This window comes from Salvelinus alpinus, chromosome 2, assembly GCF_045679555.1.
Source record: "Salvelinus alpinus chromosome 2, SLU_Salpinus.1, whole genome shotgun sequence".
Lineage (NCBI taxonomy): Eukaryota > Metazoa > Chordata > Actinopteri > Salmoniformes > Salmonidae > Salvelinus > Salvelinus alpinus.
Window position 1 is genome coordinate 64910881 of NC_092087.1, and position 59609 is coordinate 64970489.

At 42.7% G+C, this 59609-nt stretch overlaps 1 protein-coding gene across 5 annotated transcripts; it reads left to right on the plus strand.

Annotated features, from left to right (window-relative positions):
• The first annotated feature begins 4973 nt into the window (after positions 1 to 4973).
• Positions 4974 to 56029, plus strand: ttbk1a (tau tubulin kinase 1a). Of its 5 annotated transcripts, none has more exons than XM_071388220.1 (16): positions 4974 to 5152; positions 10281 to 10439; positions 11666 to 11813; positions 14364 to 14436; positions 16322 to 16475; positions 17050 to 17154; positions 24544 to 24609; positions 24896 to 24988; positions 25492 to 25617; positions 26029 to 26183; positions 30165 to 30375; positions 30786 to 30967; positions 31313 to 31647; positions 32018 to 32181; positions 52468 to 53945; positions 54272 to 56029. In XM_071388220.1, the coding sequence occupies exons 2-16, from the start codon at positions 10332 to 10334 to the stop codon at positions 54702 to 54704; spliced, it is 3831 nt and encodes a 1276-aa protein (XP_071244321.1). In that variant the 5' UTR covers positions 4974 to 5152; positions 10281 to 10331; the 3' UTR covers positions 54705 to 56029. The 5 variants fall into 5 exon arrangements, with proteins under 5 accessions (XP_071244321.1, XP_071244328.1, XP_071244307.1 ...); XM_071388227.1 differs by lacking the exon at positions 4974 to 5152 and adding an exon at positions 5815 to 6414; XM_071388206.1 differs by lacking the exon at positions 4974 to 5152 and adding an exon at positions 7453 to 7537 and having other exon boundaries at positions 14364 to 14437; positions 16332 to 16475.
• The last annotated feature ends 3580 nt before the right edge of the window (positions 56030 to 59609 follow it).

Below are 59609 nucleotides of genomic sequence, written 5' to 3' on the forward strand. Positions count from 1 at the left end.
TATGATGAAAAGCTTGTTCATTAAAAAAATGTAAACAGGAAGACATACAAGAATTCAGCCATTTGATGTTAGTGAGAAGAGCGAAAATCTCAGTGTTTCCTTTTTCGAATCTAAAATACAGACATATTCATTTTATTTTCATAACCATTATAGAATAAATGTCTCACCTTTTCTGGCCATGATGGGTTCATACAACAAATTACTACACTGAACAAAAATATAAACGCAATATGTTCTATGTTTCATGAGCTGAAATAGAATATGCCAGAAATGTCCCATATGCACAAAATGCTTATTTCTCTCAAATGTTGTGCACAAATTTCTTTACATCCCTGTTAGTAAGCATTTCTCCTTTGCCAAGATAATCCATCCACCTGACAGGTGTGGCATATCAAGAAGCTGATTAAACAGCATGATCATTACACAGGTGCACCTTGTGATGGGGACAATAAAGGCCACTCTAAAATGTGCAGTTTTGTCGCACAACACAATGCCACAGATGTCTCAAGTTTTGAGGGAGCATGAAATTGGCATGCTGACTGCCGGGAATGTCCATCAGGGTTGTTGCTATAGAATTGAATGTTAATTTCTCTTCCATAAGCCGCCTCCAATGTCGTTTTAGATCATTTGGCAGTACATCCAACCAGCTTCACAACCGAAGACCACGTATATGGCGTTGTGTTGGCGAGCGGTTTTCTGATATCAACATTGTCAACAGAGTGCCCCATGGTGGTGGTAGGTTTATGGTATGGGCAGGCATAAGCTACGGACAGGCATAAGCTACGGACAATGAACACAATTGCATTTTATCGATGGCAATTTGAATACACAGAGATACCGTGACGAGATCCTGAGGCCCATTGTCATGCCATTCATCCGCCACCATCACCTCATGTTTCAGCATGATAATGCTGAAGGACTTGTACACAGTTCCTGGAAGCTGAAAGTTCCCCAGTTCTTCCATGGCCTGCATACTCACCAGACATTTCACCCATTGAGTATGTTTGGGATGCTCTGGATCGACGTGTACGGCAGAGTGTTCCCGCCAATATCCAGCAACTTCACACAGCCATTGAAGAGAAGTGGGACAACATTCCACAGGCCACAATCAACAGCCTGATCAACTCAAAAGGAGATGTGTCACGCTGCATGAGGCAAATGGTGGCCACATCAGATACTGACTGTTTTTCTGATCCACGCCACCTTTTTTTAAGGTATCTGTGACCAACAGATGCATAGCTGTATTCCCAGTCATGTGAAATCCATAGATTAGGGCCTAATAAATGTATTTAAATTGATTGATTTCCTTATAAGAACTGTAACTCAGTAAAATCTTTGAAATTGTTCCATGTTGCATTTATATTTTTGTTCAGTGTATGTGCATATCTCAATTAATTGGACCTAGTAGCCCAGTAAATAGTGTATTTCAAGTTGCAATTGCATAGGCAGTGCAGTTTATAATATACAGTTGAATTTAACAGGTGAACAGTTGATCTTTTACATTGAAGTAGGCCTATATATATATAGGTATATATGCTACTGTAAGTACTGTCATTTCTATTTTTTTTGTAGCCTGCCCAAGACAATGTTTCAGAATTCGTGGGCAGTCCATTATATTTATGTTGGGAGAAAAGTTTAATGCAAAACACTGTTGAATTCAAACGTTCTGCTGACAGGTCTACAAGAATTTGCCATTGTTTACTCTTCAGAAACTGACACAGTCCTTTCCCGGATACAGCATAAATTACTGCAAAATATTAAAACATTCTGCTAACACAGTAAATAGACCGGTAGCTTGTGTCAAATATTTGATCATATGGGCATGGTGCAGTATTGCTGTGCTATAGGAGCGCGACATGTTTGCCTATTTAATCTCAGAGCCTATAACAAGTCAGGATATAGAAACCCACTAATCTATTGCTAAACTAAATATTGAAAAACTATTTGTATTTTGCATAGAAGTGTGGGCCACCACCCGATGTCACAGGAAGGCCATAAAGATCATCAAGGACAACAACCACCCAAGCCACTACCTGTTCACCCCGCTATCATCCAGAAGGCGAGGTCAGTACAGGTGCATCCAAGCAGGGACCGAGAGACTGAAAAACAGCTTCTATCTCAAGGCCATCAGACTGTTAAACAGCCACCACTAACATTTAGCGGCCGCTGCCAACAAACTGACTCAGCTCCAGCCACCTTAAAAATGGGAATTGATGGAAATTATGTAAAAATGTACCACCAGCCACTTTAAACAATGCCACCTAATATAATGTTTACATACCCTACATTACACATCTCTTATGTATATGTATATACTGTACTCTATATCATCTACTGCATCTTGCCATCTTATGTAATACATGGACCACTAGCCACTTTAAACTATGCCACTTTATGTTTACATACCCTACAGTACTCATCTCATAGGTATATACCGTACTCTATACCATCTACTGCACCTTGCCTATGCCGTCTGTACCATCACTCATTCATATATCTTTATGTACATATTCTTTATCCCTTTACACTTGCGTGTATAAGGTAGTAGTTGCGGAATTGTTAGGTTAGATTACTTGTTGTTATTACTGCATTGTCGGAACTAGAAGCACAAGCATTTCGCTACACTCGCATTAACATCTGCTAACCATGTGTATGTGACTAATAAATTTGATTTGATTTGATTTGATTTGTAGCATTTAACCTACTTTTAAATTGTTTTCGAATGCGCGGGCAGGCACATGCTACAGTATAGGCAGCATGCATGTTTAGTCACTGCAAAATATCAAAACATTCTGCCCACACCATTCTGCCCATAATTGCCATTGCTCTTTCTTTCAGAAACTGTCCTGACCTAATTCCAAATAGTTCCAAATTATACAGTAAATAAAGGTAATTATTGTCACCATAAAAGGTGAATGGAGGGCGTTACCAGGCAGAGCTTTAATGTTCGTTCACGCGCGCAGTTTTACGAAAGGTCTGATTTATAACTGGAAACATGCGTATGTATTGCATGTGCTAAGTTTATACATCTCTATATTTTTGCATGTGCGCAGACTTTTCAGAAATGGCACAAGCAGAAATTCAGTGTGAAATGTACGCAACAGTTTTAAATGAGGCCCCTGGTCAAGGACAACGCAGCTAACTTGATTGTTGATGACCCCAAATCCGGCCTCCCACAAAGCCCTGAGTAACATCAATAATGCCCAGAGATTACTGGCAAAGAGTGAGGAAGGTGGTTTATTTTTTCCATCGCAACTCAACAGCAACTAAAATCCATATGGAGAAGCAGAAGCTATTTGCCTTGCCATCCCATCCCATTGTCATCTCCCGTCTGGATTACTGCAACTCGCTGTTGGCTGGGCTCCCTGCCTGTGCCATTAAACCCCTACAACTCATCCAGAACGCCGCAGCCCGTCTGGTGTTCAACTTTCCCAAGTTCTCTCACGTCACCCCGCTCCTCCGCTCTCTCCACTGGCTTCCAGTTGAAGCTCGCATCCGCTACAAGACCATGGTGCTTGCCTACGGAGCTGTGAGGGGAACGGCACCTCCGTACCTTCAGGCTCTGATCAGGCCCTACACCCAAACAAGGGCACTGCGTTCATCCACCTCTGGCCTGCTCGCCTCCCTACCTCTGAGGAAGTACAGTTCCCGCTCAGCCCAGTCAAAACTGTTCGCTGCTCTGGCACCCCAATGGTGGAACAAACTCCCTCACGACGCCAGGTCAGCGGAGTCAATCACCACCTTCCGGAGACACCTGAAACCCCACCTCTTTAAGGAATACCTAGGATAGGATAAAGTAATCCTTCTAACCCCCCCCCCCCCCCTTAAAAGAGTTAGATGCACTATTGTAAAGTGGTTGTTCCACTGGATATCATAAGGTGAATGCACCAATTTGTAAGTCGCTCTGGATAAGAGCGTCTGCTAAATGACTTAAATGTAAATGTAAATGTAATCCCACAAGATGATCTAAGATGTGACCACCTGCTGGAACAGCTCCTAGGATATGCTTGAACGTTTCCTGAAGCAACAACCTGTTGTTTTTGCCACACTCGTGTCAAGAGAGCTCAGAAAGGGGGATGACGTGAACACTCTTACTGAGTAGGACTTAAGCAATACAGAAGACATCATGAAGGTGAGGGCACCTCTCAAAGTTGCAACTATCATCACGTGTGAAAAGGAGATCCCAACCATCTCAATGATAGCCCCTCTTCAAGCTAAGCTGAAAGAAAACACTTCACAGCATTTCATGATGACACCCCGTTAAATCACTGAGATGAAGAGGGCCTTTCTTGAAGACTGGTATTTATTTTATTATTATTATTATTATTATTGGATCATCTTGATATTTTCCTGTATGTTTGCTTTGACAATGTAAGTGCTTGATCTGTCCATACTAATAAAGCCTATTGAATTGTCAAGTACACACACACCTCCATTCTTGCACTTTGCACATTAACATTACAGTCTCCAAATAGTGAGAACCTGAAGCCCTGAACAGCTTTCCTTTTCCATTTGCTTGACATAAACTGCACTCACAAGCACTGAAAGCAAGAGTGTGCAGCCTACAAAAGGCTCTGCAGCAGCACAGCCTATGTGCAGGTTGGTTGAGAGGTACCTTGGACAGCCCTGTCACTTGTTAATAATACTGTAATACTATTTTAGGCTGCTGTATACTCAGTCAAGCCTATAATGAAATATCTGTGGGAGAAAGGTCCTCCTCAAAATTACTTTGAGAACTCCCCAAATTATATAGATTGGGCTATTTATAAAAAAATATACAAATTAAAATAATCCACCTAAAACGTTTTGCTCAAAATCATTTTCATCCGTCATCCTCCCTAACTTTTAAGTCACCATGTTTATTTTTTCAAAACATAATTATAGTCTCAAATGTTCTTCTCCGCTCCAGTAGGTGGCGGTATGTGCTGTGTAGCCTATAGACAACGCTCCGAGGAAAGCACAGAGGACGAGGGTTGTGGTTGCTGATGATGCTGATGCTGGGGACGCGAATGTAGCCAGGGATGAGGATGCTGCCGTAGAAATGGTGGTACGTGGGGCGAACATCCTGAAATGGTTTTGACGGTTGAGGCGAAACAATGCGCCTCTTCAAAGTCTTCGAGGTTTTCATGTCATCACGGCTGAAGAGAATTAGGTAAGAAGAAAAGCTTTACTATCCTATTGCTATTTCCATTCCCCAGTTTTGAAGGGTTACGTAAATATCGCTGTATGTTCGTACACGGAAGGCCCGGGTGGCTGATTTAAGGAATTATAGTTGTCTTAATGAATATAAATGTGGAATTTGGATTTGAATTGGAGTAGAATGTACTAATGGCCGTGGAATGTATTTAAAATATAGCAATACATTTTGATCCTCCCAATCCATTAATGCCAATCGGCTATTATAGACCTATATCTATTATTGTGCGTATTTTAGTATGATAAGGTTCAGGGCTGGCCTTTTCCAGTGATTGGTTCACGTTGGGAATTGTAGTCCCGTGTTTTTGCTCTCATTTATGCTAAATTGCATTCGGTATTATTTTTCCTAATGGTAGGTCTACCTTTATCAAACAATTCCATTAAAATATGCAATATTATTGTAAGATTAGAAAGGCTGCCGTCCAACTGCCAACTCTCTGTCCATTACACGGGAGGATAATAAACTGACTGTTATTGGGGTAGAATATTTGTAAGGTGGGACAAGCTTTGTGAGTTCTTGCATAATCTTTATGGGGTGTCGTGCGCCCCCTGTCGACATAAAGGCGGTAGTAATAGGTGGGTCTCTTGTCAAGCATGAGTCGACGCTGCAGTGCGGACAAAAACTGTGGAGTGGGATGGACCGAGAGCCGTGGCGTTTGAGAGCATATAACCGTATTTTAAACCGAGACATCAATTATTAAGACAAAGCATTGTATCGGACTAGTTTTTCGGAATTGGACCCACTGCTTACCTGGATTTTAGTCGTCGACAATGTATTTTAATTGTGCATTCATGCAAAGCCTACACCGATACACTGCAGTTCGGAATCATAGGAATCCGCTTGCGTGACACATTTTTGTCGAAGAAATAGGATATTATTCTAGTTTAGATTTTTAATTTTGAGTGTTAGGCCAATACACAATTGAATAAAATCAAATGTTTGATTGAATTTATTGGAGGTTTCGCTTGGGATAATTGCCTGCTAAATGCATAGGAGTACGGTTCATTTTAGTGTCGGATATCGGAATAGATGTTTATATGGACCTTTCAAAAGTTCTCGCAATGGATTTGGTCATACATGGGGACATTATGCTATTATTGAGTGTATAGCTGTAGCAGTAAGGCTACTGTTTGTCAGAGGAAGTCTTCTCCCACCTTAAAATCCCAAATGAAGATTCCAAAAAGACGGAAAAGACTAACGTGCCGTCTCTGCGCCAGGTAATATTCTTCATGACATCTCAGTTTGGCTAATAACTTTCACCTAAAGTAGATATCAGTAGGCCTACCGGGCATGAATGGAACTTGCAGGGTGCTTTATTAAAGAGGCTATATATGACTTTTGCCTCTGGGGCTGTGCTTGAGCCACAAGGGGTGCCCTAAATTGACAGAAATGTTGTCCAGAAATTGAACAAAAAGTTACGTTTAATTGTTGTGTGATAGGGCTATAGCTATTTATTTAACCATATAACCATATTTAACCATATTATTTAACCATTAACCATAAAAAAATACTGCTTGTACACTACTTAACCTGGCCCTTTGTTGGTATTGGTTATTGACTAACTCAAACTTTCTCTTTGCCTGTTATTTGTGAATGTTGAACAGTCAGTTGCCTTAGTAGCAGATAGGTCTACAGAGTTATAGCACACACCCAGTGTAGCGTTAATTTGCTTATAGCCCATCAAGAAGTATCAATTAAACTCAATAGAAACATAATACAAATTACAGTTTGTGTTTAAGAGTAAGACTAAATATTTGTATAATTGTTAGGCTATTATAAATGACTTTAGGATGAGATGTCAGATTTGTGTAATTGTTCCAACTTTTTACTTTCCAGTGTTACATGTAATATTACAGGTTCAACCGTGGCTTGGATCAGGACCTATTTACAACATTTATACTGCCAAATATAGATCTGGGACCTGTGAAGTAATCAATAGATTGTAATATATTTTTTAATGTTTTTCTTTTAATTTTCAACTGTCCATTGCTATATACAGTATGTCTCGTCGTTCTAATCATCATCTTATATGGATGTTATGCTAAGTTATTGCATTGTATTGTTTGTGTGTATTGTTGTCTATCATAGTATTATTTGTCATCATTGTCTACTCATTCAAATTACAACTGGCATTCTCATAAATATTATTTTTACATTTAAATATATAAATATCTCTAAACATCATTGCTTTGGTTGTGGAGGCAGTCGTAACAAACCTCTTTGTATTTGTATTTTGTTTTGGCTTGTAGGCTAACAAAGGAGGGTTTTGGCATCGACTAAATTGGCCAAGTTCAGGATTTTTTTCTCAGACGTAAGGTTTTTGAAGAGGTTGTAAATATGGTGAGAGGTTAATGTGTTCTTCAAAGTTCCCTTGGAAATGTGGCTGCACTTTTACCCACCAGTTTGAACACAAAATGGCTGTCGCGGCTTCCTTCGCGGATTTCAAGGAAATTTCATGATTTCGCTTCATAGTTCTGGGAAACTTGAATGCAAACCCTTGGCTTTTCGCAAAGTAGATCCCCTCACACTATTGATAGTGTAGGACAGCAAATACACAATTAGTTGTGTGTTAGAATTGATAGGAGTCTATCAAGTCTCTCACTATTCTCACTGATGCACTGCCCTTATGTTTTGCTATCACAGCCCAGTGAAAATGAGACTATGATGATGCTAATATGATTTTCCTTTTCCAAGATTATTATTGGACTACACCCAAAGGGGGGGGGGGGGGGGGACAGGCTTGCAGTGTTTCCCTACATAAGCAGAATCTGTCATAACACCTGGAAAGATGGCCATAATATTATAATAGTTAGACAGAGCATTACATATTATCTTAAACCACACAACCTGAAGCCTACTTTATATGATCTTATAGGGTGGCATCATGATGAGCAGTCACTATAACTGCTGATCAGCAAATTATCTTGATTAATTAATTATTAGTCAGTCATAGTTATGAAAGTATAAAATAAGCTTAAAGGGATAGTTCACTCAAATTACAAAATGACATTCATTTCCTTACCCTTTAAGCAGTCTCGGGACAAGGACACCAATATGATTTGTAAATTGGGTGAACTATCCCTTTAATGATTTAAGGTTAAAGTAAAATATTTATTCCAATTCCATGGCTGTAGTGTGTGGAAGTTAATTTGGAGGTTGTGTAGAGGACGCTAAGTGAGGAAATGCTCCCTGAACACCTTTCCGCCCCGTTCTAGAACTCTTAATGCTTGCTGGTTCAATTCAGTACCTCTGCCTGGTCCTACCTTCACTTGAACTACTTACAATATTGCCTGCTCTTGTGGGTTTTAGAGCAAGTCTGATGAGAGCGCTAGGGCTGCTTTTAGCATGGTGCAATGTTTATGGGACATTCAGATATACAATGTTACGTAGAACGAACATGCACCTCTGACATGTAGAATAAGGAGGGAGTCGCGTAAGCGCTATTCATGACATTTCTATCTGCAAGGTTCCACAACATTTGCCTACTGAACATGACCCAAGTCTTGCTACATTTGCATTGTTACTGGCCTGTAATCTTGATGTGCTATGCGAGTGCTTGAAATATCCACCAGTTATTGGCACGTTGACGTTCAATGACACAGCATCCATTCACACACTTCCCGCCGTAGCAATGCAAGTGTTGGGAACCGACCCAGGTGTATTGACAAACCTTGCTTTAAAGCCATAAGCACTGGCAAATACCCCCCTCGTAGGCTCACATGCTCTGTCTAAACCTATTGTATGTGTTCCAGTGCATTTTGTCACTCTTTTTCACAGCTGACTAATCTGCTAGATAAGGCACACAGTCTCTCTACTGGCCTCAGCCTAGGCATGACTAAGTGCACCCCCCCCCCCAAATGGAGCTGAGCTGTGCATGCATAACTAAATGGTCCACGGCCCTGCATGCAGAATAGCATGGTTTTGGTACTAACCTACTTACATGCATCACTCTTATCCAGATGTTGTTTACCCAGAATAATCATAAGCATCTAGAAAATACAATTTGATAGATATCGGTTCGAACCCAATACGTATACTGTCTGTAATAGTTTAGAGGGCTAACAGCGACTGACCAGATATTACAATGTAAAAACAGATTTTGTTTTATAAAGTTACATTTACGAAGTGTCTATCTCATCAGGAAAAATTGGTTGCAATGACGTCATGGTCAGGTTGTATAATGAAGTTTTGCGGAAGTCTTTTTAGCAACCAAATCTGGTTGTTATCTGGTGACGCCTTGATCTCGTCATGAAGAGGACGTCTTTACCTGATTGTAACAGAGACCAGTTGGTCGTAAACTAGGTATATGACGTCTTCTAAACCCCCCCAAAATTAGTTTACAACCAGAAAATTTGAGGCCAAATAATATTTCCATTACTATTCATTTCATAGATATATTGTCAATTTGTTGTTGTACAGCAGTGTTCAAGACTGAGAATGGTTATGATCCCACTTTATAGTAGGTCACTAAAACCATGTATCTCATACAAATTACATATATTGTAGGTACACTATTGGCATATATTGTTACATAATCAAGCTTTTGTTCAAAACTCTTAACTCAGCGCTCAAGCAGAGTGTGATGTACTGTGCTTCAAGTGCCAAAAGTCATTTGAAATTTGATTTGGCCACACCCTAAGGAAAGTGCATCTCCTTATTGGGCCTGATGTTATTCAGATATGAAGGACATTTCGTATCCATGGGACAGATATAGTCGCTGTAGTTGATGTACCTCCAACATACAATATACCTAAGGCCTTATTTACCATTGTTCACTTGAGGCAAGAAATGCAGAGTATGTACTGTCTGTCCCCCTTGTTCTTTCAAGACAATCTAGATGTCCAACTACAACCGTCAATACCAGCAAGCTTTCTGTATGACCAGGGTATTTGCACGGACAACTGCAAATACCATTTTGTTTTCTCCTCCACTTTGGCCCGAGCTAACAAAACGAATGGCTTTGTAAGACAACCCTGACTTATGCCTTTTGCTTTGAGTGCGCTGTGTGATGCCTGCTCTTGGGTATTGTGTTAAAAGAAAGGGAATAAGACTGACTTATGTCCTATTGAATATCCTTTTCCAGATAAATGGCTCATTTAAGTTGGGAGCTGCTCGCGTTCTGTCGGGCTGGCAGATGCAGTGCCTAGTGCCAGCCCTCCAGGACCACGCCAACATGAATGGGACTGGGGAGACGGCGGACATACTGCCGCCTAACTGCATGGTCAAGGACCGATGGAAAGTGGTAAGTACGCTACATAGTAGATCTAGTCGTGGTTTTGTCTTCGTGTATAGTCTCTCTATATCAGTGTTTCCCTAAGGGGCTTAGTACAAGGTTACCTTCACACACACAGATTTGACTCCCCATTACTAAGGTTCTACGTGTCTCACCAGAATTAAAGGGATAGTGTACTCGAAAATCTGTGATTTCATACCTTGAAGTAGAGCAGATAAATCCAAAATCATTTTGTCAGGTTTTTTCATACCTTTAAAGCAAGCAAATTACAGAATTCTGCAGGCCTCCATCCAGCCTGAATGGGAAAGATTGTAACTAACTAATACACAGCAGTATCTATTCCGTGTCGTTCCTATTCATTTGAGACCACAAGATTGTCCAATGATTTAAACTCTACTTCTGGAGCTACAGAACAGAATGTAAAATTGACTCAATACTGATGTTGGGGTGTTAAATCATTGGACACACTTATTTTGTGGTGAAATGTCCCTTTAATGGTATCTGACAAACTTTTTGGGGTTACTTCTGGCCCTTTAATTATGGTATCCTATACGCAGTTCCACACATTTGGCCCACTGAATTAAGAAAGTGATAGCGCAACAGCCAAAGTTACTGTGCTTCTGATGGTGATCACTTGGACGACCCTGTCAGAACCAATCGCGGATTGACAGATCCCTCTGCCAAAGAGCTGAGGAAGAAAGTAGAGGGTGTTTGCGGATGGCTGGTAAATATTTGTCTTCGGCACTTGGCTGTCATGATCAAGCCATAAATGATAATAGGGTTGTTCAAATCACTTAAGTACTTGGTGAAAGAATCATAAAGGCAATAGAGGAGTTGAGGAAGTGGGGCTGGAGAAGGAGGGATGGGACGACGGAGGGCAACTATCTAATCACTCAGAAAAAAATGAATTTACTCGATTACTGTTCGACCAATAAGACACACCTCTCTATCGCCTGGTCCCAGATCAGTTTGTCCTGTCTTGCCAACACATTTTGGTCGTTGTCATGCCAAACAATGACAACGACCATAGGAGTTGGCAAGACAGCACAAACAGATCTAGGATCAGGCTAACCTACTCTTCCATCAAAACTGGTGTTCCTCGTGCAAAAGGGTTTGTCAAGTTGAACTTCAATTTGATTAGCACAGTACATTTATTTCGTTGATTTAAAGCCAGCATTCGAACAGCGCAAGAAGAATGTTATTTAATACACCTTTTATCCTCGACACCTTTCTAGCTGAAGAAAATCGGAGGAGGAGGTTTTGGGGAGATCTACGAAGCGCTGGACTTATTGACGCGGGAGAACGTGGCGTTGAAGGTGGAGTCGGCCCAGCAGCCCAAACAGGTCCTGAAGATGGAGGTGGCAGTCCTGAAGAAACTGCAGGGTAAGGGCCCACTGCGGCGGCCATTTTGGACCTTTTCTGCTAGTTTTTATAACAATGAGCCTGCGGCAGCCATTTTGTGTTTACCATTATGCTTAGTCAATGAGTATGAAGGTGTCTGTGCTGCTCAGCCATTCTTCATTGACTTGTCATTCTCACAGTAAATGGCATTCTTTGTTGATGTCTCTTGACTTGAACCCAGATCCCACCCCTGACACCATGTGTCAACATACTTTGTGTTGTAGTCATGACAGACAAATATATAACGTTTCAGTCAGCTACAGTACATAGTCAAGTAAGAACATTTGTCTTTCCTGTGTAATATAAATATGTGTTACATCAATACTGCTTAAGACTGCACTTATGATTGGTTATAAAAATCTGCTATGTCATACTCATGACAGTCTAGTAAGAAGCGTAACCATCTCTCCTCATGACAGCACAACGTAGGTTTCAGGACAGTAGAACCAGGTAAAGTGTTACTGCGTTGGGTTTCCTTTGAGACACCTTGTCAGAGAGTGACACAAAATAAATTTCCGCTCATATTGTCATGACCACCCTTATTAAGCGTCCTACAGCGTTAAAAGCTGCAGAGCCATGCAGTCTACTGTGACAGACGTCTGCAACTCCATAAAGAGCCAATTACATTTGTTTAGGAAATATGTAATAATGGGCTGCCAGACTATTGTGACTAGGTGGCTGTGGACTTTCAATAGAGCTTTTGTCCAAGTGGCTAGGGAGAGGAACAATGGCTCTGTCTGCCCTGCATTAAGCTAGTTTAATGGAGCCTTCCCTTCTGCCTGTCCTAATTTAGTGGGTCACCGATGCACTATTTAAGCATATCTGTTTCGCTTTTTGCATTTTGGTGTGCTGCTTGCATTATGGCCCTTGAATCTTTTGCTCGAGGTTCAAGCAAATGTGGAAACAGATGTCTCTCGCTTACCACACCCATAGTAGCTTCACGGAAGAGTGGCTAAGAATAGCTTAGACCTATTGAATCAATAGGTAACCTAGTAAACTACTTCACATCATTGCTCATGTTGTTATTGATTAAGGGGCCTTTGATCTCCTTGAAGTTCAGTGTAGGTAAAATGTCTACAAGGCCATTATGTAGTAGCTGTAGTGAAAAATACTCCACTCATGATAAAAAGGCACTTAAAAATGTGCCTGAAGGATAAGCAATATAGTGCTGTTTGTTTTTGGTTAATACGTACATCGGTAGGAAGTAGAGAGGTCCCAACAATCAGATATCTTACAATTGTGCCCTTAAAGCCAAACATGCATCCTCACAGTACTTTATTGATGCTTGATTGCATGGTCCCGACAGTATATCCAAAAACAGTGAACAAATTAGAGCAAATCCTTTGACTTAGACTATGCCTTTAATTCTGCCATAACGGGCCCTCTATATGTTTTTATGTATATTAACTGTTGTGACTCACAGCATGTTTTTGCATGCTGGGTGGGGCAGCAGTATTGTGTTAAACGTGATGGTGATCACGTGGCACATAGAATGAGAGCAACTCTCCTGCTGGAGTATGCACGTCAATGTGCCAGGGTGACAAGTGACTCACTTTGGCTACGAGTCATCGTCACAATATGAGGGGAAAAAGTAACCTCGAAAGCTGTCACACGTCAGTCACAGTGTGACTGTCGCCCAAAGCGACACATGATTGGTTTGCAACATGTACTATGTCTTTGAAGAAGCTAATGTTTATGTGAGTGTGTGTGTGTGTGTTGGTATTTCTAGGTACATATTAAAGGAAGACTGCAATGTGACATCATCAAAGCGGGGCGAAACAACAAACAAATTCAAATCAGCTTAGACTGCTACTGTTGGCCCTTCCCATCATTCCCATATCATGAGGTGCCAATACTGTTGTCGTTGTAAGCAGGACTGTAAGCAGGACGACACCCTTTGGCATATGATGATGTCATATTATAGACTATACCTTTTTAAATATCAAACAACCAAAACGATGAGATCAAATGAAGTTCCCTCAGATTCTTTTTTTTTTTAAGTCTGAGATTCCTAAATGTTCGGTGCTAACTGAGTCACATTAACAGGGTGCTCCATCAAAAGATTAATGGTGCATGAGGAATAACAATGATTTATGCCCAACTGATCATCCTTAATTGGGATTAACTGTGAAGAAAAGGAAGACCAGGAAACATGGACTGCCCGGCTTATTCCTTTGTCCAGTTTTATTTGTCTGGCAATATTTTATATTTTATAGAGTATTTAACACAAGGCCATGTCCTAGAGAAAGACAGAAGTACTGAAAAGAACAGTCCTGAGACAGAAGAAAACCTGGAAAGAAAAGATTACTTTCTCCTTTCTTCAGCCATTGATTGTCAACATGAGTGGTTCTGCTGTATTTGCATTGATTGATATGGGAATTTCAAAATGGATCTCACCTAGGCCCTGTCACCACTCTCATCTCCCTGGTGTAACCAATGAAAACCAATCCAATCATCAAGTTGAAGTGAAATGGAATATTTTGGCGTCTGCATCTTTGAACTACGATTCTTAAAATATGCCTTTTTGTTTAGGTAAAAACCACGTGTGCAAATTTATTGGCTGTGGGAGAAATGACAAATTCAACTACGTGGTCATGCAACTTCAGGTAAGAAGCTGACATTTGCTTTTTTGAAAGATTGACCACCATCCCCAAAAAGCATTCTGTGAGAATCTGACCACCATTCAACAAACACACATTTTCTAAAGAAGTGCAATTTTATAAAGCCTGCATAAGGCATTGTGAAATGTGAAGTCTTTGCAAATAGGCCATATTAACTGAATAAATTATTCATAAGCAGCGGCTGGTTAGAGGCTGACAAAGCACATACTGATGATGGACAATGAATGCAAATGTCATATGTGACATGATCCAACATAGCATTGTCAGCCTTCTATAATATGAAAGTATCTTATGGAGAGTCTATACCTGTGTCTTAATCCAATCCATTGTCGATTGAGACACAGCCTATAAAGCTATTCTGCCATGTTACTTGGGTGTAAAAATCCATCATGACCAGACTTTTGGTACTGTATGACTTATTGACAAGGCTGCAATCAGCTTCCAATACAAAAAAACTCTATGTGCTGTACAGAATTGACTTGATATGCTGTGATATTAGCCAAGCCAATGCCCAGGTTCGAAGGAATTCATTTAAGAAGTATCACATTTTATTTTAGTTAAATTGAAACTCAGGGTTGTACTCATAAGGCATAACATGGAAGAAAACATACTGAAACATATTGAAACATGTTGAAACATATTGAAACATACTGAAACATACAACAGTGGACAAATTAGTTTAGACTACAGTCTAATAGTCTAAATTAGTTTAGACTGTAGGCCTAATGACAATCGCAGAATGTCATTACAATACATGTACAGTAGGTGTTTAGTAACTGATGTCTCTTTGCATTCATCAAATTGCGAGTGCACAGTGCAGTGTTGGGGTTTGGATCCTGAAATGATTTTGTCAGTGGACGAACGTAGCCTACAGGAACGCCTTTGTTAAGGGATTGTTTGACAATCAGATGGAAACATCATGACTGGTTGTGTTTATGCCGCATTAAAAGCGAGAGGCGGTGTGTCCATCAGACTAGGGGGAAGCTTTCCATAAAGTAAATGTAATTAAATTGCCAAGATTATATAGCCTAATTAGCTTACTCCCCTCTATACAGAAATAAATTAAATCATTCAAAATAGGCTACTACACCAGAAAGCATGATTTGGCCACAGAGGACCATTTGCTTCTTTAAACAAAAGCTGTGGATTGTTTTCAATTGCATAGTCTACAGAAGGAAGGGCCCGCAATTTGGGCAGCTCGCGTGGCAAATAGATGATTGTTGAGTTGTGACTGTCAGTGAAAAGCAGAGAGACCCAGACAAGCATATTGCAATATTTAAAAATTCTATCTTGTATTTGTAACCTAGGCTTACTTAACGCCACTACGCGCTGCATTGAACAGTCTTTTCTGCGAACAGCGATTTAGTTATATTAGCCTAAATTATGACTAATCAAATCACATTAGGAATAGTAGGCTATCTTACGTAAGTCTGCAAATGCGAGGATGCATGGAATGCTTTATTTAAGGTGCATGTTTATGGTGAAAATTTGCTTCCCCAAACTTGAAACCCAAGCACTATGTTAATAGGTATTGCATGTTAAGTGATATGACAAATCTTTACTAGGCCTAGGTTACTAGGCCCACAGACATCATATATGAAATGAATAAGGATTCTATATGTAATTCTATGATTACACCTAGGTGATTGGGTGTCCCGTTCCGATAAGAAATGATGTGTTCTTTCGCACAAAACCTGTTTCTTTACATATGGTTGGTTTTCTGGAGTAGGGTGAAGTTGCCCCTAAATGCTGATTTTGGGTCACATTTGTATTTTCCCCACCAAAGGTTAAGGTTAGGATTGGGGGAGGGAAGCTGATCCTAGATCTGTACCTAGAGGTAACTTCACCCCAGAGCGTTGTTTTGTTTTGGGGGGTGGAGCAGGGACGCAATTTGGCGGACCTGAGGAGGAGCCAGCCTCGGGGGACTTTCACCATGAGCACCACGCTCCGCCTGGGGAAACAGATCCTGGAGTCTATAGAGGCCATCCACTCTGTTGGCTTCCTGCATCGAGATATCAAACCGGTACGTAACATACAGATGCAGACTTGTTTTTGTTGCACGTGTCGTGGCACCGCATGCCACAGCTTTGTGAAGGGTTATCAGTGCTAATTCTAAAATACAATGCTTAAATGCAAATGTGTGTCATTTTTGCATTCTAATTTACCATTTAACCATTGCATTTTAGAGTTGGCACTGATAACCTTCCATAATGCTGTGGCATGCTGTGCTGTGACGCATGGAGAAAAGACTGCATCTGTATTGTCCATCAAAACGGAAATGTATTTTTGCCATCGGTTTGTTTCATTCGCAATCTCAGACACCACATTCACACACACGCAGCATTAGGTGAGCAGCAGAACAGCACCCCTGGAGCAGGTTAGTGGTTAAGTGCTTTGCTCAAGGGCACAACGGCAATCTGTGGCTTCTTAGATGGTCCTATAGCCGATGTTTCATCAATGCCCCCCCTTAAGAACAAGCACCCCTCCTGGCTAAGTCTAATGGCACAGTGATGGTTCCTTGGTGTTGCTACAGTAGCCCCACACTCTTACCGACTGAGCCACACGACCATATCTGTAATGCACTATTTTCTCTGCAGTCAAACTTCGCCATGGGAAGGCTGCCTTCGACCTTGAGGAAGTGTTACATGTTGGACTTCGGCCTCGCGCGGCAGTACACCAATACCACTGGAGAAGTCCGCCCTGTAAGTTTCCTCTTTTGTTCCTTTGCTTTGGTTTGTCCTACGAAATGTTTGTTTACATTTGAGTCATTTAGCAGACGCTCTTATCCATTAAGTGCCTTGCTCAAGGGCACATCGACAGAGCCTTGCCGGCTTGGAGATTCGAACCAGCAACCTTTACTGGCCCAATGCTCTAACCGCTAGGCTAACCGCTACCTGCCGCCCAGTTCAATGTTATTGTGATGTTATTAGAATAATGTCCAGCTCGTGGGTAAGTTCCAGGTCATCTTTATTGCAATGGTGAGGCTGCACAGATTAGCAGGTCTGAGATTCCAACATCTGGGCCTATCATTTATAAACCCTCTCAGAGTAGGAGTGCAGATCTAGGATCATGTCCCCCTGTCCATGTATTTATGATCTAAAAGGCAAACGTGATTCTAACTTAGCATCCTCCTCTGAGACTCATTATGAAATGGTCATATGATATATCCCTGTTCTGCGATGTGCAGTGCGACAGAAATGAGACAGACCTGGAACGCGCCCAGTGTTCCCTAAATGGTGGGGTCAGGATCAATGACGTCACATGACCCACCCTAAAGCATCTAACACTGAGAATCTCACTGCCGATAGACTGCCGATAGGTACTTATCACAGTGGGAGGCCGTTCCTTCTCTTGCTAGAACAAAAGCGGTACCGTCGAACCTACGAATCGCAACGCTCGTCAGTGGCCAACAACTTGACTAATTTTGGGGGGGCATTTTCTTTGTACATCCACGGACGAGGCAGTCACACTTCATATACAATGTAGGCTATGGGATGGTAGTTAGCTAAGTGCACAGACACAATGCACACAACACTAATTACTTCCTCCAAGAGTGAAACAGGGAAGGATTACCTGGATTTGTCCAATAACAAACACACATTTTCAGTTTTTGTGTTACAAAACATTTTTTAAGTTTTCCTTTGGGTCTGTGCCATAATGAACAAGAACCTTGTCTAGGTTGTGGGTCACAATGCAGAATTTTGAGGATCACTGGACTATATTATCATCGTTGGTACTGTTTTGTTTACGTTCAGACCCTGGGTTTGGTGCATTGCAGTACAATTCATGCACAAGTGAGCTTATTCATTGTACAATATCTGAATCCTTGTTTTACTGTTCCTTGTTTACATGGGTAGCTGTCCAATATGCCTGGCGGTATCGGCTTTTTAAAAAAGCGCTTAGGGCCGGTTTGCCGGACCCAGATTAAACCTATTACCGGACTAAAATATATGCTCAATGGAGAATCACCATTGAAAGTGCTTTGATATCCAGGAATAGGTTTAATCTGGGTCTGGGAAACCTGTCGGTAATGTACAAAATCAAACAGATGACAGTTAAAATGCATTATCCAGTGACTGCTTATGACATCGGTTATGTTGTGTTAGCTAATGATAGTACAGTGACATCTTCAAAGTGACATCTTAAAAATGGATGGATCATATTGGTTATATTTGTGCCTAGTCCATGGTTTGGCTAATATATAATATATACTGTAAGATATGCCACTTAGCAGACACTTTTATTTTTTTTGTATGAGATTTCCTGCAGGCTTTGGTCATTTCTATCAGCCTTTTAAAATGCCCCAGAAAACCCTTTTTATTTACAATATCATAGTCTTATTTAATCATTTGGGTGTCAAGTGGAAGCCTCTCCATCATTTTCAAATTGAGTTGAAATGTTCAGCCCATTTGTCATTCACATCATACACAGTAATCCCTGGCTTTTGTAGTTAGTTTACATGCTAATCAAATGCGACCGGAACTAAGCCGAAGAAGGACTAACCTCCCACTTTCGACCGGCACACTCTCTCTCTCCCTTTTCCTTCACTCAATCTCTTTTTTATCTCTCTCTCTCTCTCTCTCTCTCTCTCTCTCTCTCTCTCTCTCTCTCTCTCTCTCTCTCTCTCTCTCTCTCTCTCTCTCTCTCTCTCTCTCTCTCTCTCTCTCTCTCTCTCTCTCTCTCTCTCTCTCTCTCTCTCTCTCTCTCTCTCTCTCTCTCTCTCTCTCTCTCTCTCTCTCTCTCTCTCTCTCTCTCTCTCTCTCTCTCTCTCTCTCTCTCTCTCTCTCTCTCTCTCTCTCAAGCAAATGCGCGCACACACATACACACCTTCATCCCAGAGAGAGGTATCCAAAGTGCTTTCTCTCAGTCTGTGGTGTCTTGTCTTATTTTAGCTCACTTCAAGTATGAGTCGTCCACTCTTACAGTAACTCTCCCCCTCCTCCCCCCTTTGCTCCTCCGTCTCATTCATCCGCTCCCATCCCCTCTTATTGACTGCATTTTCAATCTCTCCTCTTCTTCCCGCCTTTGATCTTCCCTATTCTTCTCTTCTTCTTCACTTCCATCCTGTCATTTCCTCCTCTCCCAACTTCTCCCTGTCTCCTTTTATCTCTCTTAATCTCTTCTAGCACTTTCACCTCCTCTCCTTTTTTCTCCCTCTCATCAATTGCTTATGCATTCATCCTCCTCATCCGTCTCTTCTTTTTCCTCCCCTCCCTTCTTTCCTCTTCTCCTCTCCCCTCCTTGTCACTAGACTCTCAGGTAACTTCTATCTTCTCTCCTTTCCCCTCTTGCCCCTTCTACATTTCTGTCATCCACTCCATTTCTCTTTCGGATCCTCTCCCTTTCCATTTCTCTCCCCTCCTTTTGCCTCCCATTTCTTAGGCACCACTCTCCCTTCCCTCTGCTTTCCTACTCTCGTCTCTTTGACTCAGTCACTATCTGCTCTCCTCTATTTCTCTCTGCCACTTCCCTCCCTCTCCTCTCCCACCTCCCTCATATCTCTGGCTCTACCACTCTGTGTCCTCATGCAGCCCCCCCCCCCCCCCCCTCTCTCTGTGTTCGGAGCTCTGTGAGTGCAGCAGCGTGAGATGAATATTTAATTTGCATGCATGTGTCAGTGGGCAATGCCCCGGGGCATCGCTCCCCCCTTTACCCCCCAACACCCTTCTCTTGCTCTCTGATTTTTTTCTTCTTCTAGCCAGTACAGCTGAGTCAGCTTCAGCTCATTGATTTGTGATGAATGCGAGGCTCTGGCTCTCTCTCTCTCTCTCTGCGTTATCCCTTTTTCTCTCCCGTTTGGCTCTCCCTCTTTCTGTCTACCTCTCACCCTCCTGTTTGTCTCTCCATCTTGCTTTATTTAACTCCCCCTGCTTCCATGTCTGTCTCTCGTTCTTTACCCCTGCTTCCCTCCCTCTCTCTCCCTCCTTCTCATTCCATCTCCCTTCTCTCTTCATCTCCCTCTTCCCCCAGTTCCTGGCAAATAGCCATGTATGCCTCTCTCCTACCCTGAGGCAGCCAGATCTCCAGGGAAGGATGTGTCAGGGGCCTCTCCAGTCCAAATGACCTTCACCTTGCCACTATGTCAGCCCCTTAGCCATAAAGCATATTTGTTAGCACATAGCCGTCAGCCCCCAGCCATTTGTCACAAAGCATATTTGTTAGCATGTAGCCTTTAGCATCCAGTGCTTGTGCAGTGAATGACCTACCAGCTGCTACATACTGTAGTGTTCTCTCTGCAATGAAGAGGGGTCTTCCCTCACTTTCCTTCCCTGATAACTGAATAAATCATTGTGGGTAATAAATAGCGGAGCTATTTTTCCTCCCGTGGCACGCGTCATGCGTTTCTCAGAAATCTTGTTTTCCATGACTGCTGCTGAGAAGTGGAAAAGAATTATGTATGTAGAGATTTTGGCATGCTAATTCATTTCCTATAACATGTCTCTGTATAACACTATATAACACCATTATACAGTGAGGGAAAAAAGTATTTGATCCCCTGCTGATTTTGTACGTTTGCCCACTGACAAAGAAATGATCAGTCTATAATTTTAATGGTAGGTTTATTTGAACAGTGAGAGACAGAATAACAACAACAAAATCCAGAAAAACGCATGTCAAAAACGTTATAAATTGATTTGCATTTTAATGAGGGAAATAAGTATTTGACCCCCTCTCAATCAGAAAGATTTCTGGCTCCCAGGTGTCTTTCATACAGGTAACGAGCTGAGATTAGGAGCACACTCTTAAAGGGAGTGCTCCTAATCTCAGTTTCTTACCTGTATAAAAGACACCTGTCCACAGAAGCAATCAATCAATCAGATTCCAAACTCTCCACCATGGCCAAGACCAAAGAGCTCTCCAAGGATGTCAGGGACAAGATTGTAGATCTACACAAGGCTGGAATGGGCTACAAGACCATTGCCAAGCAGCTTGGTGAGAAGGTGACAACAGTTGGTGCGATTATTCGCAAATGGAAGAAACACAAAAGAACTGTCAAACTCCCTTGGCCTAGGGCTCCATGCAAGATCTCACCTCGTGGAGTTGCAATGATCATGAGAATGGTGAGGAATCAGCCCAGAACTACACAGGAGGATCTTGTCAATGATCTCAAGGCAGCTGGGACCATAGTCACCAAGAAAACAATTGGTAACACACTACGCCGTGAAGGACTGAAATCCTGCAGCGCCCGCAAGGTCCCCCTGCTCAAGAAAGCACATATACATGCCCGTCTGAAGTTTGCCGATGAACATCTGAATGATTCAGAGGACAACTGGGTGAACATGTTGTGGTCAGATGAGACCAAAATGGAGTTCTTTGGCATCAACTCAACTTGCCGTGTTTGGAGGAGGAGGAATGCTGCCTATGACCCCAAGAAACCATCCCCACCGTCAAACATGGCGGTGGAAACATTATGCTTTGGGGGTGTTTTTCTGCTAAGGGGACAGGACAACTTCACCGCATCAAAGGGACGATGGACGGGGCCATGTACCGTCAAATCTTGGGTGAAAACCTCCTTCCCTCAGCCAGGGTATTGAAAATGGGTCATGGATGGGTATTCCAGCATGACAATGACCCAAAACACACGGCCAAGGCAACAAAGGAGTGGCTCAAGAAAAAGCACATTAAGGTCCTGGAGTGGCCTAGCCAGTCTCCAGACCTTAATCCCATAGAAAATCTGTGGAGGGAGCTGAAGGTTCGAGTTGCCAAACGTCAGTCTCGAAACCTTAATGACTTGAAGAAGATCTGCAAAGAGGAGTGGGACAAAATCTCTCCTGAGATGTGTGCAAACCTGGTGGCCAACTACAAGAAACATCTGACCTCTGTGATTGCCAACAAGGGTTTTGCCACCAAGTACTAAGTCATGTTTTGCAGAGGGGTCAAATACTTATTTCCCTCATTAAAATGCAAATAAATTTATAAAATTTTTGACATGCGTTTTTCTGGATTTTTTTGTTGATATTCTGTCTCTCACTGTTCAAATAAACCTACCATTAAAATTACAGACTGATAATTTCTTTGTCAGTGGGCAAACGTACAAAATCAGCAGGGGATCAAATACTTTTTTCCCTCACTGTATAGGCATAATTAAGGCTGTTTCATGCACATTATTGCCTCTTGGATAGGATAACACTCAATCCACTTGCATACCTACAGTAGGTGATAAAATGGGATGCAGTTTTTTGAAACTTGAAAACAGCCAGTTGAAAAAAGTAAGGTCCCTACTCACCAGCAGTTCCCAAAAATCAAACTGAATCGTTTTCTGAATGTGTGATGTTGTAAACCAGAATGTGATTGTTACAGGAAGTTGATACACATAAACAAAACAAAAATTCAGCCAGAATTGTGGCCATTGGTGGTCAGCAAGGACATTACTTATTGTGTATATATAGTTCTGTCTCTATTACATAAACGCCAATAGAAAATGTTTGACAAGTTACTGCCATTACCATGTGTAATTTAGACCTCATGAACGTCACTGTTTTCCTATGTGATGTGTGCCTATTTATTTTACATTTCCTTACATTTATTCATACATTTTGTTTCAGTGCTTGCCTTTGTTTTGTGTTTTACAGTTCCTTTTGGACATTTGATTTTGAAGTGCATGCTCCAACCCGTTTCTCCATCAGATCCTTGCTCCGCCATGGCTGTCACGTGCATGGTGACAGAGTGACGTGAGTGTGGTCACCAAGCTTTCTGTTCTCCTCATAGCAGAGGGGTCACACTAAGGACACCCACTTTCGACCTTTCTGTTATACTCATATCAATGGTTACTGTTTCTAATGCTAGGACCCCGTTATTGCTGCTGGCAGCTATTTTATATAGCAACAGCTATAAATGGATCTATCTACATAGCAATGATATTAGAGCCACATTCGGATGTAAGACAGTTGTACATTAATTACTCGCTCTCTCGCTAACTTGAACTCTTTCTAACTTACACTTAGATGTTGTTTCTTTTAGGTTTTAGCTATGTGTCAGAGTAGGGCCCTGATTCTGATGCATACGCAGTCAACAAGGAGTAGAAACTTGAAAGCAACAGAAGATCTAAGCGTTCCAAAGAGTGCCCACTCCGAGGGCTCAGTGCTCAGTGTTCGATAAATGACCGTGGGACTCGACCGCGAGCGTTCAGTTTGCTCCCCCCGGAGCTAAGGTCACGGCACCAGCAAACTACGAGGGTAACGTGAGAACGAACAGCATGTGCCGCACCACTGATACTGCCATCCCAAGCCAAACTCACAGGAGATTGAGTTACTAAAATAAGCCAGAGAGGCGCAATTCTATTTTGAAGTTTTCAGATTGTCAGTTCAGGAGATGAATCGACATTTAGGAAAACGTTTGAAAGAATAAAGTAGTTATTGAATTATTTCAAGACAAGTTCATTGAATATTGCTTATTGATATTGACTGGATTACAAATGAAATTTAGCTCAACTACAGTATAATACCATAATGGTTTTACCCAAGTCGCTTACTGAGCCAAACACACGCAGACATTAATTCATGAGCTTTTAGTAGGATTAGTGTACAGACGCCTGGTGTGACCCCTCACTTTTGTTTTTGTCTACTTTATTATTTCGTTTTTATTTTATTTATACAATTTAGATTCACTGTGTTTACAGTAAGCATCCATAGCTCCTCTACGGCACTAAATGGCGGCAACAAAAGCATTGATATTACCTATATGTCAGATGGAATTTGCAAGGTCAAATTTAGCATGTTCAATGATGTGCTCTTGGGTCTTAAGATGACTTCTATTGCATGTATCCTCTATGTAGCTGTTGTGTCCTGGTTATTTGGCGCTAACAGATGTGAGATGAATGCTAGTGTAGTGTAAATTGTTACCGGTCATTTATACTGTTCCATTTGTTTTCCTTACTATTTACTTCCCATTTAAGTAAAACAAAAAAAAGAAGGTGTTTTAGTGTTTGTTAGATCGGAATAGTTCGTTTTTAAAACCAATTTTGGAGAGTGAGCAGTAGGGAGAAACCTAGAAGGAAGATGTGTTAGAATTGTTCTTTTTCCAAGACATTGAAGTATGTGCATCTTGATATTGGTCCGTCACTAATACTGTTCCCTTTTGTTTCCTTTCAGCCGAGAACTGTCGCAGGTTTTCGAGGAACTGTCCGATATGCCTCAGTCAACGCACATAAAAACAAAGTAAACAACAATGTTTATGTTGTCGAAATGATATGCTGGAAAATGTATTCTGCCAAATTTTCTCTTTGAAATAGACTTGTTTATTGTGTTGTTCTACTATAAAATGGTGGCAGGCAACCATAGAATAAGGAATTCCAATACATACCCCCTCTAGTAATTTAATAGGATCTCTATGGGGGCAACCTTAGGTTTGGCACTATTAAGGGTATACTGTACTAATTAAAACGATATAGCATGGAGGAAGATACCATTCGTAATCTCTACTTTCATTTTTTTCTCTCCCCAGGAAATGGGACGCCATGATGACCTATGGTCTTTATTTTACATGTTGGTGGAATTTGCAGTTGGACAGCTACCATGGCGGAAAATCAAGGACAAGGTAGAGTCACTTCACTCGTCCACGACAGACCCACTGTATTTCTAGCGAATCGTTAAAGTCAAATAATCACATACGCAAGATGAACAAAACACAAGCCTTTTTGGAGCTTATTTTCTTTCAACTCTTGACAATGTAAGTAACAACTAAACATTTAATTTAGTCCGTTTTTCTAGGTATTTCATTTGTAATGTGAGTAGCGCCTCGAAATCCGATAGAAATAAATGCATGTGGCATATCATTTGGTACGCCTCTCGATTCATTGTATGAAATTGTGCAAACTCCAAATATCCCAGTGTGTGTTGGCTCTCTCGAAGTGGCATATAGGATGATCTAATTTGCCCCTACACCCTTGATCATTTTCACCGCATCAGTTTTCAGACACTTGTGCATATGGCGCAATGGGCAAATGGAGGGGGACTGGTTTGGTTTCAGCTACTGAATGACAAGCAAATAAATAAAATAAAAGTCAAACAAATCTGTTTTTTTCCTTCTGTTTTGCGCAGGAGCAAGTTGGGCAGATAAAAGAGCGATATGACCATAGGATGCTGCTGAAACACATGCCTTCAGAGTTTCATATCTTCCTCGACCATGTATTGGGCCTTGACTACTACACCAAGCCGGATTATCAGGTACCATCGCAGTATAGAGAATAAGGAAAGTACTTTGAAAGTGTTTTGAAATACTCCCACAAACGTCTATTTTAAATTTTTTTGACTGGCCGCTATTGCGGGGACTTTTTTTGTATGCTCACACAAACTGATATGTTGACTTCGTCAATGCTTCCTAGTACTCCCTGTGCTATTTCCAATAACAAAATTGCATCTAAAATGACACCTTATTTCTTATTTACTGCACTACTTTGACCAGAGAGGTACACTACAGTGTAAATGAAATAGGGTGCCATTTGGACACAACCAGAGTCTCATTTGGAGTTGTTTTCTATTGGCCGACTGCTGGTCTGGTCAAGGGAATAGGGTGTATTTGAAAGATTAGGGTGCCATTTGGGATGCATCCAAAGTCACATTTATTTTATTTCCCAGCTGCTGATGTCGGTGTTTGAGAACAGCATGAAGGAGCGCATCATCATGGAAAATGAGCCGTTTGATTGGGAGAAAGGAGGGACAGACTCCACACAGTCAACAAGCGCCTCCACCCAACCACAACACAACACACGGCCCACCGTCGCAATGGTGGGGTAAGGATCCTGATATATTTACCATTAGGATTAAAAGGAGAGTCCACAATATTACATGATCATACACTGCAGGGCGACTTTCTGCATTTTACTTAACACTAGAACCGCTGGGCCTCAAGAGAACCCCCCTCAAGCTAATGAGCAGTGACTCTGACTGCAACACTTATCTGGGTGACTAGGGGGTATTCTAGTTTATTATTTCTATGTTGTGTTCTAGTTTATATTTCCTATGTTGGTGTTTTGTATGATTCCCAATTAGAGGCAGCTGGTAATCGTTGTCTCTAATTGGGGATCATATTTATGGTGGCGTGGGCACCTGCTGAGTGAGCATCATTCTGGCTTTTTTGCGCTTAGGCCTCGGAGGTGTAGGTTCATGCTGAGGCTCAGAATCTGAAGAATAATCAGATGTCATGATCCATTTTTTTCCCCCCACCATCTGAGTAATTTTCATTCAGATCTAGTAGCAGTGCTAACGCAGCATGTGCATCCATTCGTCTTTATCTTCTTGCCATTGTATGTTACGCACACTCTCACTGTGTACTCCAAATAGGTCAGAGTAGACTGATAAAACTGCTTGGATTTGGTGGACTGATATAGAGCACATACTATACCATTTTCAGATTATAATTAGAATATACCAATACAATAGAATTTCCCGCCCTGTTCTTCATTCACAATTGGTAATTACATAATTATGCATTGTTCTCATCCCTTCGCTCATTAACTCACCCATTCTCCCCCATCAAACTTTACTTAATATATTTAATCTGTTGGTATAAGTGTGAAATTAGTTTCGGTATTGTTTTGGTTCAATTTTGAGACAATTATCTGGGTGACTAGGGGGTATTCTAGTTTATTATTTCTATGTTGTGTTCTAGTTTATATTTCCTATGTTGGTGTTTTGTATGATTCCCAATTAGAGGCAGCTGGTAATCGTTGTCTCTAATTGGGGATCATATTTAAGTAGCTATTTTTCCCACCTGTGTTTGTGGGATATTGTTTTGTGTTTGTGCATGTGCACCACGTAGTCACGTTTAGTTGTTCGTTTATTGATTTATTGTTTTTTTCTTTAAGTTTCACTTTGCAATAAATATGTGGAACTCAACATCCGCTGCGTCTTGGTCCCGTTCTTACGACAACCGTGACAGAATATCCCAAAAACCAAGGACCAAGGACCAAGCAACGATGGGAAAAATAAGCTGGACCTGGGAAGAAATTATGGAAGGACAGGAGACCCTTCCTTGGCAGGAGTCGCAGACGCAAGAAGAACGGCGACGACGCCGGGGACCGCGGCCACAGAAACCAAAATATTTTTTTGGGGGGCACATGGACCTGGCAACTGAGCAGAGGGAAGAGCCAGAGAACATCTGGGAGGAGTTAGAGAGGTGGTCGGTCGACCCAAGGAGAGTACTAGAGCCCGCCTGGGAGTCGATGGAACAGTGTGAAGAGGGATACCGGAGAATGGAGTTGGCTAGGAGTATGTGGCAACGCAGGCGTTTGGAGGAGCGTGTCATCAGTCCGGTGAAACCTGGGCCGGCTCCACGCATCTGGCCTCCAGTGCGCCTCCCCAGTCCGGTACGTCCTGTGTCTCCTCCTCGCACTCTCCCTGAAGTGCGTGTCCCCAGCCCGGTACGTCCTGTGCCTGCTTCCTGCACTCACCCTGAAGTGCCAGAGATGGTCAGGGAGGCATTGGGGAGGTTAGGAGAGAGAGAGAGATGTTGTGTAAGTGTGGTCCGGAGCCTCCGGCGACGGTCCCCGGTCCGGAGCCTCCGGCGACAGTCCACGGTCCGGAACCTCCTGCGACGGTCCACGGTCCGGAACCTCCTGCGACGGTCCACGGTCCGGAACCTCCTGCGACGGTCCACGGTGTCCAGTCCAGCTCCAAGGCCGGAGCCTTCCTCTGCGCTGGTGCCCAGTCTAGGCACGGCGTCCAGTCCAGCTCCAAGGCCGGAGCCTTCCTCTGCGCCGGTGTCCAGTCCAGGCACGGCGTCCAACCCAGCTCCATGGCCGGAGTCCTCCTTTGCGCCGGTGCCCAGTCCAGGCACGGCGTCCAGGCACGGCGTCCAACCCAGCTCCATGGCCTGAGTCCTCCTTTGTGCCAATGCCCAGTCCAGGCACGGTGTTAAGCCCGGCACGATGGCAGGATCCGTGGTCTGGGCCGGGGCTACGACCTAAACCGGAGCCGCCACCGACAATAATCACCCCCCCATTTGGTTTTAGGTTTTGCTGCCGGAGTCCGCACCCTTGTTTCTCTATGGTGTAGTAGGTCAGGGCGTGACTAGGGGTTATTCTAGTTTATTATTTCTATGTTGTGTTCTAGTTTATATTTTCTATGTTGGTGTTTTGTATGATTCCCAATTAGAGGCAGCTGGTAATCGTTGTCCCTAATTGGGTATCATATTTAAGTAGCTATTTTTCCCACCTGTGTTTGTGGGATATTGTTTTGTGCATGTGCACCACGTAGTCACGTTTAGTTGTTTGTTTATTGATTTATTGTTTTTTCTTTAAGTTTCACTTTGCAATAAATATGTGGACCTCAACATCCGCTGCGCCTTGGTCCCGTTCTTACGACAACCGTGACAATTATCAACTGGGCACGGCACCTTCCACTGTCGGGAGAAGGGGGGGCAACAGTGGAAAAACATTCAAAAAATGAGATGCCTTCCTTAAACTGGTTATAACTCCAGTTCTGTTTGTGATATTAACATTCTAACAACGGCAGTGTGTTATATGGACCTTTTTAGGAAAAGTCAAGGAGGGGGATGAATCCATGGCTTTAAAAATGTCAGAGTAATAAAAAAATTATATGAATGAGCAGTCAAAATTACTGCTTTAGTGATTCTAGTGTTAACAGGGACAGTGCCCGTTCATCAACATTTCAGTGTTCACATCAATGTAAATGTGCTTGCTGAAATGCCCTCCCTTGAGGCGTGCCCATGTGGGAAGAGCCAAAAGAGGCCATCTTGGCAGATTCACATTTTGTAGTTGTTGATTTTTGTAAGCAGAAAGTTTCCCCATTGTGTACGATGGTGTCATATATCTGCGTCTTCCTTTAATCCTAGAGTATTTTTCACCAGTTGTCTGTCTTTGACACTTGACATCTACAGTATCAATAAACAAGGCAATGGTACAAAATATTAGATCCTGAATGTTCCACAACGTGATACAGTCACAGTGCTCTATTTTTAATCTGTCTTTTATACATCTTTCATGGGAGCTATTGTTTGACTCACTCACCCAAATATATCCTTTTGAAGTTCTCTCTCTCTGATGACTGTCTTGTTTGAAGCTCTTTACTGTTTAGCCCCCCTAGACACACACACACGTTCAGACACACACACACACACACACACACAGCTGCATGACATCCTTATCTCTGGAGACATCATTAGTCTTTCGGTGTCATCACACACTGAGACTCTATCCTAAATGGCACCCTATTCCCTATGTATGGGCCCTTTTGACCAGGACCCATAGGCCTCTGGTCAAAAGTAGTGCACTAAGTAGGGAATAGGGTGCCATTTGGCATAGAGTCTCAGTGTGAACAGAGAGAGATAACAGGTTTTGTGTCCATCGGTATTGCTGTCACACCTCGAGGCTACTGCCACACTGTTCATCCAAACCCTTTGAAATGCATGATATTGAATTCTAAACTAGGCTGTAAAAGGCATTTGATATACCAGTTTACAATTAATGTTTCACTGAATAAATAGATATGTAAATAGATGTTTACTGAACTTTGAGGGTTGCCTGTGCTTAATTTAGGAAATAAAAAAAACATTTTGGAATAGAGTACAGCTGGAACAAAAACCTGCACAACCAGTGGACATATTCACATATAGGTGTTATATACATGTGTTTATTATATACATTCATACACATTAGTACATACATTGTATATATCGTTGGGCCACCACTGCTCTTAAATCAACTGATTAAACCTGAACCCACCCCCCCACTCCCACCCATCTTCTCCTCCAGAGCCCTCAACACCCCGGTGCCCGTAGACCTCCAGAGGGAGAACACGGAGAACGTGCTGCAGGACGAGCACCTCAGCGACCAGGAGAATGCCCCTCCGGCCCTGCCCCCCGGTGGGAGCCGCCAGGGGGGAGGTGGCCAGACGCCCGCTAAGGGCGAGGGATGGGAGGACACCGACTTCAACCGCAACAAACTCAGGATCAGCCTGGGCAAGGTGAGTAAGGGGGAGGAATGAGGGGAAGGAGACCACAACATTTTACTGTATGGCCTGGTCTCACCACAATGGCCCGTAGATGGAAGGATGGCATCGATGTAGATGTTTTAGCGTAGCTTATACTGTTTGTTGATACAGTATTTTTAGCATTTTTGATTAATGAAAAATATGGGATGGATTGATGGTTGGCTGGGTAGAGGATGATAGACGGACAGAGAGATGCACAGCCAGAGATGGACATCCAGACAGAAAATATGTACACCAGACAGACAAAGGTCTACCCTTTAAACTCCTAGCAGTGGTAATAGACACATTTTAGAATGAATTACTGTTTAGCATACATCATTGTGACCTCCTGTCTCTCCTTTCCCCTCCCGTCTCTTCTGCTCCTCTCCCCTCTGTGTCTGCAGGGGGCCCAGGAGGGGGATGAACCCAGCAGAGGGGCCTGTCCCATGTCTCCGTGCCGGCCAGGAGGGGCCCCCGAGTCCCCCAGTGGCCAGGTGCGCTCGCTCCGGTACCGCCGCATCAACAGCCCCGAGTCAGACCGCATGTCGGCTGCTGATGGGAGGGGCGTCGACGGATACGGCCAAAGGTGACCACAACAAACCAGCTCTAGTATTAGTTCCAGACCTGTACTAGCTTTTAGTATAGTAGTATTTAAGTAATGTAGTTAACCAGGAGGTACAATATACATTTAGTATTGTACCTAGCTACATTAAAGTCTCTTAGGTGTTCCAGGATAGTCCTTTGGGTTAGGGTTGTGAAACTGCTATAAGCCAATCTATTATAGCGCTCCACTTTAATACTTAATTCAATACTTAATGTGTCGGTTTTGTGTGTGTGCATTCGTTTGCGCGTGCTTGTGTGTCTATGTGCCCTTGTACGTCCTCGTGCTTGTACCTGTGTGAATGTATGTGTACACATCTGTGTGCCACAGTATCAGGTCCCGCATGGACATCCTGGGATCGCCCTCGCGCCACGTGTACTCGTCCCAGCCGGCCATGATGCTGTCTGTGGACTGCGGCCTACAGCGCGGGCGGCACGGCGAGGGCTCGGTGGCGTCCGTGGACCAGGAAGCCCACAGTAATGCCTTTATCAGATCGGTGCCGCTGGCAGAGGAAGAAGACTTTGATAGCAAGGAGTGGGTGATCATCGACAAGGAGACGGAGCTGAGGGACTTCCAGCCCACCACGTCGGGCACCACCGATGAGGAGCCTGAGGAGCTGAGGCCCCTGGAGGAGGGAGAGGAGAGGAGGCGGCTGCGTGGAGGAGGTGGGCCTGGAGGTTTTATGTGCATTCAATGATGTGCAATTTCAGTCAGTTCAATTCTGTTCCATTCTATTCGGTTCTGTTGTATTCAGTTCTATTCTGTACAAGTTGTGTTGTGTTGACGATGATGCTCATCTCTCCTCTCACTTTCAAATATTGTTTGATGTTTGACTTAATCCGGCAAATGCTTTTCCTACTACTGAGCCTAACCAAACCATTTGTACTGAGCTGACCTGGTTATGCATCCTCCACAAGCAGAACCGTGTTGAAAAGGACCATGTGAAAATTAAATATTCAACCCATCACAGTTTGGTTCGGGTTGGCATGATAGTGTGAAAAGGGTACTAGATTCCAAACCAATCCTTTGTTTTAGGGGCGGAGATGGTGGTGCGACCCAAGACGACCCACACGACCAACAGCAGCCGGGGCATGCTCACGCTCACTGAGGAGGAAGCCTCCAGACGAAGTGGGGGAAGCCCCGCCATGTCGCCCTGTCATTCACTCCCATCAGGCCGTCCTATTGGACCACAAAGACCGGTAAGAGACCGGGCCGACCTATCGGTGGAGAGAGGCTTCTCTCCTTGCATGTTCATGGGAGTCGGCTCAGAGCTGGGTCGCCTGCTGTACAATGCGATTGATCTTCAGATGATATGGATGAGACCCACCTAAGCGGTGGGTGTTGTTGTTGATCTATCCAGATGATGTAAAGATTAGCTCGTCGGTGCCCCCTCTGGTCGGGATGTCAATTAACATGCAGTGCTAAGCCTAGAGTTGCAAAATTCCGATAACTTTGCCAAAATTACCTGTTTTTCCGGAAATCTCAGTTGGAAGATTCCTTCTAATTTCAGGCATCATTCTAGAAAAACAGGGAATTTTGCAACCCTAGAATTTTGCAAGCCAGTGGGAACTGAATACCTTGGCGGGGGGGGGCGACCATTATTCCCACAGCCATTTTAGTGTCATTCACACTGTCATTGGTGTGACATATCCTGCCAGTGTAAAGAGAGAAAAAGTGCATTTTTCTGTGTCAGTAGGCACAAATTGTTCCTTTCCATGAGTTTAGTTTTGCCCATGACTTTTGGTTTTAACCATTGTTTTTGTAATGCTAAGGTATGAGTGGGAGACGTGGCTTTGCTAACTGCATTTTCCAGCATCAGATCAGATGTAGCCTTACATATTAGAATTATTGAACAGTTTATGCTTTTTGGGTGAGATGGTGGCATGAGCAGGGTTATTTTGACAGTGCCCCCCCCCCAAAAAATGTATTTCTACAATATTTTCTCAATAGTTTTCTCAATGAGTCCACAAGAGCATTTTCTCATAGTGCAGTTCCGGCAAATGCCAGATAGGCTGTTCCATACCACGGGCAGATTCCTGTTCCCAGTACGTCCCTGTATTCAGGATGACATTTGGCAGGGTTGCACTGCACTTGATGCCCTCGTTATGACACACTGACTGGTGAAACAAGATATACGCATACATGATGACACTGTCATTCTGATGAGAATAATGTAGCAAACATCCAGATAGCTGGGTCGTATTCAGTATGGCACAACCGAGCAAAAGGTTTTTGTAACAAACAAACAGAATATTTGGACATGTTCAGGTGGTGCAACCTAGTTTCAAAACATTTTCTTCACACTGAACATGTTCTGGACGTCAGTGTTAGAAAGTTAGATGTACACTGTCCTGACATGAAAACCTTTTGGTTGAAAATGTTAAATGAAAAGGTTTAAACCATGGGTCTTCCCATCGCTGCCAACAAATGTGTTTAAGCTGACCGTTACCTCATACATAAAAAGATGCACAAAATAAAATATGGGGAATGTTCAAGTCTTTTAGCTGAATGAATTATAGAGTAAATTCAGCAAATTCTTGGAGAACAGTTGAAGTTGACAAAATGTTTCCTCATTGTTAAAACCAATGTGTCTCAGCCTGTAGCTTCCATTAGTGTTTCAGTTCTTTAGGGGTCTTTGAGGTGAGAATGTCATTCTCCATTTAAAAACGTGCAATCATACTATTTTGCCCAACAGTGATGTACACTACCATTCAAAAGTTTGGGGTGACTTAGAAATGTCCTTGTTTTTTTAAAGAAAAACTATTTTTTTTGTCCATTAAAATAACATCAAATTGATCAGAAATACAGTGTAGCCATTGCTAATGTTGTAAATGACTATAGTAGCTCGAAACGGCAGATTTGTTTTAATGGAATATCTACATAGGCGTACAGAGGCCCATTATCGGCAACCATCACTCCTGTGTTCCAATGGCACGTTGTGTTAGCTAATCCAAGTTTATCATTTTAAAAGGCTAATTAATGATTAGAAAACCCTTTTGCAGTTATGTTAGTGAAAACTGTTGTGGAAAATACTGTGGTAAATATTTTCTTCTTCTTGAACTGCACTGTTGGTTAAGGGCTTGTAAGTAAGCATTTCTCGGTAAAGTCTACACTTGTTGTATTCGGCGCGTGTGACAAATAAAGTCTGATTTGTTCTGGTTAAAGAAGCAATAAAACTGCCCTTCTTTAGACTAGTTGAGTATTTGGAGCATCAGCATTTGTGGGTTTGATTACAGGCTCAAAATGGCCAGAAATAAATAACTTTCTTCTGAAACTCATCGGTCTATTCTTGTTCTGAGAAATGAAGGCTATTTCATGCAAGACATTGTCAAGAAACTGAAGAGCTCATACAACGCTGTGTACTACTCCCTTCACAGAATAGCTCAAACTGGCTCTAACCAGAATAGAAAGAGGAGTGGGAGGCCCCCGTGCACAACTGAGAAAGAGGACAAGTACATTAGAGTGGCTAGTTTGAGAAACAGACGCCTCACAAGTCCTCAACTGGCAGCTTCATTAAATAGTACCCGCAAAACACCAGTCTTAACATCAACATTGAAGAGGCGACTCCAGGATGCTGGCCTTCTAGGTAGAGTTGCAAAGAAAACGCATATCTCAGACTGGCCAATAAAAAGAAAAGATTAAGATGGGCAAAAGAACACAGACACTGGAAAGAGGAAGATTGGAAAAAGGTGTTATGAACAGACGAAGTTTGAGGTGTTCGGATTACAAAGAAGAACATTCGTGAGATGCAGACAAAGTGAAAAGATGCTGGAGGTGTGCTTGACGCCATCTGTCAAGCATGGTGGAGGCAATGTGATGGTCTGGGGGTGCTCTGGTGGTGGTAAAGTGGGAGATTTGTACAGGGTAAAAGGGATCTTGAAGAAGGAAGGCTATCACTTAATTTTGCAACGCAATGCCATACCCTGTGGACGTCGCTTAATTGGAGCTAATTTCCTCCTACAACAGGACAATGACCCAAAGCATAGCTCCAAACTATGCAATAACTATTTAGAGAAGAAGCAGTCAGCTGGTATTCTGTCTATAATGGAGTGGCCAGCACAGTCACCGGATCTCAACCCTATTGAGCTGTTGTGGGAGCAGATTGACCGTATGGTACGTAAGAAGTGCCCATCAAGCCAATCCAACTTGTGGGAGGTGCTTCAGGAAGCATGGGGTGGAATATCCTCAGATTACCTCAACAAATTTACAACTAGAATGCCAAAGGTCTGCAAGGCTGTCATATCCTCAAATGGAGGATTCTTTGACGAAAGCAAAGTTTGAAGGACACCATTATTTAAAATAAAAGTCATTATTTATAACCTTGTCAACGTCTTGACTATTTCCTATTCATTTTGCAACTCATTTCATATATGTTTTCATGGAAAACAAGGAAATGTTAGTTACACTTTCAACTCTGAAATACAGTTTTCTACACAAATATGTGTCAAGAAACAGGCATTTCAGTATGAACCAAATACACATCCATGAGTATTTCAAAGAGATTCATAAATGCTTTAAGCGTTTCAAAACAATCACTGGTTGGCATATGGCACAGGTGTCAAACATCCGGCCCAGAGCCCGGATCCGGCCTGCGAGAAGGTCCAATCCAGCCCGCGGGTGGTTTGAGTTAAAAAAAACGAACAATATAAATATTTTTTTTGGGGGGGGGGGGGGGGGGGGTCACAAACTCAATATACTTTAAAATGACTAAAACAAAATTTTAATTGTGTAGAAATTAAAATGGACCTACATACATAAATGTTCTTGACTGTGTCCAGCTCGCTAATAATCATCGAATTGAAAGCTAGACAACCAGGGAGCATCAAAAAGTCACAAAATGATGGATAGAGAACTGTTTTGAGTTTGACATCCCTGGTTGAATGAAGATCATGATGAGTTGATTATTGGAAACAGGTAGCTCCCTAGAGTTGGAGAACTCTGATTTACATAAACTGTGCATGCTGACAAGAAAACATTACGTGTGAATGTATATTCAATGATTATCAACGTGTCATACATTGCTTACTACGGGCTACTGTGTATGTATAATGGGAGGCCCATACACATAGTGTAAGTACAGTAACACTTTATTTATTTTTTATTCCCCTGCGCCAAACACTAGAGGGTGCCACAACACATCCCTGTGCTCAAAACATCCTAACTCAGAGCAGAGTATGTAAACTCTATATAGAAAAGTATGTGGACACCCTTTCAAATGAGTGAATTTGGCTATATCAGCCACACCCGTTGTTGACAGGTGTATAAAATCGAACACACAGCCATGCAATCTCCATAGACAAACATTGGTAGTAGAACGACCTTACTGAAGAGCTCAGTGGCTTTCAACGTGGCACCGTCATAGGATGCCACCTTTCCAGCAAGTCAGTTCGTCAAATTTCTGCCCTGCTAGAGCTGCCCCAGTCAACTAAGTTTTGTTATTGTGAAGTGGAAACGTCTAGGATCAACAACGGCTCAGCTGTGCAATGGTAGGCCACACAAGCTCACAGAACGGGACCACCGATTGCTGAAGCGTGTAAAAAATTATCTGTCCTCAGTTGCAACACTCACTGAGTTCCAAACTGCCTCTGGAAGCAACGTCAGCACAAGAACTGTTCGTCAGGAGCTTCATGAAATGGGTTTCCATGGCTGAGCAGCCGCACACAAGCCTAAGACCACCCACGTGCAATGCTAAGCATCGGCTGGAGTGGTGGGAAGCTCGCCGCCATTGAACTCTGGAGCAGTGGAAACGCGTTCTCTGGAGTGACAAATCACACTTCACCATCTGGCAGTCCGACGGCTGAATATGGGTTTGCTGGATGCCAGGAGCATACTACCTGCCGTAATGCATAGTGCCAAATGTAAAGGTTGGTGGAGGAGGAATAATGGTCTGGGGCTGTTTTTCATGGTTCGGGTTAGGCCCCTTTATTCCAGTGAGGGGAAATATTAACGCTAAAGCATACAATGACTTCCTAGACGATTCTGTGCTTCCAACTTTGTGGCAACAGTTGGGGGAAGTCCCTTTCCTGTTTCAGCATGACAATGCCCCATGCACAAAGCAATGTCCATGAAGAAATGGTTTGTTGAGATCGGTGTGGAATAACTTGACTGGCCTGCACAGAGGCCTGACCTCAACCCCATCGAACACCTTTGGGATGAATTGGAACGAGCCAGGCCTAATCGCCCAACATCAGTGCCCGACGTCACTAATGATCTTGTGGCTGAATGGAAGCAAGTCCCTGCAGCAATATTCCAACATCTAGTGGAAAGCCTTCCCAGAAGAGTGGAGGCTGTTACTGTAGCAAAGGGGGGACCAAATCCATATTAATGCCCATGATTTTGGAATGAGATTATCGACGAACAGGTGTCCACATACATTTGATCATGTAGTGTATTTATCTATGAGGTTAGGGTGAGACCGAAAACAGTTCTGTCTGGTGCAGACACACAAAGACTGAAAATAACCACCCACAAAACCCAACAGAAAACAGGCTACCTAAATATGGTTCCCAATCAGAGACAATGACTAACACCTGCCTCTGATTGAGAACCATATCAGGCCAAACGAGAAAACCAACACAGAAACACAAAACATAGATAACCCACCCAACTCAGGCCCTGACCACACTAAAACAAAGAAAATACAAAAGAACTATGGTCAGAACGTGACAGTTCCTTTGATATTTCAAGTAGATATTGTGCACCAATATTGAATTTTAAATTTGAATTATATTAAAAAGTACCCGAGTGTCAATCTAGTTAACATAATACAAATATTCACATCAAAATCCGTCTGTTTAACCCCACCAAATTTGTTCTTAACTGACTTGCCTAGTTAAATGTATCTCTCTTAAAAGGTTCAATGCAGACATTTTCATCTCAAAATAAAATAATTTCTGGGTAACAATTAAGTACCTTACTGTGATTGTTTTCAATTAAAGTGGCTAAAAAGAAACCAAAATAGCTCCTTAGCTAAATGATATTTCTCAAGCTAGAATTTTGCTAGGACTGTCTGGAAGTGGTTTGAGAGAGGGACCTAATTTGAAGGAGCCTAATTTAACCTGAAAACTAGCTGTTATTGGCAGAGAGTAGGGCAAACTCTCTTTGTTATTGGGCTATTAACTTGTACCACTTGGTGATGTCACCAGTCGGTCCAAAAACCCCACCCAATTGCCCCTCCCTGTTGCACACAACAAGCTTCCCTGTTACTTTATTTGGCAGTTAATATGCACTTACTATAGACCTCTTTTTTATGAAGTTGAACATGTGTTTGTCATGGCAGAATGTTAAAATGAGGTGAAATAAAACGTTCAACAAATTACACTACCCAAAAGGGACTCATTTCATGGAACGACTCAGTTATCACTCATTGCCTCAATTGAGTGGAATTTAAATGGAGTTTAAATGCACTGTGGAAGAATACCTTTTCAGATATTTTATTTAAATTTTGCAGCAAATCCTTGTTCTTTGAAAACCCGAAATCAAAGTTGTTTTTATTATTTTTATTGAACAAAATACACGCACTCAAACTATTTTGTGTACAAATCCAAAACTTCACACAACAGCCTTAATTAAAGTCACCTTTTGTAAGGTTCCCTTTTGTTGAAATCTGGTTTTCTGGTTGAAGCGAAGTCAGATAATCAGATTACAACCAGATAAAGGCATCCTTATCATGACGACATCAACATCCCTGGGGAAAATGTTGAAAATGTTGTTGAACCAACATCAGATTACAATCTCTTCAATTTGAATAAAAATACATAAACTAGCTAAGATTATACTAAACCTGATTTCATAGCTTTCCTGCAATTCTACACATTTTGCCAGACAAACATTTGCAATTTTAAAACACATTTCATGCTATTCTATACATTTTGCCATGAGACTGAGAGAACATTTCCAAGGGGCCCCCAACCGACGTGTTCATATGTTTTTTTTGGAGGTCGGGGGCCCCAGGGCATGTGCCCTGCATGCCTCTTCAGTAATCTGGCCCTGGGAAAGGCACCATAATTTGGTTGTTAACTGGTCAGATGATTTCAATTATTTAAAGACGTTAAAAATATGTCTAAAAACATTTATAATCAGAACACAACCTGACATCGACCAGTTTTTCCCACTGGCTTAGATTACAATTTAATATTGTTGACCTTGTTGCCGTGCCTAAAAACCTTTTACACATTACCCAGCATCCATGTATCACTAGGGTCCGTTAGCACTGCATCAATTAGAAACCAGTCCTGAAGAACTCTTGTGTTATGCAGGTCTGCGTACCATTTTATCAACTTGACATTTTATGTCTATTAAACCTTTTGTAAGTTTGCGTGTCTTTTTCTGACTGTTACGGTATGTCCATGAAATATGTTAAAGAACATGTTTTGCTCAGGAGTTTGGTACGAATAAATACCTGCATACACAAGGGGCCTTCAAAACCACAAGGCCAGTTCACCCATTCCCTGTGTCAGTTGTATTTACTTGTCATGGATTACTGTAAAAGGAAACAAAAATGTTGATTTACTTACCTCACCAATAACGTTTTACCAGCCTTATTTGTGATTTCACCGCAAGTGCCTAGTACTGCAGGCCTCGCTACCGCAAACATGATCAAGGACCCTCGTTTTATTTGCCCTGTGACCTCTTCCTTGACATAACTGATGTATTTGCGCAACCTATCAATTAAAAGTACAGTATGTCAAGTTGCACTCACCCAAGGAGAAAAAGCGAGGGTGCCATGGGAACAACAAGCGAAGAAATAAAGTGGTGTTTTGGGGTAAGCACAGTTTAGGATAGTCCTTACTTCTGTTGTTTTATTCTTAATTCGTTTCTGTTCCGAACCCTTTTTTTTGTTGAGCCATATTTATTCCCTTTTTCTTCGTCCTGTGTTTGTGTTTCGTGTGCTTGATGAGACCATCTATATTTTGTGTTATTCATTTAGCATTTTCCAATGGTGATTTTTCGACTAACGTCTTTTAGCAAAATTTAGTGTAAATTTGATGGTGTCCAGGCATTTTCCCAGGTTCAATGTGTTGACATACTAGAGGAACATGTGCAGTACTTGTGTGTTTTTAATGGGATTGTTGGGGAATGTGTCCACTGTGCCTTGATTATGAGAGAGACGGAAACCTACTCTCATTTGCTTCCAATCTGGCAACCCACTTAAGAGTTTTGTAGAATACTGTCTTCTATCCTTTTAACATACTGTAATGGCAACCCTAGCTACAACCATAGTCTTCCTCTCCTTGTTTCTCTCTGGACTACATCAGAGAACCCTTACAGCATGCATACAGGGAAGGAGAGATGTATGACAAGCTATGTTTCAATACTCTATATGGATCCCTTTCCTTGTCTCCTTTTATCAGCTGACCTAAAAGGTACTGGATAGTTGAGAGCCCAAGCCTATAACTCTAAACTATCTAATCTTTTTAGATCGCTGGTGAGGAAGGGTAAGAAGACAAGGAAATGAAGCCGTTTCAGGAGTGTTGGGACGTGGCCCAAATACTAGTCTATAGTCTGTTAGCATGTCCTGGTTGTTCCTCCCCCCTTCCATCCTAATGCCCCTCCTTCTGTTTTTTGATTGGTCTCTTCTGCAGCTGGAGGATGACAGGCACCACCCGAGGCCCAATCAGCTGCGGAGGCTGGCCTCCTACGTCTTCTCATCCTCCACGCTGGAGACGGAGCAGTACCCACACCCCGGAGGGTCCTTCATCCAGCGGAGCCGCTCGGCCGAGAGCAGCCCCGCCCACATGAACGCTTCCACCCACCGGCGCCATGCTCCGCTGCAGAGCCCGGGCAGCCCGCGGAGCAGGCACTCGGTCCTGAACGTGTCGCGCACGCAAATCCAGCAATTGCTTGCCAAGCTCATGAACAAGAACGCGAGCTGAGGGAAGGGCACTCTGCATGCCAAAATGCATTAACGTATACTCGTACACACCCATTGTGTACATACAGAGGGACATACTCATGTACACACACGCAGTTTGTAACCGAAAGAGCCATATTTTGGCGGGTTGGTTAGAACACAAACACATGCACGCTTGCACAGACGTACACGCAAACATGCTGAACTAAAACACAAACAACTCACTTTAATGTAACTAACTTTTTGAAAGGTGAATACGAAGAGAAGAAAAGTGCTGACGGCAAAATATTTTTCGCGCAATAAACTCTTAAAAGTCTGCTCCTTGCAAAGTCAGTTGCACATGCCACAAAAATGTACACAATTTCAGTAAAAAGTGGTGGAAGTGTAAACTTGAGGTTTCTTCATCCTTTAAGGGTGCCGTGAGGAGGAGGAGTCACAAAACCGGGACTGTTAAGAGGCTGTTCAACTTCATTTGCATTCTTCTTTTTCCATTCATGCTGAAGGCTTGAGGGATTGTCGTCGAATGCAGGTCATGTCGGCGATGCGTACCTAAAGGAATACAGTAACGCTTTCGGTAACATTAAAATAAAGGGGCAATCTGTAGTTCAAACAATAACAAGGCGTTCGGACACCCCACCACTGTTTTGGTAAACAGCTGAGGGATGGGGATGAAGAACTATTCTCGAATTCATAGACAGAGCTATGTAAGGAATGAAGATCCATGATATCAAACGTACAGTTTTAGCCATGTTTTGATGCTGTTTAACAATTACATTGTTTACAATCAATGGAGTAAACCAAGCATATATTTTGGCTTCTGATGGGGTACGACAGTTGAACCAAGCTCATGAGGCATTTCTAAGTTATATTCTTTAAGAATCAATGGGTATGTATTAAAATTAATGTACCAATCGCAGATTGCCCGCGCAGGTATAATGCATTATGATGACGTTATAATGCAATGTAAGTCGTTATAAAGGCTCATACATGCTTATAACAAGTAATAACGCTTTACACCTGCAAGCTACAAGTTGTGTTACCACACTTTCCTTAAATAATATTTCCTCATAAGACCTATGTGCACTGTCATGATAATGACATATAGCTGTCATAGGCAGTTACGGCCTCTAGTGATAGCTGACTTTAAGCAGTCGTAACCAAATGACTTAGGTACAAGCTACTTTATCAACGGTGTCATAAAAATGTAGAGTCCTAGGTTATCCTTGTTTATCCCAAGGCGTCAGTTATGTCATGCTCCTGACACTGTAATGAGGGTCTTGTGACAAAGCATTCGAGTTCAATTATTCCCCAGAGACGGCATGAGATGCTAGGGTACTATCCGTGCTCTGCAGTCTTCACACTGATCTTGTGTAGCTTGGTCCCAGATCTGTTTGTGCCGTCTTGCAAACACTTATGGTCATTGTCAAATCAAACTTTATTTGTCACATGCACCGAGTGTAGAGTGTACCGTGAAATGCTTACTTACAAGCCCTTAACCAACAGTGCAGTTCAAGAAGAGTTAAGAATATATTTACCAAATCAACTAAAGTTAAAACAAATATATTTAAAAAAGTAACACAATAACATAACAATATTGAGGCTATATACAGTACAGGGGGTACCGGTACAGAGTCAGTGTGCGGGGGTACAGGTTAGAGGTAATTTGTACATGTAGGTAGGGTTGAAGTGACTATGCATAGACAACAAACAGCGAGCAGCAGCAGTGTACAAAACAAATGGGGGGGGGGGTCAATGTAACAGTCCGGTAGCCATTTGATTAATTGTTCAGCAGTCTTATGGCTTGGGGGTAGAAGCCGTTAAGGAGCCTTTTGGTCCAAGACTTGGCGGTCCGGTATCGTTTGCTTTGCGTTAGCAGAGAAAACAGTCAATGACTTGGGTGACTGGAGTGTCTGTCAATTTTATGGGCTTTCCTCTGACACCGCCTGTTATATAGGTCCTGGATTGCAGGACCCAGTGATGTACAGAGCCGTACGCACCACCCTCTGCAGCGCCTTACGGTCAGATGCCGAGCAGCTGCCACACCAAGCAGTGATGCAACTGGTTAGGATGCTCTCAAATGGTGCATCTGTAGAACTTTTTGAGGATCTGGGGACCCGTGCCAAATTTTTCAGTCTCCTGAGGGGGAAAAGGTTTTGTCGTGCCCTCTTCACGACTGTCTTGTTGTGTTTGGACCATGATAGTTCGTTGGTATTGTGGACACCAAGGAACTTGGAACTCTCGACCCGCTCCACTACAGCCCCGTTGATGTTAATGGGGGCCTGTTCAGCCCGCCTTTTCCTGTAGTCCACGATCAGCTCCTTGTCTTGCTCACATTGAGGAAGAGGTTGTGGTCCTGGCACCACACTGCAGGTTCTCTGACCTCCTCCCTATAGGCTGTCTCATCGTTGTCGGTGATCACACTGTTGTGTTGTCAGCAAACTTAATGATGGTGTTGGAGTCGTGTTTGGCCACACAGTCGTGGGTGAACAGGGAGTACAGTAGGGGACTAAGTACACACCCCTGAGGGGCCCCAGTGTTGAGGATCAGCGTGGCAGTCGTGTTGTTTCCTACCCTTACCACCTGGGGACGGCCCGTCAAAGTCCAGGATCCAGTTGCAGAGGGAGGTGTTAAGTCCCAGGGTCCTTAGCTTAGTGATGAGCTTCGTAGGCACTATGGTGTTGAACACTGAGCTGTAGTCAATGGATAGCATTCTCACCTAGGTGTTCCTTTTATCCAGGTGGGAAAGGGCAGTGGGGAGTGCGATTGAGATTGTGTCATCTGTTGGGGTGGTATGCAAATTGGAGTGGGTCTAGGGTATCCGGGAGGATGCTATTGATGTGAGCCATGACCAGCCTTTCAAAGCACTTCATGGCTACCGATGTAAGTGCTACGGGCCGGTAATCATTTAGGCAGGTTACCTTCGCTCCATTGGGCACAGGGACTATGGTGGTCTGCTTGAAACATGTAGGTATCAGACTCAGTCAGGGAGAGGCTGAAAATGTCAGTGAAGACACTTGACAGTTGGTCCGCCCATGCTTTGAGTACACGTCCTGGTAATCCATCTGGCCCTGCGGCTTTGTGAATGTTGACCTGTTTAAAGGTCTTGCTCACATCGGCAACCGAGAGCGTTATCACAAAGTCATCCAGAACAGCTGGTGCTCTCGTGCATGCTTCAGTGTTGCTTGCCTCGAAGCGAGCTGGTAGGCTCGCGTCACTGGGCAGCTCGCGTCTGGGTTACCCTTTGTAGTCCATAATAGTTTTCAAGCCCTACCACATCCGACGAGCATCAGAGCCGGTGTAGTAGGATTCAATCTTAATCCTGTATTGACTCTTTGCTTGTTTGATAGTTTGTCTGAGGGCATAGAGTGATTTCTTATAGGCATCCGAATTAGTGTCCCGCTCCTTGAAAGCGGCAGCTTTTTAGCTCGATGCGGATGTTGCCTGTAATCCATGGCTTCTGGTTGGGGTATACGGTCACTGTGGGGAATACGTCGTCGATGCACTTATTGATGAAACCGGGATAAGGTCTAGTAGCACGAGGACAGATGAAACCGATACTCCTCAATCCGGAACATATTCCAGTCTGTGCTAGCAAAACACTCTAGCGTAGCATCCGCATCATCTGACCACTTCCATCTTGAGCAAGTCACTGGTACTTCCTGCTTTAGTTTTTGCTTGTACATTCTTATTTACAATGACAGATTAGGAACAGTGGGTTAACTGCCTTGTTCAGGGGCAGAATGACAGAATTTGACCTTGTCAGCTCGGGGATTCGATCCACCAACCTTTCGGTTACTGGCCCAACGCTCTAACCACAAGGCTACCTGCCACCCCTGGTGGTCTAGAGTTGTTTTTCCTCTGGTTGCACATGACATGCTTGTAAAAAAATTGTAAAACTGATTTAAGTTAGCCTGCATTAAAGTCCACTAGGAGCGCCGCTTCTGGGTGAGCATTTTCTTGTTTGCTTATGGCCTTATAGTGTTGGTTGAGTGCGGTCTTAGTGCCAGCATCTGTCTGTGGTGGTAAATAGACGGCTACGAATAATATAGATGAGAACTCTCTTGGTAGATAGTGTGGTCTACAGCTTATCATAAGGTACTCTACCTCAAGCGAACAATGCAATACCTAGAGACTTCTTTAATATTAGACATCGCGCACCAGCTGTTATTGACAAAAAGACACACATCCCCACCCCTCGTCTTACCAGACGTAGCTTCTCTGTTCTGCCGGTGCATTGAAAATCCCTCCAGCTCTATATTATCCATGTCGTCCATAACAACGTCCTAACAATGACCATACTGTTGGCAAGACAGCACAAACAGATCTGGGACCAGGCTAGTTCTTGTGGAATGTAAACAGAAATCCTTCAGCATCTGTATGTTTATCACACAGGCCACTTTTCTATAGGTCTTATCTTGCTTTTGGTGTACTAGAGGTGTTTTTTGTGTGTCGGTTGCTTGCATCTCCATGCTTTCTATGCGTTAAAATGCTTGAGCAATGGATTAGGCAGGCCTCTGAAGGGTGAGGATATGAAGTGTGGGGTTTTGCAATAGGAAAACTCCTGTTCTCTAATATTCTGTGTCATGTTTTATGACCAGCGTTATCGTGGTTGACTTCAATGTACTGTACAGATCTTAGTTTGATCACTCTTTTGTTGCTGAGAATTTAAACTTGTTATGTCTGAGTTTTTAAAAAGGCTTTGAAATTTCAGACTTGAATGCTCTAACAAAAAATGTATCAACCCCTACAGAAATGTCCATTCATGATAATGCACATAATAATTTCCATGTCCTGTTGCTGCAGGATTATATTCATGCTGTAGCAAACGGACTAAAATGAAGATCCTACATCTGTACTGTATTTCCATTATGGCTACTATGACTACAATGGCATCTTGAACTATAGAAATTATAGGCCGTATCAGTTGTCCCATACATATAACTTTAGTGTAATTCTATATGGTTCTCTTTGGCTTGAGGTATTGAAAATGTAATAACACTTGCTGTACCAGTGTCCAAATCATGTTATAACATGTCATGGCAGTTTATGACAACTTACTGTAGCCACGGTAACATGATTCGATGGGTATGATGCAGGAAATGGTGAAACCTACTTTCATATAACTGTTCTTAATTCAGTTATGTGACATAGCATTTAATGACGTGCTACACTAGATGAAAAGGTATGTGGACACCTGCTCGTCGAACATCTCATTCCAAAATCATGTGCATTAATATGTAGTTGGTCCCCCCCCTTTGCTGCTACCACAGCCTCCACTAGATGTTGGAACATTGCTGCGGGGACTTGCTTCCATTCAGCCACATGAGCATTAGTGAGGTCGGCCACTGATGTTGGGCGATTAGGCCTGGCTCGTCGGCATTCCAATTCATCCCAAAGGTGATGGGTTTGAGGTCAGGGCTCTGTGCAGGCCAGTCAAGTTCTTCCACACCAATCTCGACAAACCATTTTTGTAAAGACCTCGCTTTGTGCACGGCATTGTCATGCACGGGCATTCCTCAAACTGTTGCCACAAAGTTGGAAGCACAGAATTGTCTAGAATGTCATTGTATGCTGTAGCGTTAAGATTTCTCTTCACTGGAACTAAGGGGCTTAGCCCGAACCATGAAAAGCCCCAGGCCATTATTCCTCTTCCACCAAACATTACAGTTGGCACTATGCATACGGACAGGTAGCATTCTCCTGGCCAAACCCAGATTCGTCCATCGGGCTGCCAGATGGTGAAGTGTGATTAATCACTCCAGAGAATGCGTTTCCACTGCTCCAGAGTCCAATGGCGGTGAGCTTTACACCACTCCGACCGACGCTTGGCATTGTGCATGGTGATCTTAGGCTTGTGTGTGGCTGCTCGGCCATGGAAACCCATTTCAAACGAACATTTCTTGTACTGACGTTGCTTCCAGCTTCAGCTCACCCTAGTAGTTATTTCACAGTTGTCTGAAGTTCGTTTGGTCATGAAATCGTGAAATCACATCACTTTAGTCGTGAAATCACATCACTGTCTAGAATCGGTAGCAAAGCTGCTATGTGTGAATGTTGACGGAGGAAAACTTGCACGTTTTAAGTTCTACCCAGAGAGACTGGATTTCCTGCTTGAGATAGAAGTTGCCTCTAACCACAGATCTAGGATAAGATCACCCAACCCTGAATCCTATCCTTAACCATAAGCAGGGTAGACCCTGGACCAGTGGTTAGGGTGTACTATGCAAACAGCTGTGTTTTATTAATTGAAATCTGGTTCCAAAGTATTTCAGGCACTTACAGTTTAAGCTCCATAGAATGACATCTCTGCCATTGCATTAGCTCAGCACTTCAACTCTGTCATTGGTATAGATAGATAATGCCAGGGTTTGGATTGCACTGGGGGGGGCGTTGCGTTATCTATCTTCCTGCAGAATAGCATAAACCATTAATTAAAGTAGCCAAAGTTAGCCAAAAATGCCATTGGAATTCTGTGGGTTTTGGTGTGTATTTTTGCAGTGAAGTGAGCTACATACTGTATCAGGATCGACTGTTGTATGTGACGGTATGTTTGTGTAGATAAGTCATCAACATAGCACTTTCTCCATTGTTGTCCTTTGAGTACTGTACCTCACTATTGCACTTTATTAAGGACTTAACAGGAGAACTTGGTTACTGTTGGGCCCAGGTAGAAAATATTGATGCAAAAGATGAGAAACGCAATAAATAAGGGTGCTTGGGGGGGAAATGTTACGCCATTTTGAAGAAAAAAGGTTGAGGAAAGGAGGAGGATTGGTTATTTCCACACTCATTTTATGCCACTCTCTCCATCCCCAACCAATGAGGTTTCAGACACTTAAGTGGGTAGCAGTTCTAATGTAAAGGGCATGCACTGTAGATGTAGCCAAGTGCAAAAATGTACAGTATAGAAATGAATTGTATAGAATTGCACCTCAGCTTAGAAATACTTGACCCGTGACATCACAGGCTTCACGCTGCACTGTAAGCTGATTTTTGTTACACGCCAATGTTTTTTGGATGTCTTTTCAACATTTTAATGAACGTTTTATGCTGTTATTTTACTGATATCTTGTAATAACCATGTATCTCTTGGCTTTGTGTTCCCTGTTTTGCTGAAACCATTGTGAAGAGGAACGATACTACTGTATTTCTGAAATGGCATAACCACATACAGCCTTCTTATTTGGTCTTCTCAATGAGTAGGATCTTATGTTTCTTTTATGATTGCTTTTGTGAATGCGCTAAAGGGCTACGCTTACAGAAATATGCACCATTTTTACTTTTGCCAAGCTTTGCATTTAAGACGTTTGCATTTACTTAACGGCACTAAGAAGCAAGCAAGCAAGCATCCCTCTCTGAATGTCGCCTCTGTCTCTGATTTAGAAAAGATAACTGTTCCGTCAGTTCATTAATCACTGCTTGGTTAGACGATTTTCAGCAAATCATGCTTGTCGTTTTGTGTATAGCATCATGTAACGAGCACTACTCAGTGAATGTACTGAGAGTGGATTAGCTGCTAACGCCAAACTTCATTTTGCACACATGCAAATTGTTCATTGACATAATTGGCAATGATATTAAAAAATATATTGTTTTTGTACTTTTTTGTCCGTTCTCGGTCAAACAAATCTCGCCATAATACTCAATCAAAACAGGATGTCGAATGTTGTCACTGAACTCTGAAAATAACGCAGGCAATTTTGAAATGTACTTGCAGAGAAATTGTATTGTACAAGACTGTTTTCATACTTCTAACATTATTTGAATGATATATAATAATATCAAACCTCTGGCTATAAATGTATAGTACGGTCATTCTATGAAATTAATGCCTTTTGCGTCCCTTTAGTATTTTAAGTAGAAATTGTACACCAATGGGCCTCCCGAGTGGCGCAGTGGCCTAAGGCATCACAGTGCTTTAGGCGTCACTACAGACCCGGGTTCGATCCCAGGCTGTGTCACCGCCTTCCGTGACCGGGAGACAGATGAGGCGTCCTACAATTGGCCCAGCGTCGTCTGGGTTAGGGGAGGGTTTGGCCGGCCGTGATTTCCTTGTCCCATCGCGCTCTAGCGACTCCTTGTGCCGGGCCGGATGCCTGCAAGCTGACCTCGGTCGCCAGCTGGACTGTGTTTCCTCCCACACATTGGTGCGGAAGGCTTCCGGGTTAAGCGAGCAGTGTGTCAAGAAGCAGTGCGGCTTGGCAGGGTCGTGTTTCGGAGGACGCATGGCTCTTGACCTTCGCCTCTCCTGAGTCCGTAGTGGAGTTGCAGAGATGGGAAAAGACTGTAACTACCAATTGGATACCAAAAGTACAAAATAAAACAATAATAATAATTGTGCACCAATATTGAATTCTAAAAGCCTGTTATATTCAATGAAGTATCATTTAACATAGCCAACATGAACAATTCAATAAATCTGTTTTTATAATATGAATAAAGACTTGCTAAAGTGCCAAAAGACTTGCTAAAGTGCCAGAATTTTGAAAGGTCCCTCAAGTTCTTCAGAGTTTAGGAAGATTTTAACCAACAACCCCAAAAAATCCAAAGTCTTCATCATTGTAATGCTATAGTTACATTGTTGCTTTGACAAAGTCATTTCTGAAAGATTATTATATATTTCATGTGATTAATTTACATCTGTCCCTCATTTTAAGGTCAACCCTGTTAACCGAACTCTCATTTTGATATGGTGAAACTATTCATTCTTAATTCTTGAAGTCAAATCATAGTGTGAAAGCAGGTGAGCTGGTTGTGCCCATTTTGGCAATTCTCTGGTGTTTTGTGTTGGAAACCTGAGGGTGTCGAGCAAAACACGTCAACCCTTTTATAAATTAGGTGAAATCAAAAGTTTTGGCACTCAAATGGCACGCAATTGGTGGAACCCAGTGATTTTTTTTCTCGGTGAGTTCTGTATATTACCACAGGTAAAGGGATAGTCCCAGTCGGTATTAGATATAGAACGTACCGGCCCCACTCGCCTGTGGGGAAACAAACTGGTTACCTAAGTTACCCCATTGGCTCACAGCAAAAACGTGACCTTTTTCAAACGCACTTTTCTTGTCTGCTTGTTTTAGTCAATTACAGAACTACAATTAAGAAAAGTACAATATGTCTAAAGAGGACTTTTCAACATTGCCTGCGTTTCCACTGCTTAGAAAAAACGTTATATTGTAGGTCTTCCCTCGTGACCCTTTTCATGAAGGTGTTAGCAGCCACGTGAGTGAGAGCTAGCTAGCTATCAACCGCAACATTAAGATAGCCAAGACCAACAACACAAACAAACGGACTATACAGCTACAAGTAGTGAGTGGAGTTACAAACAGACTATACTTAACAAGTTAACTGTCTTACCTGTGAGGAAATGTTTTCCATACAGACAGCTATGTGGAGCATACTTGGACACTCTCTTCCCATGCCAAATAGCTCTTCTCGCAGGCTCTATTTCCCTATATGGGAGCATTGGGAACCATAGATCTGGATTTTTTTTTACCTGGTTACATGGAACAACACAGCAGCTTTTCGGCATGTTTTGTTATTTCTATATAACAAAAAAACAACGATGAAGTTGGCTCTTTTACAATGGGGGTCAATTGGAAAGAATGTTTGTTTTCCCCAATTTGTGGGCGTGCAATTCCTTATTATGTGAATATTGACTCGGAGTATACTCACGGATCAAAAATGTATTTCAAGTTGCAGCGAAGAGGGACTTGCATTTTCAGTTAACAAAACTATGTGCTTCGCACCTTATTATTTTAATTTCTCAGATAAGTTAAACATATTCAGCTCACGTCACTGATACATGAGCATATCTTCCATATGTTCTGCATATCATGTCCTATAGTCTGAAAAATGACTTGACCGCGAGGCTGGGTGTCCAATCTATTGTAAATGGATAGCGTTATAAGTTGAGAAATCTGCTGCGAAATCCACAGGACAATGGGCAAAGTGTCTTGTGAAATATTGTAAACTGTTTATTGTGGCAGAAATCCCTTTTAGCCATGGACTAAGAGTGATTGAAAATGCCATAGATGTGATACCTGTTTAACATATCACATAACATTACATAAAGCCACTGCACTGTAAAGCACACTGTATGCTCAGAAAGCCCCTTAGCCTTTCAAGTTGAGTTAAAATAAAAGCATGATGTGGTCTTGTATACAATTATTATCTTGAATTGCAGTTATATTTGTCAACGATAGCCTAGAATTTGAAAGTGTTTTCAGTCTATAAGTCGTAAGTGTTTAATGACTTGAATATTTTATGCATCTCCTTAAGGAAAATTGACTGAAAATTAAGATGTACTGTAAAACTTAAATGAAATGCAGTCTCAAATAGCCGCATGTACTTTTTAATAGCCGTGCAATGGCACACATTTCATCAAAAAAACGCCTGTTTCAAATTAACGTCGGGTGTGTAAATGATAACACATTAGTGCAGGAAATGAATAAATTGAATAAAATGCGCCTGTTGTGTTCAGGGATGTAGGCTAGAGCTCTGCTACACGACCTGAGCCCGATGGGCCTTGACATTATACATTGGGTTAGTGCCGGGTAGGGCCTGTTTTTTCATCAATAACTACGGTACGGGTAGGCCGCGGGTATCACTAAATTGATCATTAACATTTTGAAGCTGAGCTATTTGCTTCTGCTCTGCTGCACAGTACATATCATGGTGTCAGAAGTGCTTCAACCTCGTCAAATAGAAGACAAGAACATTGTTCAGTCTACAGGAGAGATTTTTGTCAAGTCGTTGTAAATGAGTGAGCATTCATCTTCATATTTGGAAACAGGGCTCATGAGATAGTAGAAGGTACTGTATGATATAATTGTGAAAGAAATAAATAGTAGTGAGTATAACTGCAGTATTTGTCAAGCGTGATCCGTGAGTGTCTTTTAGATGTACGATATACTGTATATACACGTGTAAGCATTTTTTGTATCACAATACAATTGTACAGTCTGCTTGTAATATTTACAGGTAAAAAGCATGTATTTTAAACTTTTTGTAAATCAACAAAACGTATGTATGTGTGTATATATATATATATATATATATATATATATACATACAACTCAATAAATGTTCAATTCCCAGTGGGCAAAACTGTTTGAAATGATGTATTTTTAACTTTAAAACATGTTGAAAATACGTACTTTTAACCAGTTTGCCTACTGAGTTCTCAGTTAATCTGTAGTAGCATGCAAGATAGTTGGTTTTAGTGTGTATATACTACAGTACTGTATGTCAAATCTTTATGAAGGGAAACACTTGAAAATCACAAGATATTGAAGTGTCTCTCTAAAAGGGAATACTCTTCAATGCATTTTTGTGCCTTTTCTATCAATGTATGTAATCTAGACAATCTTTAAAAGCCTGTGTATAACCCAAAAAACATTAAATCGTTTGGGGAAACAATTTTGTCCCTCGTTTCGTTCTTTATGAAGTTATCTTAGATATGTTCACATTACATAATCTTGGGTGTTTTCCCAGTTTTGTCCTCATTTACATCATGTGACATGAGCCATATCTTCCAAAATACTTATTGTTTTATATTTTTTGCCTTGACAATATTTCCAGCATGCCTCTTGTTCCAAGTGCAAAAGTAATTATTTAATTGCATCTTTTGTAGGTGATCATGTCTCCGACTGAGCACAATGGTCTATCTCAGCCTTGTCCAGACTTCAGGACCAAGGGCCAGCTGGACGAGAAGGAGCATTTCCACATCCTTCCCCAGCTCCAGGTCAAGCGGGCCGACTTCCTCACCGTCATGCTGACCGGCACCCTTCCTCAGCGGCGAACCTTCACAGCAGCTCTGCCGGCAGAGAACGAGGTCCAGGGCCCGCAGGACGATGACGTGACCAAGAGTGAGTCGAACAGCGAGGCCAGCCAAAAAAGCACAGAGCGGAGCCAGGATGGGGCTCCTAATACCCTCATGGCCGATGATGGTCCCAGGGGCCCCCGGGAACCCGCCTCGGCCGCAGATGCTGACCCTGACTTGGAGGACGGCTCCAAGACCCTGGTTCTGTTCTCACCGGGGGATACCCGAAAGTCTCCATCCACTGGGGGAGAACACGTCCTGCTGGAGGTTGACTTCGGGACGCCGTCTGCCTCTACCCCTAGGAGCGATATGCCTCTGGTGGGTGCGGGCAGCCAGCCAGAGCTCTCCTTCACACTGAGGTCAGACTTGAGGCCATCCACCCCAATCGCCCCCGCGTCTCCCCCCTTCACCAAAGTCGAGCGCACCTTTGTCCACATCGCAGAGACTTCTCACTTTAACGTCATGTCTTCCAGAGGTCAGACCGCAAAGGAGAGCAGCGACCTCTCTGCCGTTACCCAGGAGACCTCACCATGGGAAGGAGACTCCCATGATCAGACCGTACATGTTGAACAGGGTGAGGAATCCCAGCGTCTTTCCAGAGAGCCCCAAGCCCATTCTATCCCAGACGTGACCCTGGAGAAGGGTGTCACTCGCACCAAACCAGACGACCGCCCACCGCTGGTTTTTGTTAAGTCCTTGGAGCCTGTCCCAGAAGCCATGTCGCCCATTCTGGAACACAAAACTCTCTCTGCAGATCCCAACAAGGGGGCATTGTCTACCGAAGGTGTTGCCGAGTCCAACGCTGGATTACCGTATACCGCACTCAGGCAGAGGATCAAAAGCCGCATCCCGGTTCTACTGTCTGAAGAAGACACAGGCTCGGAGCGTTCAGCCTCACTCTCTGCCCGAGCGCGACTACGGAAGAGAGCCCGGCAACTGGACCTGGCACGCCTGGTGGTGCAGAAGCAGCAGGGCCGCTGGATGAGGCTACCTTCGGGGACATCCTCCTCATTGTCCTCTGGCGATGGGAGGGCCTCCGAGACGCTCTCCACCACCGGCTCGGAAGAAGACACCCACGCCTCGGACGAGTCCCTGGCCAGGAGGAGCTCATGTCTGAAGGCCAGGGCAGGGGCTGGGGGGGACCAGAGCCATACGGAGTGGCGCAGCAGAATCCCCAGGCCTGTCACCCCCATCAAGAGGCCCTCGGGGCGGCTGGTAGCCGCCGTGGCCTCCCCTCTCGCGTTGCCAGTATCGGGCATTTGTAGAGATGCATCCACCTTTGGTAATGGGTAAGTAGTCTTCACAACATCATGTTTGCAAACATAACATTATAACATTGTATGGCTCATTGGTTACCACTGTAAATGAAAAGGCCCGTGGTTGCTTTACTATAATTTATGAAAACACTTCTTTACAGTGCCAAATATCAAGAGTTTAGCCATTGCCAAAGACAGTCTGATTTCTGTCGTTTATGACCTAAACTTAATTTGATTGGTTGAACGGTGTCATGTTCTTTAAAGTTTTGTTATGGTTTTTGTAAAAACACTTAAATGATGACTCATCAAAGGTTTCTGGGGGGAAGAATTAACTCTTATTCCACTTATTCTCATTTCAGGCTCCAAGTTCAGAAAATAGGACTGAGCACTCTCCCGACCCAGAGGCGGTCTAAACCTCTGCAGACTGGCTCCTCCTCTTCCTCCTCCTGTCCAAGGCCATGTCCTGTCCCCGCCCAGCCCTGCGGCAGCCCCCGCATGCCCCTGCGCTGCGTTTTCATGACCCCACGCAGCCTAAGCACCTCCCACTGCAGGACAGACAGCCCCTCCCCCCAACGTGTCCGTCCAACTAGACAGCCCCTCTCTGTCCGGCCCACAACTGCTCCTCCGCTCCGGCCCAGGGCTAATACTACTACCACCACCATGAAACAGGCCAACTCACAGGGCCGCTTTACCCAGGCGTTCACCGCTATGCCTGCCAGAATCCGAGCCAAATCCACAGGCCCTGCCAAAGCGAAACAAAGCAGAGAGGACAAGATGGCTACCTCGAGATAGTAAACAGATTCACTGGGATGAAACGCATACGCTTCTCTGTTGTCCTCAGAGAGACTCAATGCCTCAAAAAGCTCCAGGCCGACCCCAAATTAAGACTGACGCGGTTTCCCATCTTTTTTAATCTTTCAATTACCTTCTTTGATCCAAATCATGTACCTCTACTAACTAGACCATGACAACAACATTTACAAGAGGAACCATACGGAACGATCTTCATGAGCTTCCAGTCAAATAACTTTTAGTCAATGTCACCGAGGAGCGATGCTACCATGGTGCTATGTGTACGCTGTTCACTGGTGCATTGTATAAATGTTCCTTTTGTTTCTGAGGTTGAACATTTCTTTAGGTTTGTGAATTTTGCATCCTACATGCAAGAAATCGCGGAGTCAATCACCACCTTCCGGAGACACCTGAAACCCCACCTCTTTAAGGAATACCTAGGATAGGATAAAGTAATCCTTCTAACCCCCCCCCCCCCCCTTAAAAGAGTTAGATGCACTATTGTAAAGTGGTTGTTCCACTGGATATCATAAGGTGAATGCACCAATTTGTAAGTCGCTCTGGATAAGAGCGTCTGCTAAATGACTTAAATGTAAATGTAAAATGTAAATGTATTTGAACAAAGTCAGTCGTCATGACCCCTTTGCAAGCCAAGTTGCAATCTTTCTCAACACACAAACGTCTCACACCGATATACTAAGTTATCATCGACAATATCCTGCTCACTTTACATTGCATGGTATAGATATCACAAACACTTTTGATAATTTGAATAATGTTAAGGAAATTTACGAAAGTCTCAATCTTCCAATGGTCTGACGCGATAACCAAATCTGATAGAATGCAAAGGCCAAAATCATTCCCAACTCTGGTCAGATGTGTTAAAAGAGGAAGGTTGGATTATGGGGTAAATTACTGCCGATATTAAGCGAATGCAGAAGTAATATTGCTGGCCTCCTTGTTAGCGTGTGACAATGGGCATGCATTATATCATTCTATTTTTGGGGTGTTTGATTATATTTACATTCCGAAGACGTGTATATAATATGATCATTTCTTGAAAAAAGACATCTTTATTTTTTATCTTGTGAAAACAACCTGTATATTTTGCCTTTCCTCTGCTGTTGAACAATGTTGGCAAATATGCCTGTTTTTTTACGCATGAGAAAAATAAGGTTAACTTTGAGCGATAGATACCTGCCTTTTAATGTTCTGACAATGAAATGAATGGTGCATCATTGGAACCCATGTTTTGTGTTTGTATTGGGTAAATGAAACCTACAATTGCAGGGCACTGAGCTAAAGTAAAATCATGGTCGTGTAGATTGACTATCTCCTGTTTCCTTTCTACACTGTTTGTCAGATATAACCATCGCCTCTAGAAAGGACTGCTTCTTGTTTTCATCCTCTTCTAATCAGAGACTGATTCACCAGGTGAACACCAGGTGACACCAGGTGAGGGCAATAAAAGTACCAGGTTGAAACAAAAAGCAGAAGTGTTTCGGCCCTCCAGGACTGGAACTGAAGCGTCCTGGGTAACTGAATAGGTCTGAAAGGTTCCTTATCAGGGTGAATTGACTCCGACACATTTTTGAAGTGTTTTCACATATTTAGGTCATTTTATTTTCAAGAGGTAAAGTTACAGTACAGACGTGTACAAAAACGACATACTGTTAAATATTTCACACAGACACACACACATTTCTCCTCACAGTGGTAAGTCCAGTCTCTCCCTAGTTTAGGCTCAGGCAGCTTCTCTAATTGTCTGTCTACATTCGTTAAGGCCAGGGGTGAAAATGTTTATTTTTTTCCATATCAGAATATTCCTGAGCAAGTACATAACCCACATTTGAATACTATTAATGCTATTAAATTCATCTTTGATCCATCCCAACGGGAAGCAATTGATTACATAAATAATGCAATTTATGCGCATAGGAGTATGTTTCATTACAGTGTAGTACTGTGCTGAGACTAATGGTCTCTTGGAGTTGCCCTTTAAATTCTGTTATATATGCACTGAAAGCTGAGCCTATGAGTCCTGAGAGATATCCAGTAGAAGGGAGGCCTCCCTTTCCCTTTCTCCCCGCCCCCACTTGTTCAATGCAAGCATGTGAGATGGTCTCTCCCTCCCTACCACGAGGCTGTGAGATGTCTCCCTGAGGTTACGTTGACGTATTGTAAAAAGTTCAATAAAAAATGATTAAATCCCAAATGAGTATGAGGTAAGGCGTGGTAGAATAGTGAGTATGTTTACATCCACAGTATGACATTAGGCCGAGTAAGATATTTACATGTCTATCTTCACCAGCGTAAGGTCACAATCGAATTAAGCATACGCCTATTAAAACACCTGGATTTATTTTGCAATCTTTCAAATTATTAGGACATGTAAACACCTTAATCTGCGTTCCAGCGGTATATTTTATCTGCACATGTGCTAGCACCAGCAGTGCGAGCCTCCCTCTTTAGCGTGAGTGAAGTGAGTTCGGAAAAACTGAAAGTATGCATCTTAGAAATCGTTTTCACATATAAAAGGTATATGTCTGAACTCGGAATCAAACGGGTTTCCCAGAAATAACATGGGTCACTGTGGTTATTTTGATTGGCGATTTTTCGGCAGTCATCAGTTATTAGGGAATCAAAGTTATTAGGGAAATCCTTGATCTTGCAAAGCATGTACATCTATTAATCAAACTAGTATATTAATCTGAGTGTATGTAAACGTACCAAGTGAGAGCAGAGAGAGGTCATGTGATGATTTACGGCAATGAAAATCTAAATACCGGAATACAGGACTTGAATGAACTAGGGAAATATTGTTGGGTTAGCTAATAAACCAAAGATACTGGAGAGTTGGCATTGTTGTATCATGTTGACCAGAGGGTATCCTACAAAGCAAGGTAGATCTACTCAGGGTTTTCTAAAGCTTCACATTCAGTTAGCGTCACATTCCAACCCAAGCTTCATCCATACTACAACTGTAGATATTGCTCGTCTGCCTGCCGCTATTTCTAGCAGACAATGTAACTGCGCGTGCATGTAGCACATGGCTAGTCGAGCGCCGAACTCTAAACTGAGACAATGCTGAAACATCAATCCATCAGCGAGTCAGTGCCACATTTTCATTTGTGCCGAAATCAAAATGAAAGAAAAGTTATTTGTCAAGCAAATAATGCGTTGACCAGTTATCCCGAGATGAACTCAGCGTTGACCAAAGTTACTTTGCTAACTCCTCAAATCACCTACGCTTGCTAAATGAATACTGTAGGAAAGTATCTGATTGGTCAAGACACGCAAAGACCCTGCAGCAGCATTCCCATGTGAAGGACAGATCATTTTTGCCTGAGTTGGCAAATCGGTTAAAAAACAGCAATTTGCCCCTCTTTTTAATGCTTTGCGTCAATATATTTTCTTAAACTAAATCAAAAGTGGTGTGGCAAATGTCGCCTCGCACATTTTCCGGCAACCCTGACTGAGCTTGGAGACAGAATGATAAAGATCAAGGAGAGTGAAGAGTGAGATCGTAACAAGATTTTACGTTAAAGTTCAAGTAAAAAAATAAAAGCAGTCTAGATGAGTTTCAGTCTTAGTGTGAGTAATGGCGGAAGCCATCGTACAGTATCTAGAAATGCTTGTGGTTATAGGCAAATCTGAAAAAACATAGTTGCTGGTCTAATAAAGTACATGAAAAGAAAGGTCTGCACACTGAATATGCACCTAAATAACACCTTAAAAGACAATGTTTTGATCCAGATAATCGTTTATCAGGTCAAACAAAATACAAGTGCACATATACATTATCATATATTATAAACTGGTTGGTTTGAGCCCTGAATGCTGGTTGGCTGGTAGCCATGGTATATCAGACTGTACCTCGTGGGTATGACAAAACATTTATTTTTACTGCCCTAATCACGTTGGTAATCAGTTTATAATAGCAATAAGGCACTTCAGCGGTTTGTGGTATATGGCCAATATGCCACAGCTAAAGGCTGTATCCAGGCACTCCACGTTGCGTCTTGCATAAGAACCGCCCTTAGCCACGGTATGTTTGCCATGTACCACCCCCCCGTGCCTTATATGTTAAATAAACAATATATTCACAATCCACATGACCATTACACCCATCTCAAATTTTGTGCACATATTTGCTTACAACCCTGCTAGTGATCATTTCTCCTTTGCCAAGATAATCAATCCACCTGACAGGTGTGGCATATCAAGAAGCTGATTAAACAGCAAAATCATTACACAGGTGCACCTTATGCTGGGGACAATTAAAGGCCACTCTGAAATGTTAAGTTGTGTTACAATGCCACAGATGTCTCAAGTTTTGAAGGAGCGTGCAATTGATATATTGACTGCAGGATTGTCCACCAGAACTGTTGCCAGAGAATTGAATGTACATTTCTCTACCATAAGCTGCTTCCAAAGTCATTTTAGAGAATTTGGCAGTACATCCAACTGGCCTCACAACCGCAGACCATGTGTAACCATGCAAGCGTAGGACCTCCACATCCGGCTTCTTCACCTGTGGGATCGTCTGAGACCAGCCACCCAGACAGCTGATGAAGCTGAGGAGTATTTTTGTCTATAATAAAACTCATTCTGATTGGCTGGACCTGGCTCCCGTGGATGGGCGTCCCTGCCCAGTCATGTGAAAACCATAGATTAGGGCCTAATGAATTTATTTCAATTGACTGATTTCCTTATATGAACCGTAACTCAGTAAAATCGTTGACATTGTTGCCTGTTGCAATTATGTTGCATTTGTTCAGTATAAAATCACATTTTCTAAATCATAGATGGAAGCCAACATATGCTCAAGAGTTAGACAGGGATCATCTTCATTATTAGTTCTATCTGGTCATTAGTTTACATCTTACACAACCAGCACTATTA

Excerpts from the sequence above, each read along its gene's own strand:
- ttbk1a (XM_071388198.1), top strand. Across the intron at positions 10,440-11,665 it reads TCAAGGACCGATGGAAAGTG|CTGAAGAAAATCGGAGGAGG; the intron begins GTAAGTACGCTA and ends ACACCTTTCTAG. Across the intron at positions 30,376-30,785 it reads TCAGGATCAGCCTGGGCAAG|GGGGCCCAGGAGGGGGATGA; the intron begins GTGAGTAAGGGG and ends CTGTGTCTGCAG.